Source organism: Mytilus californianus, unplaced genomic scaffold (assembly GCF_021869535.1).
Source record: "Mytilus californianus isolate M0D057914Y unplaced genomic scaffold, xbMytCali1.0.p SCAF_6, whole genome shotgun sequence".
NCBI lineage: Eukaryota > Metazoa > Mollusca > Bivalvia > Mytilida > Mytilidae > Mytilus > Mytilus californianus.
This window is the reverse complement of record NW_026262712.1, coordinates 23,892,267-23,964,355: the sequence shown is the minus strand read 5'-3', so window position 1 is coordinate 23,964,355 and position 72,089 is coordinate 23,892,267. Positions and strand designations below refer to the sequence as shown.

The 72,089-nt window shown below is 31.8% G+C and overlaps 3 protein-coding genes across 6 annotated transcripts in view; all 3 read left to right on the top strand.

Annotated features, from left to right (window-relative positions):
* LOC127706085 (zinc finger protein ZXDC-like) overlaps positions 1 to 14,538 on the top strand; it is a 21,792-nt gene extending 7,254 nt beyond the window's left edge. The window contains exons 6-13 of the mRNA XM_052210537.1: positions 543 to 738; positions 1,658 to 1,832; positions 2,867 to 3,145; positions 3,697 to 3,810; positions 5,887 to 6,048; positions 10,558 to 10,692; positions 10,960 to 11,084; positions 12,575 to 14,538. Coding sequence (XP_052066497.1) covers positions 543 to 738; positions 1,658 to 1,832; positions 2,867 to 3,145; positions 3,697 to 3,810; positions 5,887 to 6,048; positions 10,558 to 10,692; positions 10,960 to 11,084; positions 12,575 to 12,718 — 1,330 coding nt within the window. The 3' untranslated portion in view covers positions 12,719 to 14,538. The remainder of the gene's footprint in view (positions 1 to 542; positions 739 to 1,657; positions 1,833 to 2,866; positions 3,146 to 3,696; positions 3,811 to 5,886; positions 6,049 to 10,557; positions 10,693 to 10,959; positions 11,085 to 12,574) is intronic.
* An 11,112-nt stretch (positions 14,539 to 25,650) lies between these two features.
* LOC127706096 (serine protease HTRA2, mitochondrial-like) lies at positions 25,651 to 34,717 on the top strand. 4 transcript variants are annotated; one of them, XM_052210554.1, is made up of 9 exons: positions 25,651 to 25,691; positions 25,968 to 26,004; positions 28,217 to 28,620; positions 29,432 to 29,630; positions 30,811 to 31,005; positions 32,039 to 32,071; positions 32,413 to 32,527; positions 32,854 to 33,046; positions 34,101 to 34,717. In XM_052210554.1, the coding sequence occupies exons 3-9, from the start codon at positions 28,271 to 28,273 to the stop codon at positions 34,264 to 34,266; spliced, it is 1,251 nt and encodes a 416-aa protein (XP_052066514.1). In that variant the 5' UTR covers positions 25,651 to 25,691; positions 25,968 to 26,004; positions 28,217 to 28,270; the 3' UTR covers positions 34,267 to 34,717. The 4 variants fall into 4 exon arrangements, with proteins under 4 accessions (XP_052066514.1, XP_052066516.1, XP_052066515.1 ...); XM_052210556.1 differs by lacking the exon at positions 25,968 to 26,004; XM_052210555.1 differs by lacking the exon at positions 25,968 to 26,004 and having other exon boundaries at positions 25,651 to 25,741.
* A 12,015-nt stretch (positions 34,718 to 46,732) lies between these two features.
* Positions 46,733 to 68,614, top strand: LOC127706100 (uncharacterized). The gene is made up of 6 exons (XM_052210565.1): positions 46,733 to 47,002; positions 47,938 to 48,095; positions 50,840 to 50,992; positions 59,546 to 59,661; positions 61,647 to 61,825; positions 65,688 to 68,614. Exons 1-6 carry the CDS (start codon positions 46,872 to 46,874, stop codon positions 65,833 to 65,835), a joined length of 885 nt encoding a protein of 294 aa, XP_052066525.1. The 5' UTR covers positions 46,733 to 46,871; the 3' UTR covers positions 65,836 to 68,614.
* Positions 68,615 to 72,089: the final 3,475 nt, after the last annotated feature.

The window sequence follows — 72,089 nt, the reverse complement described above, 5'->3', positions numbered from 1 at the left end:
AAAGTTGATCCAGTCCCTAAAAGTGTGGTATAGGTCCTTCATTAGTTTACATGGACTAAAAGGGTATACATGCATCAAAATTTGTGGTTTGTCCAGATTTTGCAGATGTTGGGTGAATTTAACTTATTTGACGTTTTTACATGTGACAATACTGTAGCTGGTTTACTTTTTTTTCCAGTAATAATGTAATCATATTGATTTATAGCCATAAACTAAACTACATCTATTATCAAATTTAAGAAGAAAATAACTCAATTTATAGTCAGTTTTCATATTTAATATTGAAAAATGAAGAGTGAATTTTTGAAATATGTGCAATCTGTGCATGACGTTGAAGAATGAGGAGAATAAATAGGAACATTTTTACCTGACAATCTGAATGTTGCATGAAAAGTGAAAGAAATGTTATGCTACAGGTTGACAAGTTAAAAGTAGTATTAAAAGAAAACACAAGCATAAATACTTCATTCAATGAAAACAATTATACAATTCTCTAGAATAGTTAGAACAAATTATGCAATTCTACATGATCTATATTTCAGATGTCCTCATGAAGGTTGCGACAAAGTGTTCATTTCAGCATTGTCAATGGGTTCTCATCCAAGGGTTCATCAACATAACAAAGAAGATCTGACCTGCACATTTGAAGGCTGTGGGAAGGTGTTTGACAAAACCTGCAGGCTAAAACAGCATATGAGATCACATACAGGAGAAAAACCTTACATCTGTGGGTTTGAAGTGAGTTGTACATTGGGCAATAATTTGAACATAATAGTTAAAAATCTGTTATCTTTGTCAGAATAATTGTTTCTCTCAATAACCCTTATATTAGCAAGTTTAATGGCTTCTTTTCATTTTGATTTCTGTTTAATTTAGAATGGAAGAAAATTTTATATTTGACAGGAGAAATAAATGATATGATAATGATGAACCATTGACTGTTATAAGTCGATGTGTTTAAAAAAGAGTTTCTAAATAAGATAAGAAAACACTTTTCATCTTTATTTTTATCATGTACTGTGGATTCATTATTATTAGTGGGATAAAAAAATTTCCTGGATTTTTTAGTTTTATGTAAACCTTAAATTTAAATATTCAACAAAGTATACAGTTTCTGTAGGATTGTATGTAGACTTTGACAAAAGCAGAAAATCAAATTGCAATGAACAGACCATTTTTCCTCTATCCTCATAATTAGGTACCAACTAAAATGAATGAATCCACAGTACCAAGGGCTGTTCCATAAAAACATACATGGGACCCAGGGAAGGCACTTCCAAATCTGAACTATGGGTGGGTGTCATCTATGTTTTTGCATAGTGGAAGTGTAAGTGAAATTTTAATTTGCCTTTATAGGTGGTTACCCAATTTTTAAAGTGCATTTCCTGGGTAACATGTGTGGTATGTTTAAATGGAACAGCCCTAAAAAGATTTACATGTTATACTATACCATATGTTGCTTACTAGTGTTTGCAATTTCTTTGCTCTTTTTGATTTTAAATCCAAAAATAAATAAGGAAAACCATCTTCAGTGAGAAGAGCAAATTTGAAACTTCTCTGAAGTTGTTTTGATACATTTAGGTCTAAATGTGATACCGTAACCCTTTTATTCAAGGAAGCCCTTCTCAAGACATTTTCTGTTCTTTTTGTATTACAGGGTTGTGAGTGGGCTTTTACAACAGCCAGTAAATTAAAACGACACCAAGCCAAACACACAGGGGTCAGAAAGTGGGTGTGTGACCTCTGTGGTAAAGCTTTCATGAGATCTGAGCATCTTAAAGGTCATAAAATCACACATTCGGGAGATAAACCATTTGCCTGTCCTGTAGAAGGTAAGTAAACAAACCTCCTTTTCTGAAGAGCTTCCAAACAATATATTTTTTACTGAAAACTAAATATCAGATTTGCAGTATTTTGGTGAAAAATTGAAAACTGATTAAAAAAAAAACAATAGTTGAATTACTGAAAGAGGAAATTAATTACAGATATTAAAGAGGGTTGATTTATATTGCGAATCTTTTCAAAAGATTTCACAAAATGAATTTTCAGTATTTAACTTGTGCTCATCTTCAGTGCAGTTCATTTTTGGAATTCATGCAAAATAAAATTGTTGTATTCATATTTTTAAAAGGAAGAATGTTTCACCAAAGGAGAAGTGCAGTATGATTTGGAGCAAAATTAGCCCTTAAATGATATATGTTACAAAATACCTGATTTACATAATCAAATGTTGAAACTATATACTTTAATAAAACATTGCAGTTTGGTGAAAAAAATAGACCTTTTCATGGGTTATACACCCACAAAATTACAGAGCAAAATTATCTGTTACTGTAAATTCAGAAATTAATGCTTGCATTCATTATTGCAAATCCTTGACCACTCAAACAAATTTGAAATCTAGTTAATGTGATTGCAATCATTTTATGAAGGAAAATCGCTACTGAAATTATAAATGGGCGTTTTTATTGTTACTAGTCTGATCTCTCACATTTTTGCATTAATAAAAACTTCACATAGTTTCTGAAATTACAGTATTTGAATGCTGAAATTTCATTTGCTAATGTTATAATTATCTGGACAGAAAGTAGAACGGAGTGTTGTCTGTTGTGAGATCATTGTTAGAGAAGCTTGGACACTTAATCTGTATTTTGATCAGATTGTTTTTTTGACACTTAATTTTCTACTGCATTTTGTGTGCTTACTTTTAATAGAGGAGTTTGTGGATTTTTTAAAGAACAAGCCCAAACCCAAGACTTTAAAATTGGTAGTTGCTGCTTCTCTAAGCACACAGCATTAAGGAGTAAGAGCACAGACTGGTCGGCTCCAGGTCGGAATGATATAAATGGTATAATATTTCTTTCAGGATGTGGTATTAAATTCACTGCCAAAAGTAGTCTATTTGTTCATATAAAGAAGCATGAGAATGGTGGGAAGAAAGTGATGTACCACTGTCCCATGGAGGGATGTCTGAAAAAGTACTCCAACAAACCCTCACTGAGGGCTCATATTGTCAAACATGTCAAACAGGTCATGTCTGAGGGAAACAGTACACAGGCTGACAACTTGGATATCATGCCTTACTTAGACAATGATCTGCCAGATATTGGACTGCTGGCATCTATAGATGGACCCAATTCTACAGGTATTTAAACATATAATAAGATGTGTGATACTGATTTATGTGCTACAACATTTTTGTGTGTTTTTAGATTTTCTGAAATTCAGTACAAAGTTATTAGAAATAGAAAGCATCATTTCTACTGTGAAAAAAAAGGATATCAAAATAAATTCTCAAGAAGAATGAAATTATTTAGAAATCTGATAAATAAACTAATTAGACAAGTATAATTTAAACTAGAGTAATCATGGTATAAATTTTAATTTCCTAAAAAGAAAAAAATATGGAAAATGTATAGTAAATAATCAATTAAGACCAAGATACCAAACAGTATATAACAGATGGGACAAATTAAACATGCAAAGTATACAGTTTGTGCAACTTACAAAATGTCCTAACCAACTAATAATCTGAATACCATTCCAGGAGGTAGGGGAGATATAATATACACCATTTATTCTGATGGTCAAACTTTTGAATATAATTTTGGCAACTACCCTAACCCACAAAAATTTGTCAAAAAAACTGACAACACAAAGATTCTCTCTTAAATTTCCATCTTTATTTTTTTCCAGTTCCAGAGGGTCAGACGGAAGTGACCAATACAGACTGTCCTCAGAATGCCCCAGTCCAAGAAACTTCCTCTGGACAAGTGATGATAGATCCATCTGAATTTATAGCGTCTTCTGGTAAGATTAATTACTGATATAATGAGGTAGTTTTCTAGTGATGAATACTAGAAGTTGCATTTAGTGTTCACCAGTAACTTAAGCAGTTAGTTAATGTAGTGATGTGAAAAATGGTCTCAATCTAAAATCAGGTTTTCTTGATTTCATATCAGGGCTATTCCAGAAAAAAATGTATGGGAGGGTTGGACAGCAGTTTATCTTTTTTTGCATGGGTTGTGGTGGTTGGAGCAAATGTAATTCTGTGGGTAGTTGTTCTTCTCCACAATTTAATTAGATGGGTGGTTGTACATTAACTGATTAAGATTTGGAAGCTTTTGTATATAAATAAAATAAAATATAGCTTTATAAAAGGTGATGAAACAGTAATGAATCTCGGAAAATTTTTATGTTTTTTTATTTTTTATGTGGAGTTATTTCCCCTTAAAATGGATTTTCTTTAAAATCCGTTTTACTGATTATTAAAATACACAAAAAAAATATTTTACTTTTCAACTGCAAGAGAATGATGTTTTAATGAAAAGGATTCCAGCTTTGAATTTTTTGTTTTGAAAAACTTCATTTTATTGAAATAAAAAATTTCTTAATAGACCATTATTTTAGATTTGAATATTGTAATTATAAGAAATATACCAACTGGCAGTAAATTTTGTGAAGCCAGTCAAGGTCGTTATAAACTTCCATTTGTTTGTGTTGCTGAAAATTTTACGCAGATTATTCCTGCAATGCCTTCTTCCAATGCCTTCTTTGTAAATTATTTCATGGAATTTTTGTTAATTTGGTGCAGGGGAATTTTTACACAAAAGTGGTGATTTCTGGATTTTTGGCTTAGAAACTCCTAACCCTTTTTACAGTTGAAAAAGCCATACCACAGTTGGAATCTACCCTTTATATTTTGATATAGATTATATAATAGTACAAAAGGAGATCTGAAGATTGAAATTTTTCAGCCTTAGTATCCTAATTCTACAATGGTTGTGTTGAAAGTCATTAAGACATACATACTTAAAAAATATACTAGTTTTTAAGTAGACCATATCAATTTCTTACACTGCTGTATTGACTTTCTTTTTTTTTTGTTTGAATTAGATGGGTGGTGGTATCAAACCTCTATTTAATTATATGGGTTATGGGTCGCCAAAAAAATCAAATTGTATGGGTCATGGGCATTAAAAAAAAGTGCCTTCCAAAACCCCCCCCCCCATACATTTTTTTCTGGAATAGCCCTCAACAGAAAACTACCTATTTTTTTTTTTTTTTTTTTTTTATAAATTAACTCTTTTGCAAACGTAAAAATTATTCGAAATACTAAGGATTTTCTTATCCCAGGCAAAGATTACCTTAGTCGTATTTGACACAACTTTTTGGAAGTTTGGGTCCTCAATGCTCTTCAACTTTATACTTGTTTGGCTTTTCAACTATTTTGATCTGAGCGTCACTGATGAGTCTTATGTAGACGAAACGCGCGTCTGGCGTATCAAAATTATAAGCCTGGTACCTTTGATAACTATTAGAATAAATGACTTAATATGGCCACACCAAAAAAAAATGTTTTGCAGAATTTTTCAGATAGAATTAGAGGGGTGACGAGAACAATTCTTTTAATTATTTTTTTTCAATAAATCTGATGGGGCAAAACAGATGTTTTTGTGTCCAACATTTAGATAAACATTAAAATCAGCGTTATTCTTAGGTATCCTTGCTAGTCATTTGTACTTGTATCACCTATTCTCTGTTAGTGTTGCAATGAATGTAGAGTTTTTCATGGTTTAAGACTGTTTGAAATGAATCAGAACTACCAAGGAATTCCTTTACCTTCAAACGAGCAATGAGGGACACCTTTGATTTTAAAACTGTCTTGTTAAAGGATGAAAATCTTGAATTGAACATGTTTATAGAAATCAGAAAATTTGAAGCGCCTGTTGGAGATTCAGACGACAAAGATGTTTATTTTTTATTAAAAATTTGCACTGACTTTAATAAGCTGTCAACAAATAAGGACATGAATCTATTTTATTGTTGATAAACTGTACTTTAATTGCTAGATGATAATGATTAAAGCAATTTATCTATTTGCAGGCATTTCAGAAACATCATTCATTACTACAGATAGTGGTGATGTACAACAGATTAGTCCTGATGTCATCAACCAGATCCTATCTTCCATGGAACGACAGGATCAGATGGCCACCACAACTACTGACTCGATCGTGACACCCTCACCTAGCTCAAAGACAAAAGGTAAACTTGTAATACAACTATTAAATCATTTCAAAATAGATAAACATTGATCATCAAAGTTGCTTTATTATACCCCACGCAAATTTTTTGCGAAGGGTATAATGTTTTTGACCAGTCCGTCAGTCCTGTTTCTTGTCATCACAACTCCTCTCAAACCACACAACAGAATTTCATGAAACCTTTTCAGATAATAAGGACATACTATGTAGTTGTGCATATCGACAGGAAATTACGATTCATTTTTTATACGACCGCAAAAATTAAAAAATTTTTGGTCGTATATTGGTATGACGTTGGCGTCGTCCGAAGACACATTGGTTTTCGCACTCTAACTTTAGTTTAAGTGAATGGATCTCCATGAAATTTTACCATAAGGTTCAATACCACGAAAGGAAGGTTGGGATTGATTTTGGGGGTTATGGTACCAACAGTTAAGGAATTAGGGGCCAAAAAGGGCCAAAAATAAGCATTTTGTAACTTTCAGACAATAACTTGTGTGTAAGTGTATGGATCTCTCTGACATTGTACCACAAGGTTCCATATCACAAAGGGAAGGCTGTAATTGATTTTGGGGGTAATTGCCTCAAAATTTCAGGAATTAGGGGCCAAAAAAGGGCCAAAAAACAAGCATTTTTCTAGTTTCATGACAATAACTTGTGTGTAAGTGTTTGGATATTTCTGAAATTGTACTACAAGGTTTCATATCACAAAGGGAAAGCTGGAATTGAGTTCGGGGGTAATTGCCTGAAATGATTAGGAATTGGGGGCCAAAAAGGGCCCAAAAATAAGCATTTTTCTAGTTTCAAGACAATAACTTGTGTTCAAGTGTATGGATCTCTCTGAAATTGTACTGCAAGGTACCATACCACAAAGGGAAGGCTGGGATTGAGTTTGGGGGTGATGAATCATAAGGGGGTTCAAAAAATTTGGGGGGGGATTTTTTTTTTTTTTTTTTTTTCTTTTTTTCCTTTTTTTTTTCTTTTAAAATTTTCCATTTTAAGTTGGTTATTTCTGATTTATATTTAAAAGCAAATAATAATGATATGGTAGGAGATACACACCAAACAGGATGTGTAAATTTTTATATAATAAGTATTGTGCAATAGCAAGAAATTTTCAATTGCACAGTATTGCACAATAGCAAGAAATCTTCAATTGCACAGTATTGCGCAATAGCAAGAAATCTTCAATTGCACAGTATTGCGCAATAGCAAGAAATATCCAATAGCACAATATTGCGCAATAGCAAGAAATTGTCAATTGTACAGTATTGCGCAATAGCAAGAAATATTCAATTGCACAGTATTGTGCAAAAGAAGATACTTCTTATAAATTGCTTATTTCTTGATCAATTTCAATGGGGTTTTATTCTTGAATTCTTGGGGTTCTTTAATATGCTGTATTAAGTTTTTGGATTTTGGGACCCGTTTTTAAATTGGTCCACATTGAGGTCCAAAGGGTCCAAAATTTAACTTTGTTTGATTTCATCAAAAATTGAATTATTGGGGTTCTTTGATATGCCGAATCTAACCGTGTATTTAGATTCTTAATTTTTGGTTCCGTTTTCAAATTGGTCTACAGGTGTAATACCACCATTGATTTTCCCCTATTAGTCTTTGTTAAATTTGCACTTTTCAAAAAATTGTGCAGAATTTATCTTTGTTTCAAATAAAGAAATACTTGGCATGAGTAAAGTTTGATCCTGTCCAGTACTATAGAAAAAATTTCACATAACATTTCATTGCATATAAGAAAATAACCATCACTGGAAGTTAACCAATCAAATCTTCCCCCTTTTTTAACCTGTGTACAAGCTTTAGTAACCATGTAACCTCAAGTTTCCAAAATATTCTATAGAAACCCCAAATAAAAAAATAATGGTGCTTTGAAATACCCAAGATATATGTTTATGACCCAGAAATGTTTTACTGCAATGAAATGTAGGATCAATTACCTACAACTGTCAAATTCAAGGGAATATTTTTTTTTGACCTATTTTCGTATGCAACCGGATGTGACGTACTATGATTTGGTGGTATTACACCTAAAGAAGACTTTTTTGTTAAATAAATTGAATGGGACTTTTTTCCTTTGTAATACTGGTTATTTCTAGCATTCCTGTCAAGTTTTGTCATAATCAGTTCAATAGTTTGAGAAAAATCTAGTATAATGTAAGACGACATCTACAGCGATTCGAGCTAAATTTCTTCGAAAAATCCAAACCAAGCCGCATCATGATAGAATATAGTGTGGACCAATAAATGATCAAATATTTATCTCATCTGCCTACAAACAGTTGAATATGATACAAAAGATGACTTCAGGATGATAAATACTACTAATGGACCTCTTTGTCTTCCTTATAAGGTCTCTTTTGGTCCATTTATACCTCTCATTTCCTCAGAATTTCTACTTTATAGGCCAATAAATAAAAATTTTGGGGTAACTTACACTCATTTATGATAGAAATGTTATAATAAATGATTAAATGAAGTTTTCAAGCTGAATGAACTATCCAGATAAAAGTTTACTGTCTCCAAGGAGGTTTCAATAAGTCCTTACGTAAAACTTAAATTTACGCCGCGTTCCAGAGAGGGACATAAAAAGCTTCTCTTTTGGTGAATAATTTGTTGTTACTGCTTTAAAAATAATTTCATTTACTTAAAACTATATATTTATTAAAGTATTTCTTAGGAAAAATTTTCTAGTATAGCAGAATATAAGAAAAAAGGAGAAAAAGCTCCCCAAAACTCTAAGTATGGCTTATTCTGTCAACTAATATTCATGGTAAAGTCCTATTTCAAGGAAATTTTCTCATAAAATGTGTTTTGGAGACTTAATCCACTCAGAATATTTCATTATTAGTAATATTTCACTTAAATAGCAAGAAATTTTAACACATGAGAGTACTCACAAGGTCAAAGGTGCATGTACAGCTTCCCATATTAGGTGTAATACCACCATTGATTTTCCCCTATTAGTCTTTGTTAAATTTGCACTTTTCAAAAAATTGTGCAGAATTTATCTTTGTTTCAAATAAAGAAATACTTGGCATGAGTAAAGTTTGATCCTGTCCAGTACTATAGAAAAAATTTCACATAACATTTCATTGCATATAAGAAAATAACCATCACTGGAAGTTAACCAATCAAATCTTCCCCCTTTTTTAACCTGTGTACAAGCTTTAGTAACCATGTAACCTCAAGTTTCCAAAATATTCTATAGAAACCCCAAATAAAAAAATAATGGTGCTTTGAAATACCCAAGATATATGTTTATGACCCAGAAATGTTTTACTGCAATGAAATGTAGGATCAATTACCTACAACTGTCAAATTCAAGGGAATATTTTTTTTTGACCTATTTTCGTATGCAACCGGATGTGACGTACTATGATTTGGTGGTATTACACCTACATTAAGGTCCAAAGGGTCCAAAATTAAACTTAGTTTGATTTTAACAAAAATTGAATTTTTAGTGTTCTTTGATATGCTGAATCTAAACATGTATTTAGATTTTTGATTATGGGCCCAGTTTTCAAGTTGGTCCAAATCGGGGTCCAAAATTAAACTTTGTTTGATTTCAACAAAAATTGAATATATGGGGTTCTTTGATATGCTGAATCTAACCATGTATTTAGATTTTTGATTTTTGGGCCCCATTATCAACTTTGTCCACATTGAGGTCAAAAGGGTCCAAAATTAAACTTTGTTTGATTTCATCAAAAATTGAATTCTTGGGGTTCTTTGATGTGCTGAATCTAACCATGTATTTAGATTTTGGATATTGGACCATAATAGGTGAATGTCCAATTTAAAATTTTTAAGTTCTTAGACCACATTCATTCTGTGTCAGAAACCTATGCTGTGTCAAATATTTAATCACAATCCAAATTCAGAGCTGTATCAAGCTTGAATGTTGTGTCCATACTTGCCCCAACTGTTCAGGGTTCGACCTCTGCGGTCGTATCAAGCTGCGCCCTGCGGAGCATTTTATTTTTTTCTAGGAGTTACGCCCCTTTGAACTTATTTGCTTCAATGTATTACTGCAACACTTTGTCATCGCAACTCCTCTGAAACCACAACACAGAATTTCATGAAACTTTGTAGATAATAAGGACATACTATGTAGATGTGCATATCAACAGGAAATTACGATTCAATTTTAGTAATATCATATTTTAGCATGATGTCACATTTGTAAAATAGCGAATAGGATGAAGGAAAAAAAATTAGCATTATGATAAAATTTCAACTGCTTTAAGAAAAAAATAAAGGATGATAAATAAATAAACAGCTTGCTGGAAAAGTAACAATATAAATATATATCAGTTCAGTTGACATGACACACATCTATGGAAGAACCTTTGTCAGATTTGCTGGAGACCACAACTTTTGGGAGCTCAATATATCAAATATTTTAATGCATCAACTCACTTCATTGCCTAAAACAGAACATGAAAATTTTACAATCTGGTAATACTCAGATAAATAAATATTTAAATTTTAGGAACAATGTCAAATAGTAAATCAGGTGGTTCAGCAAGGACAGATTACCATGGTAACCATCTGATGAGTGAGAGAGCAAAGAAAAGAAGAAATAAGGAGGCATCATCCTCAGTACCTGCCGACACTTCATTCCAAGGTAAACAAAGAACATTTATAACTTTGTTAATTTTTAAAGATCCTATGTCAAATAGTTCATGCATATTCACTTACAGTGAAGTTGTGACCAGGTGCAGATCATTTTGATTGCTCTTCAAATTTTGTCAGAAATTCATCATCATCACAATGGCTCACTTTCTTACCCCTGAAGACAGACCAATTTCACACATTTGTGGTGTCGTGGGTTATTGGAAAGAAATCACAAAAAAATAGATTTATATATATTTTTTGTATTTTATCCTTGCAGACACAGCAGAGAAGAATAACTACATGACTAATTCTTTCACATCAGGTGATGGCATGACATCAAGAGGGATTACATTCCGAGATCCAGAGACAGGGGTGTTGTATCTACAGACCCAGCTATTACAGGTGAGCAATAAGTTTACAGGAGGTATGTACAATTACACAGTCAAGATTTTGTGTAATTTAGTCCATTATTTTGACTTCAGTAATTGCTTGAATGTAAAATCATTAAAATTTTTAATATTTAAAAAAAAAAATAGTTAATACCTTAAATTCTGAAAAAAGAAAATTTAAATAGATTTATGCTTCCTCATAGATTATGGAGTATACTTGTAGACAGTTCATGACCTGGAAGTTCTATATTCTTTTAGATAGTTTTTGTCTCGCCTGCAACGAAAGTCTTCGAAGGCGAGACATAGATATTGCTTTTCCGGCAACATCATTGATGTCAACAATTGTTAAGTTTTCTGCTTAAATTAGTTTGATGAGAACTACTATGAAGAAACATTACTATCAGTACATACCAGTTAAACGACTATTTTGAGGCCCTGCCCCCTAGGTCATGGTCCAGTGACAGAATTAATTAGCAAATTTTAATGTTAAGATTTCTGCTCAAGTTAGTTTGATAGGAACTACTCGTGATAAATCAATAATATTTTCTATAAAGATGCATTATTATCAGTTCATATCGGTTTGACGACTATTTTGAGGTGGTGCCCCTAGGTCATTGTCCAGCGACTTTCAATTAAGCAATTACCAATGTTGAGTTTTCTGCTTAAGTTGTCACTACTTACAATAGATGAGGATATTTTCTATAAAGTTACATAACTGTCGGTACATCTCGATTTGTTGACCATGTGAGGCCCTGCCCTCAAGTTATGGTCCAGCGACATTGAATTAATTAGCAATGTTGATGTCCATCAGATTGTCTTTTCCGAATTTATCTCTGTGTCAACAGTTTATTATCAGTGGGTACTCTTTAGGGTGTCATTGAATGTACATGTACTGTAGATTCATTATTTTCATGGGATACCAATTTTAGTAGATTCTGTAAGAAACGGTGGACCACAAATTTGAATATTCAGCCAATTTTCAATAGGCTTTGTAAGCTGACCTGGCTAAACCACGAAATCAAATATATATGAAACAATCAATGAAAATTGATACCCACGAAAATAAATAAATCAATAGTATAGGATTAGTGAACTTAATGTGAGCAATTAGCTGCTAAAGTAACTCAGTAATCCTAGATCAGAAATGTATTTAACTTGTCAAAATGCATGGCATGACACTACTAAAATTTGTAGCAATGATTGTCCTGCCTCTTTGGCTTGATTAAAAAATATGAACTATAGAAAAGTCACAACTTCTCCGTAGACAAAAAGAAATATGGTGCAAGAAGAGGTTGAAGTGAATCAATAAAGCATAATACCAAGAAAAAAGTACAAGTGACAGCTTAATAGGAACAAAGGATTATTGCAGTAATGGTACTTCTCTACAAGTTTGCACTTATTTAAATACGCAGATCCATATTTTCAACAAAATTCATTCAAAAACTTGACTTAAAATTTGATAAATTATATGTGTACATTTGTTCCAAAATTTTTATTTTAAAGGATGACCCACCAAATATGGATATGTACTGTGAAGACCAAGAGATTTCTCCTGACCTGCCAGTGACCTCGTGTACGCCTTTACATGACAATACTTCTATACCAGAATTTACTGAGTCTACTATAAACTTACAAGATCTGGAGTAGATTATCTATACCAGAATTTACTGGGTCCACTAGAAAATTGCAGGACCTGGAGTAGATCATACAACTCACAGAATCTGGAGTAAATTATCTATGCCAGAATTTACTGGGTCCACTAGAAACTTGCAGGATCTAGAGTAGATTCTCTAAGCCAGAATCTCCTGGGTCCATTAGAAACTTAAAGGATCTGGAGTAGATAATATAACTTACTGGATATGGAGTAGATCATTACAGCTGATTGTATTGCCGTGCTACAGACTTAAATCACTTGACTGTTGGAGCAAGCATTTATCATTATACAACAAAATGATCTGATGGGGTTGGTTTTGTTACATTGGACCAACTTTCTCAAACTAATTGCATTTGTGGATTGCAAAAGATATTCTTGTCAGTTGATCATCTGGTGAAATGGCTATATTGGTTTTTTTAAACATTAAAATTATAATAAATTTGTATAAGACTACCATATAAATAAGAAGACTGTTTATCTGAACATAACTTAGCAGCTTTCGTCTGGATTCATTGCATTTAAATTAAATCTGAAGGCAGATTACTTTCCAAGTTGAAATCATGCTTAAATTGCTTTAATGTAAAAAAAAATTTCTGAAAATATTACAAACAGTAGAAAATGTGATTTTGATTTAAAGAATATAGTAATGAGTTCATCATGGCTGATATGATATTGAATTTAGTTCTCAAAAAGACATAAAATTTGATAGAATCCAAGGGTATTTGGTCCTTGGCTACTTATGGTATAATTTAGGGTTTAATGCATTCAGTTTTAAGCACCACTGAACAGAAATTGATTTTTGAAATGCACATTCTTTAAATTTTGTATTGGTGTCTTTTGTAAGACTGGTGTTCATGTTGACTTTTTCAAACAAAAGTGCTATGATATTTAGGTATAATGTACATTATTTTCTTGAATGTGCAATATTCCTGTAGTTTTAGTTTTATTTGTTAACAAAGAATTAAGTGATCAAAAATATATATAAAATTCTGTTGGTTGATGCACATAACATCTTCGACAGATGTTTAAAATATAATTGTAACAACTGATTGTCTATTAAACTATGATAAAAATATTAGCCTTATTAGGAATCAAACAGGACTGAATTTAATTGTTTGGTAAATAAACAGGTATTTTGTTTAGACATGTTAGAGGCAACACAACATGTTAAAAGAAAGTTGATAAGCTATATCTCGATATTTTGTTCACTGGAAATATTTTCCAGTAATTTTGCATAACAAATATTCCATGTAAAATTCTACAGGGGAAAAATTCAAACCTATGTATCTTTTAAAAATACTAAATGTTATATAATCAAAACAAGACAAAGGTAGATAGATGTTGTTATGTATTAATCACAGCATTACAGATTTGTCAATAATGAAAATATTAAAAATTATACTATGAAGGTAATGCTGCACATGCAAGTTCTTATAATTTTTAATCAGTAATTGGGTAATTGGTCACTCCTTTCAAGGATACTGTTTGGTTTGATTTCACCTTTGAAATTATGGCTCATCTGAATAAATTTAGAATGGACTTTTCTTTTAGGAATATAAATTGATATTTTATTGATATTTTATAGAGTACCGAGCTTTCCAATACATTATATACCACAAAAGTGTTGTGTTGTCTGTAAAATAGTTTCAAATGTGTGTAGAAAATTGACATGTATTTTGTAAGATTGAATTATATGAATAAGCGGGTTTTACTGCAAACTTCATATAGAATGGTTTTTCCATTCATCATTTTGAATTGTATTTTGTTACAATTATAGATGATATATTGTTATAAATAAATCTGTTGTCAGTTATATTTGTTTTCTTACGAATGCCTGCTAATAGGTGTATAGATCATTGCTTAGGGAAACATTGTTTTGCCAAAACAAGTTGTGAAAGTGTGTTGTATTGTCACTTGTCCCTTTGTGTATCATGTTTGTCTTTGGTCATATTCCTACATGTATTTACAAATTTCTGAATGCAAATCCCTCCATTCAAAAAAAAAAATATGTGAATTTCTTATTCGCTCTTATGTAGAATTTCTTAAAACAATGAAATCAAGTATTTTGAAAATACAATTTTTCTAAGTCCTAAAAACTATAAAGAAAGTAAATAGTAAGACCTTCAACAATAGAAAATAACTATTACACTTGAAGAAAAGCTGTAAAAGACTCCATCAAACAAACCTTACAAGAACTTTAATAGTAGTTTCTTGTTTCTAAAGTAGATTTTGAAATTGGAAAACAGATACATCCACCTTTAAGAATCTACCAGCTAACACTGCTTTCAAGTGCAATACAGTACTGATCCAAGTGATAATACAGAAGAAAGTCATTTACTGAATAAGCATACCATATGTGGTTCAGAGTTGGAAATTATAGCCCGTCCGAGACTGCCTATGTTACGATCTTGCGGTCAAAAATTAAATTTCAACAGTCCGGTGGACAGTCTATTTTTTGCAGGTGGTTGGGATTACCTTTTTCTATTTTTGGAATGAGTTCTCAGTATTACCCCCTTCATAACAGCACGTAGGAATCATGACTGCCAATTAACCTTTTACTACCAGGTGTTTCCACGCGATTTCTTCAGAGAACATGGTGATACCTGTTGTTTGTAAGATCCGCACTCATTGGCTAGTTGGTATCGAATCGTCCAATCGCGATCGCATTTATTAAATAAAAAATAAATATTAGAGTAAATTGAAAGTACAAATTTTTATTTGCTTAAAAGTAATTTTGTGGAACAAAGGTACAAACACAGGCATGCTGAATTACACTGAAGACAAACTTAACACCCCCCAGTGCCCACCCCAAATTCTAAAAAATGAAATCACACCTTGCTTCTGAACAAATGGTCATTAGGCTTAAATGTGCACTTTGTAAGTCTTGTTGCAGTGTGTATACAAAAGCAGTACTAAGTCATTTTCATCACAAAAAATCCTCAAGTTTATCTAATAATACTTCTAGTCATTAAAACATCTCAAAACACAAAAACATAATTTAGAATCTTGAAGGAAAATGGGTTGGATTTTTATTGCATTAATTTTCAGGGCTGGTAAATTTTGATCAGGACAGGTAATTTTTTTATGCAGCCAGCCCTGTGGTCTGGTAGACATTTCCAGTGAGTTTCCTACCCTGATGTGGTTGCCTTGTTTCAATATCTTCCGTCTCCTGGTCTTTAAATGTTTTTTCTGCACCCCTGAATTTTAACATTTTAATAATAAGTATAAACATTTACTACTCATAAGGGTAACATAAACCCAAGGGATAAAAATAATGAAATTTAGGATCAATAATTCTTTTTCCTAATTAGCCTCCTACCGACGAAGTAGGAGGGGACTTTAGGTTTGCACTTCATCTATCTGTTCATCTGTCAGTCCAGCAAATCAGTTTTCCACACCTTTTTTTCTTCGTGCTTGAAAATATTGATTTGATATTTGGTATATAGCTTTATCATGACCAGCTACAGATAAATTTTGAATTTTGTTCCGGTCAGATGATTTTGTGCAGAGTTATGGTCTTTGGACATAGAAAATTCAGGCAAGTAAACAGCTTTCCGCATTTTTTTTTATGCCCCAGCCATAGCAGAGAGGGCATTAAGTTTTACCCTTGTCCGTCTATACTCTGAAATTGGTTTACGTTCTCTAACTTAAGTTTGCCTCAACCGAATGTTATGAAACTTGTACACAATGTTTATTACCACAAAAAACACATCAAGTTTGAATTTGGGTGGCGTCACTTACCTTTCTAGAGTTGTGCCCCTTTACAAATGGAAAAATTAAGTTTCCATTTCTAACTTAAGTTTGCCTAAACCAAATGTAATGAATCTTGTACACAATGCTTATTACCAAAAAACACAAATCAAGCTTGAATTTTGGTGGTGTCACTTTTACCCTTTAAGAGTCATGCCCCTTCACAAATGGAAAAATAGCTGAATTTTTCGTTTCCATTCACTAACTTAAGTTTGCCTCAACTAAATATAAAACTTATACACAATGCTTATTACCACAAAAATCAGATCAAGTTCGAATTTTGATAGCGTCACTTTTACTGTTCCTTTATAATGTTGTATGCAAGCAGGGGCATCATCTGTGTCCCATGGACACATTCCCCATTTAGTTCATCATGCTTTCAACTTCATTTGAACTGTAGTGGATAGTTGTCTCATTGGCAATCATACCACACCTCCTTATTTTTATACGACCGCAAAAATTTTTGCGGTCGTATATTGGTATGACGTTGGCGTCGTCGTCGTCGTCGTCTCGTCCGGCGTCGTCCGAAGACACATTGGTTTTCGCACTCTAACATTAGTTTAAGTGAATGGATCTCTATGAAATTTTACCATAAGGTTCAATACCACAAAAGGAAGGTTGGGATTGATTTTGGGGGTTATGGTACCAACAGTTAAGGAATAAGGGGCCAAAAAGGGGCCAAAAATAAGCATTTTTGTAACTTCCAGACATAACTTGTGTGTTAGTGTATGGATCTCTCTGACATTGTACCACAAGGTTCCATATCACAAAGGGAATGCTGGGATTGATTTGGGGGTAATTGCCTCTAAATATTAGGAATTAGGGGCAAAAAACAAGCATTTTTCTAGTTTCATGACAATAACTTGTGTGAAAGTGTATGGATCTTTCTGAAATTGTACTACAAGGTTCCATATCACAAAAAGAAAGCTGGAATTGAGTTTGGGGGTAATTGCCCGAAACGTTTAGGAATAAGGGGCCAAAAATAAGCATTTTTCTAGTTTCCAGACAATAACTTGTGTTCAAGTGTATGGATCTCTCTGAAATTGTACCACAAGGTTCCATATCACACAGGGAATGCTGGGATTGATTTTGGGGGTAATTGCCTCAAAATTTTAGGAATTGGGGGCCAAAAAAGGGGCAAAAAACAAACATTTTTCTAGTTTCATGACAATAACTTGTGTGTAAGTGTTTGGATATTTCTGAAATTGTACTACAAGGTTCCATATCACAAAGGGAAAGCTGGAATTGAGTTTGGGGGTAATTGCCCGAAACGTTTAGGAATTAGGGGCCAAAAAAACTCATTTTTCTAGTTTCCAGACAATAACTTGTGTTCAAGTGTATGGATCTCTCTGAAATTGTACTGCAAGGTACCATACCACAAAGGGAAGGCTGGGATTGAGTTTGGGGGTGATGAATCATAAGGGGGTTCAAAAAATTTGGGGGGGGGGGGGATTTTTTTTTTTTTTCCTTTTTTTTTCTTTTTTTCCTTTTTTTTTTCTTTTAAAATTTTCCATTTTAAGTTGGTTATTTCTGATTTATATTTAAAAGCAAACAATAATGATATGGTAGGAGATACACTCCAAACAGGATGTGTAAATTATTATATAATAAGTATTGTGCAATAGCAAGAAATTTTCAATTGCACAGTATTGCACAATAGCAAGAAATCTTCAATTGCACAGTATTGCGCAATAGCAAGAAATCTTCAATTGCACAGTATTGCGCAATAGCAAGAAATATCCAATAGCACAATATTACGCAATAGCAAGAAATTGTCAATTGTGCAGTATTGCGCAATAGCAAGAAATATTCAATTGCACAGTATTGTGCAAAAGAAGATACTTCGTATAAATTGCTTATTTCTTGACCAATTTCAATGGGGTTTTATTCTTGAATTCTTGGGGTTTTTTAATATGCTGAATCTAACCGTGTATTAAGTTTTTGGATTTTGGGCCCCATTTTTAAATTGGTCCACATTGAGGTCCAAAGGGTCCAAAATTAAACTTTGTTTGATTTCATCAAAAATTGAATTATTGGGGTTCTTTGATATGCCGAATCTAACCGTGTATTTAGATTCTTAATTTTTGGTTCCGTTTTCAAATTGGTCTACATTAAGGTCCAAAGGGTCCAAAATTAAACTAAGTTTGATTTTAACAAAAATTGAATTCTTAGTGTTCTTTGATTTGCTGAATCTAAACATGTATTTAGATTTTTGATTATGGGCCCAGTTTTCAAGTTGGTCCAAATCGGGGTCCAAAATTAAACTTTGTTTGATTTCAACAAAAATTGAATATATGGGGTTCTTTGATATGCTGAATCTAACCATGTATTTAGATTTTTGATTTTTGGGCCCCGTTATCAACTTTGTCCACATTGAGGTCAAAAGGGTCCAAAATTAAACTTTGTTTGATTTCATCAAAAATTGAATTCTTGGGGTTCTTTGATATGCTGAATCTAACCATGTATTTAGATTTTGGATATTGGACCATAATAGGTGAATGTCCAATTTAAAATTTTTAAGTTCTTAGACCACATTCATTCTGTGTCAGAAACCTATGCTGTGTCAAATATTTAATCACAATCGAAATTCAGAGATGTATCAAGCTTGAATGTTGTGTCCATACTTGCCCCAACTGTTCAGGGTTCGACCTCTGCGGTCGTATCAAGCTGCGCCCTGCGGAGCATTTTATTATACGACCGCAAAAAATTTTTTGTGGTCGTATATTGGTATGACGTTGGCGTCGTCGTCGTCGTCCGAAGACACATTGGTTTTCGCACTCTAACTTTTGTTTAAGTGAATGGATCTCTATTAAATTTTACCACAAGGTTGTATACCACAAAAGGAAGGTTGGGATTGATTTTGGGGGTTATGGTACCAACAGTAAAGGAATTAGGGGCCAAAAATAAGCATTTTTGTAACTTCCAGACATAACTTGTGTGTTAGTGTATGGATCTCTCTGACATTGTACCACAAGGTTACATATCACAAAAGGAATGCTGGGATTGATTTTGGGGGTAATTGCCTCAAAATTTTAGGAATTAGGGGCCAAAAAAGGGGCAAAAAACAAGCATTTTTCTAGTTTCATGACAATAACTTGTGTGTAAGTGTATGGATCTTTCTGAAATTGTACTACAAGGTTCCATATCACAAAGGGAAAGCTGGAATTGAGTTTGGGGGTAATTACCGAAACTTTTAGGAATTGGGGGCCAAAAAGGGGCCAAAAATAAGCATTTTTCTAGTTTCCAGACAATAACTTGTGTTCAAGTGTATGGATCTCTCTGAAATTGTACTGCAAGGTACCATACCACAAAGGGAAGGCTGGGATTGATTTTGGGGGTAATTGCCTCAAAATTTTAGGAATTAGGGGCCAAAAAGGGGCAAAAAACAAGCATTTTTCTAGTTTCATGACAATAACACGTGTGTTAGTGTATGGATCTTTCTGAAATGGTATTACAAGGTTCCATATCACAAGGGGAAAGCTGGGTTTGAGTTTTGGGGTAATTGCCCTAAACGTTTAGGAATTTGGGGCTGAAAAGGGGCCAAAAAACACATTTTTCTAGTTTCCAGACAATAACTTGTGTTCAAGTGTATGGATCTCTCTGAAATTGTACTGCAAGGTACCATACCACAAAGGGAAGGCTGGGATTGAGTTTGGGGGTGATGAATCATAAGGGGGTTCAAAAAATTTGGGGGGGGGGGATTTTTTTTTTTTCCTTTTTTTTCTTTTTTTTCCTTTTTTTTTTCTTTTAAAATTTTCCATTTTAAGTTGGTTATTTCTGATTTATGTTTAAAAGCAAATAATAATGATTTGGTAGGAGATACACACCAAACAGGATGTGTAAATTATTATATAATAAGTATTGTGCAATAGCAAGAAATTTTCAATTGCACAGTATTGCACAATAGCAAGAAATCTTCAATTGCACAGTATTGCACAATAGCAAGAAATCTTCAATTGCACAGTATTGCGCAATAGCAAGAAATCTTCAATTGCACAGTATTGCGCAATAGCAAGAAATATCCAATAGCACAATATTGCGCAATAGCAAGAAATTGTCAATTGTACAGTATTGCGCAATAGCAAGAAATATTCAATTGCACAGTATTGTGCAAAAGAAGATACTTCGTATAAATTGCTTATTTCTTGACCAATTTCAATGGGGTTTTATTCTTGAATTCTTGGGGTTTTTTAATATGCTGAATCTAGCCGTGTATTTAGTTTTTGGATTTTGGGCCCCGTTTTTAAATTGGTCCACATTGAGGTCCAAAGGGTCCAAAATTAAACTTTGTTTGATTTCATCAAAAATTGAATTATTGGGGTTCTTTGATATGCCGAATCTAACCGTGTATTTAGATTCTTAATTTTTGGTTCCGTTTTCAAATTGGTCTACATTAAGGTCCAAAGGGTCCAAAATTAAACTTAGTTTGATTTTAACAAAAATTGAATTCTTAGGGTTCTTTGGTATGCTGAATCTAAACATGTATTTAGATTTTTGAGTATGGGCCCAGTTTTCAAGTTGGTCCAAATCGGGGTCCAAAATTAAACTTTGTTTGATTTCAACAAAAATTGAATATATGGGGTTCTTTGATATGCTGAATCTAACCATGTATTTAGATTTTTGATTTTTGGGCCCCATTATCAACTTTGTCCACATTGAGGTCAAAAGGGTCCAAAATTAAACTTTGTTTGATTTCATCAAAAATTGAATTCTAGGGGTTCTTTGATATGCTGAATCTAACCATGTATTTAGATTTTGGATATTGGACCATAATAGGTGAATGTCCAATTTAAAATTTTTAAGTTCTTAGACCACATTCATTCTGTGTCAGAAACCTATGCTGTGTCAAATATTTAATCACAATCCAAATGCAAAGCTGTATCAAGCTTGAATGTTGTGTCCATACTTGCCCCAACTGTTCAGGGTTCGACCTCTGCGGTCGTATCAAGCTGCGCCCTGCGGAGCATTTTATTATATTGAAGATATTGATTTGATATTTGATATATAGTTTAGCCATGACTAGTTGCAGATCAAGTTTGAATTTTGTTTGGTTTGGATGATTTATTTGCAGTGTTATTGTCCTCGGACTTAAAAAACTCACGCAAATAATCAGTTTTCGCACTTTATTTTCTCATGCTTGTTTAATTCCTTATTCATTTCCAGAGGCTACATGTTTGTCTCCTTTCTCTTACTTTTGGCCACTCATTTTCATTCGGGTAATAACATGAGCTCCACCGTTCCTTTGAAGCCCAGGTCCCTATCACTAGAGCCCCAACAACACTCCTCATAGAACAACCGAAACAAAAGCCTGTAATATTCTCATGGTAAGAAGATATTAATGTTTAACTTGTTTTCAACGTTTAATCGAACAGAAGTCCTGCAACAATTTGATGACATGGGGAACAAGGGGCAAAGGAACATGAATCTAAACACACTAACAATTTCTTTTTCTTTCGCCCTCACAAATTCAAAAAAAGCAAGTCTTGGGCATGCTGTTTCCGATGGTGTCCCAAAATTGATTAAAGTTTGTAATTGGTTCAGTTTAAGGGAACCACTAAAGGTAAGTCGATGACAATTGGAAAGCTGGCACAGTCGTGGTCTATTGACTTTGAAATTTGATCCTATTAGTAGCTTGCATGTTAAAAGTCCATAGTTCAGAATGAAGGGAACCACTAATGGTAAGTCACTGATACTTTGTATATAACTTATTGTCTCGCCTGTGTGACCAGTATTACTATCCGGCGGCGGCGGCGATGTAGACTTTGTATAAAGCTTTATATTTCAGAAGGTAGAAGGCCTAGATGCCTCTTATCTTGCATGCAGATATGTTATTTTACGAAGCTTCCGTCTTTCATATGTCCATTGTCCTTGACCTCATTTTCATGGCTCAGTGACTGCTCGAAAAAAAAATGTCTCACTTGTTATGAGTAGTAGGATACTATATTTGATATATAGATTCCTTGCAATGACTACGTGTCCGTCTGACAGTGTTCACCTGACCTTGACCTCATTTCATGGATCAGTGACCAAGGTTAAAGTTACGCGATTATGTCCGTTTCTCAGGTACTGTAAGCATTAGGTCAACTTTATGTGGTGTAAGGGGTACATGACAGTCTGGCAGGTTTCATCTGACCTTGACCTCATTTTCATGGTTCATTGGTTAATGATAAGTTTTTGTGTTTTGGTCTTTTTTTAAGTACTATAAGCAATAGGTCAACTAAATTTGCTGAATGGAATGAATGCAAGGTGTACATGTTCGGTCTAGTCGGTATCAACTGACCGTGACCTCATTTTCATGGTTCATTGGTCAATGCTAGGTTTTTGTGTTTTGGTCGATTTTTATACGCCCGTTTACGGGACGTATTATGGTATATCGTTGTCCGTCGTCAACATGTCGTACATTAACTCAAAAATGCTTTAACCAATTTGCATAAAACTTTGGTGAATTATTTATATCTATTGACGTGAGCTCCCTTTCGTTTTTTATAAAATTTATATTTTACGTTTCCGAGTTATGGGGTTTTATTCATTAAAAAAAGGGGGATTTTCCCGTTTTCGGACCATTAGTCAAGAATGCTTTCACCAACTTGCAATAAAATTGTGGTGAATTGTTTATATCTATTGACATGAGCTCCCCTTTAGATTTTTTTAATTTTAGATTTTACGTTTCCGAGTTACAGGGTTTTATTCATAAAAAAGGGGGGATTTTCCAGTTTTCGGACAAAAACTCAAAAATGCTTTCAGCAATTCTTATGAAACTTTGGTGAATTGTTTGTATGTATTGATGTAAGCTCCCTTTAGAATTTTATAAATTTTACATATTACATTTCTGAGTTATGGGGTTTAATTCATTAAAAAAATGGTTGATTTTCCAGTTTTCGGACAATAACTCAAAAATACTGTCACCAATTCTAATGAAACTTTTGTGAAATGTTTATATCTATTGATGTAAGCTCCCTTTTTATTTTCATAAATTTCTAATATGACATTGAGAATTAATTGAACTTTATTTGTTTATAGTCTGACAACAGATTTACTAAGTATATTGCACAACAGCAAGAAACCTTTAATTGAATATAAATTCAATTCATATAATCATGCAATTTCAAGTTCTTTGACTACATTTATTCAGAAACCTATAATAAGTCAAATATTTAATTACAATCCAAATTCAGACCTGATTCAAGCTTGAATATTGTGTCCATTTTTGCCCCAACTGTTCAGGGTTGGACCTCTGCGGGCGTATTTACTGAGTTGCGCTCAGCGAAGCAGTTTATTCAAATACTAATAGCAATAGTCAGCTATGTTTGGTGTATGGAACAATTGTAAGGTGTATATGTCTGTCTGTCAGTATTATCTGACCTTGACCTTATTTTCTTGGTTCATTGGTCAATGATATGTTTTCGTAAATTTGTCAGTTTAACTGTAAGCAAGTTTATGTGATACTTGTAGTAGAACCTTCATGTTACTGACTTTCAACATGAATTCAATGATAAGTGTAAAACAGGCGAGACATTTCGGCGTGTATACTCTTGTTAGTATAAGTCTCATTTCCGTGGATATTATGGCGCCGCCCCTTTGAACAGTCATGGTTCATTAAATATGGATTTTTTTGCATATAGGTAACATAAAGTTTGTGATAAGGTCAGTTTAAGGAGAACCACTTACTATGACAAGTCAACGATATTTGCTTTGCAGTTGTATAAAGCATTGGCATATTTCATTTCTATATAGATTATTTGGCCTGCCCTTTCAGTCATGCTTCGTTAATTTAAGATGTTTTACTTGGTTTACATGTTATAGTTTGTGTCTAGATTAGTTTAAAGGAACAGACCAGTAACGATATTATAGGTCAATGGTATTTGGTATGCATTTGAATTAGCACTGGCATTTCTAATTTCCATAGGGGCTATTTGGACCTGCACTTTCGGTCATGAGTCAATCTCGTTGATTTTGAATGTTTTGCATAGTTTACATGTTAAGTATTACCATTTTAATTTCAAAAAGACTGTTGATGCAAAGTACCGAACTGAGAGTACTCGCAGTTACTGAAAGGTAGGTCAAAGCCAACAACAACAACTGATAAAAATTCATGTACCAAAGACAAAAAATCAATCAGTACAAATCCAGAGGATTTAGTGTAAAGACTTCATAAACAGTCTGAGAATAACATGGTCTTGTACAATGCTAGAAATGTATAAGTCATGATAGCAATACATATTATGTTATGTTTTAACTTATTGAAAATGAAATCGATGTCATTACCGATAAAAGCAATATTCAAAGATCTTATCATACTGTTCAAAATGTAATCTTTTTTATAAGTTTTTAACTATTCCAAGTTCTGCAAAATAATTTAGTACAGGTTCTAAGTAATTTCACAGTGGCTCGTGTCATAGATTTTTTTTGGCCTGCAATACATATGTCAGCCGACTGGCATCCGTTCTACATTGTGTTTATAGCGATAAACACAATGTAGAACGATAAACATAGAAGAGCCATTAACTGTGATTTATAACAATACATGAACGAGTCTGCTGTTAAAGGGGCGCAATTGGTGCCTATTTGAATACCTAAAACCTGTCGATAATCATAGTCGAAATGTATAGAGGTTGTCAAGGAGAACATTTACAGCTTTAGTCACCTCATTAAACTTCAAGTAAGTATATATGGCATATTTGCCTATTTCAGAAGAGGGCTTCATATAAGTTGCGGCAAACAAAATCACAAGCAGGTTTTTCAAAGGACCTGTCAATGTAATTGATTGATTGTGTTAAAGTTTAGTGTATAGAGAGTCAAAAAGTAAAAATGTCAATCCGGCAAATTAAAAAGCCAATGTTTTGTAGTTTTCTTTCGTTTCGTTTTTGTTTTATTTTTGTTTTGTTTTGTTTTGTTTTGTTTTGTTTTGTTTTGTTTTGTTTTTGTTTTTGTTTTTGTTTTGTTTTGTTTTGTTTTGTTTTGTTTTGTTTTGTTTTGTTTTGTTTTTTTGTTTTGTTTTGTTTTGTTTTGTTTTTATTTTGTTTATGCTATTGTATATTTTTACGGGGTCACAAAACACGATTGTAATTTTGTTGGTCTCGATCTAGAAAAACTTAGTGTCGACAGGTGATATGGCGAAAATGAATCTGTTTTTAATTCACAACCAATCAAAACTTCTGTTTTATTTAGACGTAAGTTATAAATTAGGACGATTGTTGTAATATTTATGTCACTTTGGTATCTTTTGCCTCTCTTTTACAAGCTTTCTGTTATTTAGATATGTTATGGTAAAAATGAAGAGAAAGGTAAAATAAAAATCGTATTGATGATAGAGACAAAAATACTGTAGAGTGCTGTCAAGATTGAATAGCCATACTTTATAGCACGTTGACACAGGCACTCGTCTCTGAAAAAAATTCCTATATAAAAGGTATATAGGATTTTTTTCAGAGACAAGTGCCTGTGCACGTTGACCAAGATTCGGCAACAATACAATCAGCCTAATTTTTTCAGATATATGCAACCCGAGAATCCAATAATACGTGTTATAGTATGTCTCAGATGCAACTTAACATCAGTTCTAAGTCTTCATGTAGCAAAGACCAGCGACTCTTTTCACAAAACATCCTACGTTTGAAATTGATCGTAAGTTATAATGAAAAGTGTATGACTTACAAGTATTTTTACTCTTAAGATTTTTTGTGAAAAGAGCCGCAGGCATTTAAATCTCTTTTTAAACCTTCTCTAGGCTATGCCTGTGTGTGGGACCTGTAAGGCTGTATGCATGCCCTTTGTTGGACCCAATACATCTCTATCTACAACAAGAAATAGACACCATTGCAATCTACGATTTATTTTTATACAGAAAGAGGGAATGGAGGATGGTGCATGGTATACCAAAAATGAATTGCTTGATTCTTAAGAAGTTGGTTTCATAAGGGAAGAGTATTTCCACATGTTCCATATGATATTTAGGTTCATCAAAAGGAATTGAAAAATATGGCTGTGTTAAAACCACAAAATCTTCTCTGAGTACAGACAAACCAATGCATCTAGGAAAGTTTCTTCTGTTCTTCTGCAGGAATGGACAAAAAAAATGAATAGCAAAATCCAGTTAAGTTTTTATTCAGAAACTTAAAATGCATTTAAATTTTATATATGTAGGTCCAGCCATGCTCTAAAACTCTTCCAGGTGCACAGGTTTGTCTGTACTCAGAGTGAAATTTGTGGTTTAAATACAGCCATATTTGCTAAAAAGTTAAGATGGAACCTTAAAGTAATTAAACATGGTTAATAGGTTTGTCAAAAAGTTCAACTAAATGCATCCTGTTATCTTCAAATTATACATATTTACTTTGTATAGTCATACATGTTTGGCCCTAGTTGATTGGGTAATTACTGCTTCATTGGTAGGAATTTTTATAACTGCACATTTCGGGCAAGTCGTTCAGCATGTTCAGTTGGAACTGTTCATGCTGTTAATTAATGATTGATGTCAGTATCTTCAGGTGAGGAGTAGAGGGTGTACCCCCCTCCCCTTTTGATTGGAAAAAATCATTTTTTGGCATAAAATCATCAAAATTTGTTTAATTGGTATAATTATGTTCAATTTTATTGAATTACACCCCCCTTCAAAATTCCTGGATGTTTATGGAATATAACTTGATGTCGAGTAATTTTTCTCCCTTTTCTTTTATGTATATCCCTTTGGTTGTACTACATTCATATTTTTCTAAGATTATTGGAATTTTCCTCTTATGCTTTGAAGATACTGAAATTGTATAATTTCTAGGCTTCAGGATGCTTTTTTCTACCTTGTCACCACCATCACACAATATTCCATTTTTATTATGGGGCGCGATAACTGTCAAAAAGAAAAAGAATCTTTTTTGATTGGTCAATTCATACTGATGAGAGAAATTTGACAAGATAGATTAGTTGTCAATGCTTGTATAATCATGATATTAAAATATTTATGATTTACTTTATTTTGGTGTTGTTGTGTACTTTTTACCTCATACTCTTTTGTCATGTTTGTGGGGAATATTTAGACCAATTCCATTCAGGAGCAAAAAAGAAAAATATTAATACCCATTCTTGTTTTATTGTTATTTTACCGAAATATTCTGTATTGTAAAGTCATGAAAGTTATGTTGATTAGCAATAGTAATCAGTTAAACATTTGTAAACAACTTATCTCCCCTTTCTAAATCACATTCATTCATTCATTCGATTCAGATTTGTCAGAGCAACAAAATTAAGTATTCAGGAAAAAAAAGGTTTTCCTATATCATGTATATATCCATGAACATTGGAACTCATTAAAATAAAAAATATCCATAATTTTATCTTTGCTAAGGCTACCCGTAAGAAAATCCTGAATATTTCCAAAGTGATGGCAACCCAATGACACAAAAAGCCAAAAGAAATCTAGGTCAGCATATGGTAATCAACAATAGACAAGTGTCTATACCAGATGTCAAATTCCAAATACTTAAAAGTCTAAACAAGCATTTTTAAAAGTTAAAAGTCTGAATAAAAGCAGATATTATAAATGATTTGCCATCAGCACCAAATAACCTTAGGATAAATTGTAAGATGTACAGGTAACGAAAGAAATTGACAACAAGATTCTTGATAAAAAAAGAAGTATTCTCTTAACAGAATCAAACCAAAACCAGGCATCCATTTTCTTTTCACCTGTTTTATCATGTTTATATAATTTTTATATATCATAATTCAGGAATTTTTATTTATTGCAGATGAATGTAATGCTTCAATGATGAGAGTCAATCTGTAAATAGCGGCAAGCCAAGATGTCCAACTTTAGAGTGTTCTCAACCAAATGTGTTACATTTTTGAGGAATACATCTAATATTTCCAGCTCAACAACACTCAGGAGATTCCTTTCACAAAAGTCTTATACATATTACAATCCTGAAAGTCAAAGCAGATTAACCAAATTATTAACACAAATCTGTGGTGGGTGTATAGCTTGTGGTTTATCAGTGTATTGTTTGAAGGACAGAAAATTTTTCACAAACAAATTTATAGTGAATGCCTTAGAACCTTCAGATGACAATATACCCAGAATGCCATACAGTTTCCTGGCAGATATTGTAGAAATGGCACAACCAGCTGTAGTTTATATTGAAGTTAAGATACGGTAATTTGGACAATAAGACAGAAATAAAATCAAAGTAGACAAAAAATGAACATCTACAGTTCTTGATTGAATTGTTTTAAATATTGATTGATCAGATGATCAATAAAACTAATTTTTAACAGTAACCTCCTTAATCAGTAGATCAATCTACATAAATTTTCATTGTAAGTATATTTCAGGGGCAGATCCTGGATTTTTATAAAGGGGGAGGGGCATAATTGCCTCAAACTTTACATATATATACAGCCAATCTGATTAAGGTGAAAAATTTGTTGGATGATTTTATGTTAAAAAATATCTATTTTTCAACCAAAAAGAGGGGGAGATATGCCCTCACTCCAGGTTCTTACTCCCCCTGAATCTGTCACTGTAAAATGATAAAATGGTCCATTAAACATGATTCTCAATTTTGTTGTGATGATATACAGTTGATGTTTTCTACACTAAATTTTGTCTTCAATGAAACTTACAATACCTAATGCTTCAAAACTTGATTTGACAAAGTATGAAATGATAATTGTACGACCATCAACATTGATTCTTTAACAACAACTGATTCCTATGTTCACGCATGATTTATATTGCAGCTTAAACTGTATGAAGGTAAATCTAGAAAAGCACTCTTGACACATGAAATTTATAAAGTGATGTTTTCATATTTTAAACCATGTCATTGTTACATGTACATGATGTATATGTTTTTTTTAAGTAAAACTGCTATTATATAACATTTATAAATTGGTATTACAAACTTTAGGCTTTTCACAAACAAACAGAAAATATTAAACAATTTTAAACTAATGAATTTCAGTAATCCATATGGACAAGGTGTTGTGAAATCTCATGGATCAGGATTTATAGTACGTGAGGATGGACTTGTTCTGACAAATGCACATGTGATAAGCCGACAAACAGTTGTTGACGTGAAGCTACAGGACGGTCGTGTAGTAAAGGGACAAGTTCAGGCTGTTGATTCAGTGACTGATCTGGCTACTGTTAAAATTAATGAAGTAAGTATAAAGTTATTTTAGTTGTGGACTGCTATGAATGAAAATAGATGTGAGGTATATGTCCATGAGACAGCAACCAAACAACACATATAACAAAAATTAGTAATTGGCATTTCCGCTTTCCTGTCTTTATTTTTTCTTAAATTTCTTTAATTGGAGTTTTTAAGGTTCAATATACATGTATATGAAGTTGCCACTATAAAACCTTGAAAACCAAAGGTTTGCACATGTATTCAATGGCATTAAGTTAAAATTTTAATTTACAATGGCAAGAGAAAAGTAATATTTATGTTATATTGGCAAGAATCTTACAGTGCACCATAATTATTAAGCTGGACTGATATGACTTATATAATGAACATAACTAAATAAAATCTACATGATTTACTGTATGGTACCAGCAATTGATCAAGATATTTCTAAAAAGAGTGGAGATGCTGGGGTTTAAGAGTGTTCCACCTTGAAAAGCTTAGTTTGAGTTTGTTTTGCATTGATTTTTATGTATGACTTAAAACAAAATTTTAAGAAAGGCTGTTCCAATGCATCGGATGTAAATACAGTCTATTTAGTTATCGAGTTATAATATTACTTTTGATTGCCCTTCGTATCTAATTTAGTTTTATGTGATATTGATAGTTGCTTTTTGACAGCTAGTGTAAAAAATAAATTAAGATCTGAATACATGTATAAAAAATTGTTTTTTTTTTTTTTCATATTGTCAGTTTTTTGCTTGCATTGATTGATTTCTTTGGGTCATTTTTCTATAATCAGTACTTTTAAAGAATGCATTTTTACAACTTATTATTCTTTACAATAGCAGAAGGGCATTATGTTTTTTGGTCTGTGTGTCTGTCCGTTCATCCAACTGTCCATCCCATATCAGGTTAGAATTATGGTTTATGGAAGGTTAAAGTTTGGGTAATTGTAGTTTTTGATAACACCAATTAGAAACTTCAATAGTACACATCTTAACTTTTGAAGTGAACAATTTAGAATATATGCTCAATAAGGCTTTTTACAGATTTCTTGGTTTACTAAACATGGAAATGTGATACATGTAGACTGTGGGAGCTGGGCTTTGTTTTTATTGGACACATATTCTTGTTTATTCATTGAATCTTGTCTGAATCCTTATGTTAACATGTACACACTAAGTATGACACCTGACTTATATGTTTAGAAAAACTTGCCAGTGCTAAAATTGGGAAAGTCTTCAGCATCAAGACCAGGAGAATTTGTATTAGCAATGGGCAGCCCTTTGACATTAAACAATTCTGTGACACATGGTATAATTAGTACTGTTAATCGAGGCAGCAGAGAATTGGGAATGGAAGTTCGTGATATGGAGTATATACAGACAGACGCAGTAATCACGGTATGTATGAGGTTCTTACTGGGTTTTACAGAATAGAGAACAGTCAGGGGTACTACTTGTACAAGTAATTTTTATTTACTTGAAGAAGTAATATTAATATACTTATATAAGTAAATTTGTAGGATACTTATACAAGTGTATTTTATTTACTTGTATAGGTAAAAAAAAATTGGCTTAGTTATATCCCTTAGACATTCAGATTTTTTTACTTATATAAGTGAAAAAGTCATTCTTCTTTTCTTGAATTCTTAGGACTTCTTTGCACTAATAGAATTTTAAATTGTCTGTCCTTTGCAGATGTCTTAACTAATCATTTAAGTGTAATTTCATGGACAATGAAAATCTCACTTGTCTGTTATCTTCAGAACACTGCTCATTTACAAGCCTCCAAAGAGCAGTTTTTGAAGGCCTTGAGCAAATAACTTAAGATCTTTGTGCAATCAGTTTCTTTGTTGAATTAATGAGATGAAACATTGAACTCCAATAAAAATTATGAGCTAACCTGGGAAAAATCATTAAAGGCATGTTTTTACATCTCAAAACTTGAGAATTTTTGTGGAATTGTAAAAAAAAATTACTTATACAAGTGAATTTTTGAGAAAATTTAGGGGGGATTATTCAAACATTATAATTAACTTATATAAGTATATTTTTTTTTCTTCTTCAAGTAAATAAATTTTACTTGTACAAGTAGTACCCCTGACTGGAGAATAAGGGTACCAAAAAAAAAATAACAAGTCAAAGATATAAAGAATATAGAATAATGGGGGGATAAAATTTAAAGAATAGAGAATAATGGGTAAGAAAAATAAAGAATAGAAAAATTAGAAAATCGTGAAAAAAATAAATCACTGCTTACTAGGTTGGAAAAGGCTAAAAGTGAAAAAAAGGCATCTTCAAAAATAAGTTGTTTTACAGTATTTTATAAGATTTTTATCTCATTTATATACAATGCATATCTTTCTTTTCCTGACTTTGAAATAAATGCTTTACAGCTACATATGTTAAGTACATTGCATTAATTTCATTTCAGAAAGGAAATTCTGGAGGACCTTTAGTAAACATGGTGGGTATCTTAAATTTATTTTAAGTGAAGTAAATAGCAGGGTTTTCTAATCCAATATCTTTGTGTCAAGTTTAAGCATTAAGAATTTAATTTAAACCAAATGTATCAAAAATAGGGATAAATTTTGTCATCTGCATCATTGTTTGACATCAGAAATTTCAACATTTTTTAGAAGGGATGTTAAGCACATAAATGCAGAAAAGTGCTTCATAAATACCAAATTTTCATTTGAATTACAAATGCTGTCCTTGTAACAAGTTTATATTATTATTTTGGAGATTTTATCTGAATTGTAAAATTTTGACAAATATGCTAAACATGATATTTTATTTTTTATTCAGAAAGGTGAAGCCATTGGTATAAACACACTAAATGTAATGGCCGGGATTTCATTTGCTATACCATCAGATAGAGCTGCTGAGTTTCTGAGGAAAGCAGAAGAGCTAGAAAAGAGGGGCAAGTATTGCCTAATATTGTTTTATTTTGTAATACATGTATACTGTTTGAATCTTAAAAATTATCTTTAGAAAAAAGTAATTCAGACTAAGGTATCAAATTATTGGAATTGCTTTTTACCATTTGGAGTAGGAACTGCTGATCTTCCTGTAGCACCTGAGTATACCCTCCCAGACTAATTTTACAGAATTTAATTTTAAAGCATTATTGAAGAAATTAGGACTGAAAGGTAAATCATCGAAAAGACAAAAAGTTCTTAATGGTCCAAACTGAAGTAGCCATTATTTATACATTGTATTTATAAATATATCATCTTTTTTATACAGCTGCCAAAAAAGGATGGTTTGGTATGGGAAGTAAAGCTGTTACAACAAAACAGAATCGTTATATAGGAATAACAATGTTTACACTCTCTCCAGAATTTCTGTCAGATTTACAGTCTAGAGCACCCAACTTTCCACAACACATAACCTCAGGAGTTTTAGTACCCACAGTTATACATGGGTCCCCTGCTCACAGGTTAGAAAATATTACTGTTAATACTGTATTCAAACTCACAAAAACCTAAGATGCTTGGTATATTCAAGATAGGAAATTTAAAGGAGTAGGGGCATTAAGGGCCGGTTTTGGCCCAAGAAAACAAAGTTTTTGAAAACTATTTCAGATATGCACATAATGTTTGGAAATGCATAAAATTAAGAAATATAAATAAATTGCATAAGATTTTGTATGTTATGAAGTCACAATTACATCATAATTATGCACCATTTTCATGAAAATGAAGAAAACTGCAGAATTTATACAGTTTTCAGTTGTTATTTCCTTTGTTGAAACATCGTGCGCAGCCGAGAAACAACAAAATAATTTAAGAGAAGCTTTATTATAACTATTGACACAATTCAACCAAATATAAAGTTGTTTCTTGGGTGCGCAGATACCTTTCCAATCTAATATATACTTAAAAGTGGTTGTAAAACAAGTAAAATACAAATTATTTACATAATTTAATACAAATTTCTTTATGGGTTGTTGCCATGGTAACTCGTTAAATATGAATATTTTTTTTAATTTTCTGAATACTTTGAACACTTTTTTCCTTAGTGTAGTTAGGACAAATTTAAGAATATGTATGGAAACTTTGTAATTTTCACTAATATTAGGCCTTATTGCCCCTACTCCTTTGAATTATTGCCCCTACTCCTTTGAATTGAAGGAAATAAATACATTCTACCAAGTAGATGCATATTATGACAAATATTGTTTCATCAAAACACACCTATATCAACAATAGAGTAGAACAAAATTTATGTATCAATAACAATGATTTTAAGAAAAATTTAAAACATTTTTTTCGCCTATTGTGTGTGCTTTCTATACAAATGCTCACCTATTTAGAAATGATTAATTCAGTAATATGTCATAAATTTAAAAGGGATAAATGCATTATTATTTTGATTTTCAGTTTATATAGTTCAACGAGCCAAAGTTGTATGCACAATTTTATCAAAATCTTTGACATAGACCAATTACTGTACCTTGACCTTAATCACTTTCTCAATGTAATTTTTTGTAGAGCTGGAATTCAACCTGGTGATGTTATTGTGAAAATCAACGATAAGGATATAAAATCTTCGGCTGAAGTTTATAAGATCTTAGAGACTAGTGATACTCTCATTGTACAAGTTTACAGACAGAATCAGAAATTTCAGCTTACAATTACACCAGATACAATAGATTAATGATATATGTATTTTTATCTTATTTTCTTAAAAGTAAAACTTGTAGCATGCCTGGGTACATGATTTACAAGACCTTAATCTAGGCTTTTGAGTCTATGAGTCTTTGTAGACAAAATGCTTATCTGGCATTCAAAATATTAAGCCTGGTATCTATGATGAGTTTATTGAATGAATTCCTTTTTCTTTAGGTTTTCAGGGTTTAGATTGCATGAAATGTAATCAAAACTCCTTATGTCATTGGATTGGTAGCTATATCTACCAAGCCTCATTCCTACCTTGGAGAATGCAAACAACTGAGTGCAGTGAAATGAACATTCTTGTGAATATCCATGCCTGTGTCAACCAAAACATTTTGTTAATGATATGTACTCAGCTATTCAAGTTACTAATTGATGTGTATGTGTATAACCATACTTGTCAAAAAAACTGTTTTATTAAAAACTAAGTTGTGCATGGTGTTTGAATCTGTCTGTATTAAAAATAAGTTCAAGTTCAACTACAATTATGAATAAAGGCAGATAATTCCAATTCATAATATTGCATAAATGTGTTCAATTCAGCTTAAGGGAGCTACCATTTGATTTTTATGTGGGGCTAGGATGAAATTTGAAAAAAGGCAGGACAGGAGTTTTGAGTTAAAGAAAAAAGGCAGGATGAGCAACTTGGCAAAAAAAAATAGACAGGATGACAATTTATGTAAAAAAAGTCGGGATACACTAAAAAAAAAAAAGGCAGGACCGAATAAATTGAAAAATAAAAAGGCAGGACAGAGATTACAACAACAAAAAAATACAGGACAAAATTTTTCATCCTAGCCACCCCCCCCCCCCCCCCCCCCCCCCATAAAAATCAAATGGTAGCTCCCTAAAGGCAGATAATTCCAATTCAAAATATTGCATAAATATGTTCAATTCAGCTTGATACCTGATAACATAAACAGTACCAACTTTACTGCACTAGATGCGTATTTCAACAATTATTGTCTCTTGTGTCTAGTGATGCTGGAAGCCAAAATATTCTGAAAAATCTGAACATAATACGAACGTTGAAGAGCTGATCAAATGCTGTTCCTTGTAGCATACAGATATTGAATAGCATCATTTCTCTTATTCAGCATTTGCCACAATTTATTAGGTATTGTGTTATAAGTCCCTATCTGTAAAACTGAGGAGGTCTTTAGGTTTTTCCCCTGTCCATCTATTAGTCTGTCACACTTTAGTTTCCTGTGTTTTTGTCCTGCCTGTGACGAAATTCACTGAAAGCGAGACATAGGGATTGCTTTTCCGGCGACAACGGCGTCAACAATTGATAAGTTTTCTGCTTAAATAAGTTTGATAGGAACTACTTGTGATAGATCATTGACATTTAATATAAAGTTGCATTACTATCAGTTTATAACTGTTTGACCACTGTTTCAAGGCCCTGCCCCCTAGGTCATGGTCCAGTGACTTTGAATTAATTAGCAATTTTCAGTTTTAATTTTTCTGCTTAAGTTATTTTGATAGGATCTACTTGTGATAGATCATTGATATTTAATACAAAGTTGCATTACTATCAATATCAGTTTGACAACTATTTTGAGGCCCTGCCTCCTAGGTTATGGTCCAATGACCTTGAATAAATTAGCAATTTTCAATGTTAAGTTTTCTGCTTAAGTCAGTTTGATAATGAGTTTTAATTAGTTGAAAAAGGCTTAACACATCAGATGGATACAAATAGAAATACATCTAACAAAAACAGTGGACGTGGCAGGGTATTTATACATCTCCACAACAACAAAAAACACTAAGTACAGATCTGAGAGTACTTAGGGGGAGGGTTGGCACCTTCAAACTTCTTACTGACAGCTAGTTCAAAGCCAATTACTAATAAAAAAAAACATGCATTTAAGACTAAAATATCAATCAGTACTCATCCAACATCCAATGGATTTAGTGTAAAGACGTCATTAACAGTTCGAGAAAAACATGACCTTGTGCAAAGCCAAGATACAGGTATCAACAGATTGTAGAGCCATGAATGTGCATATGTATATACAAATGATATTTAGTTTGATTTTAATTTACAGATAACAAAATCAATACTAATACCAATAAAAATAATATTCAAAGATCTGATTAAGTGTTGAATTGGTAACATTTTTTAATAAGTTTATTTAAAGAATCGATAAGTTTACCCTGATCGTTTCTAAATTTCCGGGCTCCGGTAAACAACATCTCTGTAAAAATTAGGATGTGCTATACCGTTTGAAAAAAGTTTTCTACAGGTACAACAAAACTTCAAAACCAAATCTTTATATCTATGGAAGAATTTAGTAAAGGTTTTAAATAATTTGTGGTAACAAAATCCCTGACTTAATAATTTACCAATAATACATAGATTACATTCATTGAAATCCAAAACGTCACAACAGACACGGGCATAGCGAACGAGTTGTGATATATAAACACCGTAAGATGGTGCCAAAGGAACATCCCCGTCCAAAAAAGGAAAATTAACAATAGGGAACTAAAATCGTCATTTTTGTCGTAAATTTTAGTGTAGAGTTTCCCGTTTAAAACTGAAATATCTAATCTAGGAAAGGACAGTTATTACCGTTTATTTTTGATTTATTCAAAGTAAGTACCTTTGAGTAAATTTTGGCAGTATATTTTAGAAAATTCTTGATTATTTAACGAAAAAATATCATCAAGATAACGGCAAGTCTTGTTGAATTTATCAATTCAATGCAATACCCTATAATTACCCTATCATTTAGAACTGTTAAATTTTGTGAATTTTACAAACGGCAAAGTTGACCTAAAATTTTATGGCTTCAATGTTTTTGGATATTTTCATTAGGTCTGCCCCACAGGATTAATTGCACATTGGCTCAACAACTTTTTGTTATGAATGGTCCTGAATAAAATCAAACCAGAAATAGTTATTGAATGTGGTGCAAATAATACAATTTACTTAATTTCCAATCATCACAATTGGTTCACATTTTGTTCGAGGTTCTTGTTTGACTTGAAACCCTAACAGTTTGACAAACTAAAATTATGGAAAATACATTTTTTTTAACAAGCATGATACTCAAAAATTCAGACAGTGTTCACCTGAACTGATTTCATGGATCAGTGATCAAGGTTTAAGTTGCATGATTATGTCCATTTCTCATATACTAAAAGCAGTTGATCAACTATATTTGACATGTGGAATGATTGTAAGGTGTACATATTTGACTGGCAGGTTTCATCTGACCTTGACCCTTTTTCATGGTTCGTTGAACAATGTTTAATTTTTTTGTTGTTCAGTCTATTTCTCAGATACTATAAGCAATAGGGCCATTGTATTTGGAGTATTCAATGGTTGTAATGTGAACATGTCTGTCTTGCAGGTTTTTTTTATGACCTTGACCTTAATTTCAAGGCAATGTTATGATTTCATGGTTTTGTCAGTTTATCAGATACTATAGATACTATAAGCAATAGGTAAACTATATTTGGTGTATGTAATGATTGTGATGTGTACATATCACATCTGGCAGGGTTCATATATGACCTTGACCTCATTTCAAGGTTCATTGATCAATGCTAAGATTTGTTGGTTTTTTTTCTCGCTGTGTTGAAGACCCATTGGTGGCCTTCGGCTGTTTTCTGCTCTTTGGTCGGGTTGTTGTCTCTTTGACACATTCCCCATTTCCATTCTCAATTTTATTCTGAATGTTTATTTGGACAGTGGACTGGCATCATGTTGCTTCACAACATTTTTTTGAAAGTAAAGTTTATAAATGTTTCAGAATAAAATGTTAACTTTTTGGGGGGAGGGGGTGGTCTAGTATGCGCACCACATCCATGGCAGTATAATCAGTTTGTTGATTGCGGCCATTATCTGGCAGAAGCCCCCTTTTTAGCTCACCTGGCTGACAGGCCAATTGAGCTTTTCTCATACATGGCATCCATAGTCCGTATCGTCGTTAACTTTTACAAAAATTTCTTCTCCTCTGAAACTACTGGGCCAAATTTAACCAAACTTGGCCATAATCATCATTGGTCATATAGTTTTAAAAATGTGTCTGATGACCCAGCCCGCCAATCAAGATGGTCGACATGGCTAAAAATGGAACATATGGGCAAAATGCAAGTCCCGAGTCAAGAAAAATAGTTTAAATTTTAACACAGACCATATATATCGAAGGTCGATGTTGTCAACAGCAATTTCTCCCAAAAATGACAATAAATACATTTGAAGGTATGACAACATACAATCACTTAAAATGTTCCTATATACATAGAAAAGACACATGGAAATGTTTATTTTAATCCGGATGAGTATACTATAACCCTGATAATTATAATAATATACAATATAAATCGGTACAGAGAAAGCAATTAAAAACTGATAGATAATATATATGTACAAAGAAAACAATTATAAACAATATTATCTAAGGGGGATGGGTGTTATCCTACATCTCCTTTTATCTATCATTTACAGTAACGTCAAAATGCAATCCTCTGAACATACTGTACAGAACTTCATTGCTGAAAAAACATACATTTTAGGCCTCATGTTAACTATAAAATTAGATTTATTTAGGGACTTGAAGTTCATCTAAAAGTTACTTGACGCAATGAATGTACTTGATTTGACATGCATAAGAAATGTTATGTACACTCCACAATAAGAGCATCGTCACCAACGATAGAAACATAACAATTAGAAAGGAGGTGTCGTGTCCAATTATCATAAAGTCGTATAGGGCCAACTTCCCAGGAATTAATTTCACATCGGGGCCATTTTCAAGAAACTTTAATCGATAATGAAATAGTATCACAGCTCCATGTGTCGTCTTTGAGGTTCTAGCAGTATTAAGACTGATGTCAAAACAGATAACCTCATTAATAGCGCTTGCATTTTGAGGATAGCTCTGATTGGGGTAACGGCTTCCAGTCCTGTTAGTATAATAGTCCCAGCTCTACAGCGTATTTTGTCTTAATCTGATCAAAACATTCTTGAACAAATCAAAATCATGTCGCAAGTAAAACTAAATACTATCTCAGATGCAAAAGAATACATCGGCTCATGAAGACCGTACGCGGGGGTTTTTAACGACCTTGACTTCCTATGAGGGTCTTGTACGGTCGGTATGGTAAAATAGATGATGATTGGATTTTAGGGTCCGGCTATCCTTTTGGATATTGCGGACTATCGTACATAGTGTTACAGATTAGTATCTGCTTGTCTTTTGACTTTCATTTTGCTCCGACTGCGATATTTGGCCGTTCTGACAGTATGGCAGCGTCTATAGCCTCTTTAGATTTAAGGTTCAAGGAAGACGTATGCGGTGGTGTGGTTAGTAGCCCACTAGGTCAAGGTCGTCGATGTCAAACCCCTATTCAAAGCAGTGCAGTGTAGACCGTCTTTCTTCACAGTTCCGTTACATCTGGTACCATAATGCTGTCAACTTCGTCGTACGATTTTTTTTCTACTCACGGAATGGTTATGCCAGTGTGACTCTGACTTCGACTGAAAACAGTCTTTAACAGTTTTAATTGTTCACGATGAAATTATGCTGTTTCTTCGTCTATTGCCGATATTATACTGTGATATAAAATTTACATCTACTCAGACTGACGGCATTGCACAACACTGTAACTCGCCTATTTTTACACAGGCCTGCGCAGAAGACAAAACAGATAGTCTCTCCTAGTAATGTTGTAAGATAAAAGGGGGGATGGTTGAGGTTGAAAAAATACTATAATTTAACCCTGTTACATTTCATTTTCTTAAACGTGAGTGAGGAACGTTGTCGTTGGTGGTCGTATGTCATATCGTTAGTATCCCCCTCTATTTAGATAATTTAGTGTTACTATCTTTGATTGTTTCTGTTGAATTTATATATATATCTTTCATGGAATCTAGACAATTATGAGCGAGACATATTGTGTGTGTATTTGCCAAAGACTGTATGTATGCACCAAGATGTTTTTTTTTATTTCTGTTGTCGGGCTGCTGTCCCATTGACGTATAAACTCCATCTGATTCTCCTTCTATTTCACACTTAATTTTTCGTGTACACTGCTGGCTGAAATTTTTTTTTATAAATCTGATAGTACTTATAAGACACCTGTCTTTTGTTGAAGACTATATATACACGTCTCCCTCTAGATGTCTTTCGGTTATTTCTGTAGTTGGGTTGCTGTCTCATTGACGTATATCTCACATGCATCTCCTTTTATTCGTGCATCACTTAATTTTCCGTGTGCACAGATGTCTGATTGTTTTTTATATATATTATCATATAAATCTGATAGCACTGTTAGTTTTGTTTTGTATCAACTACAGCGGATTGATTTGAATGTTTTCTACTTAACGTCTAGTAGCAAATATTTCACGCATATCAAAGCCATTATGTCAGAAAACTAAATTGTAAAACTATGGCACATGTGACGAAAATACAAACCACAGTTTACAAGCCATACATTCCTTGTTATTAAGAAATTATCTCACTCAACAGTCTAATTAATTCTTCGTTTTTGGCTTAGCTTACCAATTGATAAAGGTAGTTCTTCTTGTTGCTGTTTAATAATTTCGATTGCATGGTGTTTTGTTTACTTTAGTTTATTAAGGGATTATATGCTGTCCTACACTCTAATATCGGTTACTGTACTTTAGAGAACGTGCCTTACAGTAACGTCATATAAACATGTAGTACAAGATGACATATCACAGGATCTGGATAGGGGTTCCTTCAATTCAGTATTCTTTAATATTTTAAGCTATTTTTCTCTATTCTTATAAATTTATATAAAAATAAGGAGATGTGGTATGATTGCTAATGAGACAACTATCCACCAAAGTTCAAATGAAGTGGATGTAAGCAATTATAGGCAACCGTACGGCCTTCAACAATGAGAAAAATCCATACCGTATAGTCGGCTATAAAAGGCACCGACATGAAAAATATGAAACAATTCAAACGAGAAAACTAACGGCCTAATTTAGCCCATTCTTCTGTACTCATTATATTTCAACACACCTTTATTCGCTATTCTTTAATTTTTTAGCCTATTTTTCTCTATTCTTTATTTTTTCAGCCGAATTTATTCTGCAAGTTTTGCCCATTATTCTCTATTCTGTAAACCAAATCCAGACCCTCATATCTTTGTGCAATGCAATGCAATGCAATGATAAAAATACATAACCTTGTCATACCGTTAAAGAATTTTATGAAACATTGGTGGTATTTTTTTTTTCGTGATTACGAGATATATATAATAATAAGAAATGTGGTATGATTGCCAATGAGACAACTCTCCACCAGAAACCAAATGACATAGAAGTTAATAACTATAGGTCACCATTCGGCCTTCAACAATGAGCAAAACCCAAACAGCATAGTCAGCTATAAAAGGCCCCGAAATGACAAAATTTATGTAAAACAATTCAAACGAGAAAAATTAACGTCCTGATTTATGCCCAAAACAATGAACGAAAAACAAATATGATATACAGCAACAAACAAGAACCACTGAATTAGGCTCCTCCTGACTTGGGACAGGCACAGCACCTTTTCTTGGCCCTCATTCCTATTCACGTTAATTTTTTACTGTGACCTACAGTTGCTTTTTTCAAAGAGTAGTCTGGTGGAGAGTTTTTTCAACATCTTTTTATTTTAATATTAGGAACAGAGGTGTCGACAGAATTCTAACATACAAAAGTCATATAATTAACTTTTTAGGTTGAATGATTTTTTTAAAGGGGAGCTGCTGAATAAGAGATATATATATATATATATATATATATATACACACATAAATATAAGTGTTTGTTATAAGAGATTTTAAATATTTAAACCCATGATATGTGGCAAATTGTTTTAGTTTTCCTGTTGATTTAAAGATCTTATTGTTTGTCTCAAACAATGACGTATATTTAGTAAGTATCTTGTCCTTTCCTCAATACTAAATTCTGTCATTTCAGTTTCCTGATAAATATCATGTTTGTGATGTTTCAAATAGAGTTATATTGTTATGAAAGATGTTGCTCCATTATTACATAAATATTCCATTATTACTAAGTACACTTTTGCATATCATAATAACACACTGGATACATAAAACACTCAATTAAATGTTTTCCACAGACAAACTGGAAAGTAAAATATTTTAACAATTAAAAACGATTACTCGTTATTACATTTTGCTATTCATTATTTAAATAAATGGGGAATGTTTCCATAGCACACAGATGATGCCCCCGCTTGCATATAATGTTATAAAGGGACATAACTCAAGAACAGTAAAAGTCACGCTACCCAAATTTGTACTTGATCTGAGTTTTGTAGTAATAAGCATTGTGTATAAGTTTCATAACATTTGGTTGAGGCAGAAACGAAATTTCAGCATTTTTTTTCATTTGTAAAGGGGCATAACTCTAGAACGGTAGAAGTGACGCCACAAAAATTCAAACTTGATCTGTGTTTTGTAGTAATAAGCATTGTGTATAACATTCATAACATTTGGTTGAGGCCAGCTACAGTGAGAGAACGGAAACGAAAAATTCGGCAATTTTTCCATTTGTAAAGGGCATAACTCTAGAACGGTAAAAGTGACGCCACCAAAATTCAAACTTGCATGATCTTTGTTTGTAGTAATAAGCATTGTGTATAAGATTCATAACATTTGGTTGAGGCAAACTAAAGTGAGAGAACGGAAACGAAAAATTCAACAATTTTTCAATTTGTAAAGAACGGTAAAAGTGACGCCAACAAAATTAAAACTTGGTATGTGTTTTGTAGTAATAAGCATTGGGTATAAGATTCATAACATTTGGTTGAGGCAAACTACAGTGAGAGAACGGAAACGAAAAATTCGGCAATTTTTCCATTTGTAAAGGGGCATAACTCTAGAACGGTAGAAGTGACGCCACAAAAATTCAAACTTGATCTGTGTTTTGTAGTAATAAGCATTGTGTATAAGATTCATAACATTTGGTTGAGGCCAGCTACAGTGAGAGAACGGAAACGAAAAATTCGGCAATTTTTCCATTTGTAAAGGGCATAACTCTAGAACGGTAAAAGTGACGCCACCAAAATTCAAACTTGCATGATCTTTGTTTGTAGTAATAAGCATTGTGTATAAGATTCATAACATTTGGTTGAGGCAAACTAAAGTGAGAGAACGGAAACGAAAAATTCAGCATTTTTTCCGTTTGTAAAGGGCATAACTCTAGAACGGTAAAAGTGACGCCACCAAAATTCAAACTTGATCTGTGTTTTGTTGTAATAAGCATTGTGTATAAGATTCATAACATTTGGTTGAGGCAAACTAAAGTAATAGAACGGAAACGAAAAATTCAACAATTTTTCAATTTGTAAAGAACGGTAAAAGTGACGCCAACAAAATTAAAACTTGGTATGTGTTTTGTAGTAATAAGCATTGGGTATAAGATTCATAACATTTGGTTGAGGCAAACTACAGTGAGAGAACGGAAACGAAAAATTCGGCAATTTTTCCACTTGTAAAGGGGCATAACTCTAGAACGGTAAAAGTGACGCCACCAAAATTCAAACTTGATCTGTGTATTGTGGTAATACGCATTATGTATAAGTTTCATAACATTTGGTTTTGAAAAACTAAAGTTAGAGAACGGAAACCAATTTAAGGACGTACGGACGTACAGACGGACAGGGGTAAAACTTAATGCCCCCTCCGCTACGGCGGAGGCATAAAAAATATTACAAGACATTTCAGAAAATGTGGTCTCGATTGTTGGACTGTTGCACATTTGTGTGCTGTCTTCTTTCTTAATTCGAAAGAAATGTTTATGTCCGAATACGTGTAAAAATAAAATGAACTCCGTTAAATAGTTGTCTCATTGGCAATCATACCACATCTCATTATTTTTATAGAGAACTTGACACTCTCTTTGCCTCGGCATTTGACCGGATATGGCTGCCTATTTAAACATCCTGCTAAACCATTTGAGAGACTAGAATAAAGAAAATTGGCATGTAATTCACATTTGTCTTTGTCGAAAGTTTAAGAATTTTGATATTTGCGCTTAGACCAGACTTATTGGCGAAAATGTATTTCGAGTTATCCAGTAACTTGCAAACTGATATTGCAAAGTATTTTTGTGGGGTGGGGGCGAAACACCGAAGTTAGTTCTCCCAAAATCCTTTTACGCAATAAAGGATAGAAACTTGATATAGTGTAAATAATTAAGTTTTAGTAAAAAATAAGTTAATTTTTGTCCTACGGACAGAAAAAGCCTAACTCACAAGATAACAGCCCGAAAGAAGACATTTCACTCCTAATAAGACACATTTTTCTTACTAGGAGCAGACCATACTTATCTCTAATTCTTACATGCACTAGCTGTCCTGTTGATGGCGTAGCAAATACAACATCAAAAGCCTTTGAATTGACTTGGCAATGAACTTCCAGCGACCTCCGTACTTGAGGATTAGCTCAATTGATTAAATGAAAAGTTGAGAATATTGTAAATGGACAAATTAACAAATTAACCCTTGATCATCTTGATATGGTGCCACATTTGGATCAGGATCTGCTTATCACAAGAGTGCAAATGGCATAAATATTAGCAACTATATATAGTTATCCGTACGATCCTCAACAATGAGCAAAGCCTTACCGCATAGCAAGCTATTTAAAAGGCCCCGACATAATAAAACGTAAACGAAATGAGAAAACAAACAGCCTGCTTTATGTAAAAAGCAAAAAAACGAAAAAAATTATGAAATACAATAACAAATGATAACCACCGACTACAGGCTCCTGACTTCGGACAGGCACATACATGTGGCGGGGTTTAACATGTTTGTGGGCGCCCAACCCTCCCGGCAGATCTTCATGCATGGGACAGTGGTGTACTATTAAACATTAAACATTAAACATGTTTTATTTCCAATTCGGAGCCCTTGTGGGGCATACAGATACATACATGTTATAAGAATAGAATGATCCAAATAGAGGTAGAAATAATATAAACTATGTTCTGGCATGTGATGTTATTTTAGTAGTTATATCAAAAAGATTTAAGTACAGTTTAAATCTTTTGTATGCTGTCATAATACAAAATGTTTACTGAAATAATATGTGAACTAATATTTAAAGAATGTCCTTATTTCTTATTTCATAATTAGTTTGCATGAAATTTGCAAGTATACATAAAATGGTTTTGTCTTCATTATTGAAAAGCCAATAAAATGTTTGCCAATTGTAACAGTAGAACTTAAGAACAAACTATAAAAATCAATTGAAAAGGGCTTTGTTGAAAAAAAAGTAAAATAAGAAAAATATCGAATTCCAAGGAAAATTCAAAACGGAAAGTCCCTTGTCAAATGGCAAAATTAAAATCTCAAACACATCAAACGAATGGAAAACAACTGTCATATATTCCTGACTTGGTACAGACATTTCCTTATATAGAAAACGGTGAATTAAACCTGGTTTTATAGCTAGCTAAACCTCTTACTTGTATGACAGTCGCATATAATTCCACTTATATTAACAACAATGTGTGCAAAACAAACGGACATATGATAGGTGATACAGATAATATAGCTTCTGATGATTTAGAGAAATTATAAAACTAGCTATCTGTTTTTTTTTATATAGACTTGTGACGTCTGATTTTAATGTAGAGAAGACACGACATTCATTTGTTTTGTGTGTATATTCATGATAATGTAAGCGTTGATACTGATTCACCAAGCTATTATTTATATTTAAACACTGTCGAAGAAGCCCCCTGGCTCCCGCCACATTTTTGCAAAAAAAAATATGGAAAATAAAAATGAAAATCGAAAGAGAGCACCGACTAATAAGAAGGCTTTTTCTGATTGTGACACTTAGAATCCCCCTCCCAACTTTTCAGTCCACTCGTGGACTACGCCACTGTGATAAACTATGAAAACTTGCTAGTTCAGTTTAACCCCTATATTGAAAGCTAAATACATGTATGGAGGATCAGACTCGTGCCCTTGGTTTGAACTCTTAATGCAGACAGGGGTAAAAAGTAGGATAAAATTTTATCAAAAATGACGCAGAAAATACAAAATGTTTAAACGGTTAACCCCTCTTGTTACAATAATTGACAATATTTTTATTAGTTATCACAGGGACAGTGTATACTAAGTATCAATGAATTGTATATTTAAATATACAATTCCTTGTAAGTATAGATCAGTATAGATAAGAAAGTCCCTAGTTATCAAGAGGCCAGTAAAAAATCGATCGATTCTCTTTCTGCAAAAAAAAGCTTCACTTTTCATATGGGCTTTTCCATTTTATTTTGATACTCATTGCCTACAATATCCCTGTTATCATGGTTACTGACGTTATTCATTTATTCGAGGATAATATCAGCAGTCAGTGTCTGCCGGGAATATGTGCATAACCAGATTAAACCGGTTATACCCGGAATATTGTTCGTTCTCGGCGTCCGGTCTGGCTATTACAATTTCAGCTCTCTTCCGTCAATAACAAAATTCGTGGGTGGAGTTTCGAAATATTATCAAATTTGTTTGAATGGCAATATTTTCAAAAGGTGTAAGTTGACAACAGTATTTCGAAATTATTTTATATAAAAGGATGGCAAGCAGTCCCGAACCTAGTATATTGAATCAACAGATGCCGCAGAAACCTGTCGCAAATCCAGGTCAAACATCGGCCAAAGTTTCTGCAGTGGAGCTTTCGAAAAAGTTACAGAAATGTATGCTGAGGTATGTTATCTACTGTTTCTTCGGTTATTAAGAGTGGAAAATTTTTATCAAGTGTCTTTTTCATAATTAACCAATAATAAATATACCATGTAACAATAATAAATAAAAAAAATTATCAGAATTATTGTATTTCATCCCCTTTTTTCTGCAAAGACAGATAGTAGGCTTCAGGTGGTCATAAGGCTATTTTAATTTTTTGCTGTGAAAAAAATCAAATTCAGTAAAATAATTCTGACTAAACATGGTGAACTTCTACAAAATTGTGTGCAATTGAATACTTTTATAAATTTTTTTTACATGTTCTAAAATGACTAAATTTTAGGAAATATTGACTTTTAAGTTAAAGATCTGTCACTGGGAGTAAATTTAAAAGAATGGAAATTACCACTTTAGCCTAATCAAAATTTCTTCTTTAAAGAGGAACCTAAAAATGTCTCTCCGTGAAAACAGCATTGACAGTTAACCTCCTACTGTTTATCAAAATAAATGCTTCATGCCAAATATTTCATTTGTATTAAAAAAAAGTAATAATACATGTACCTGCTGTGTTATATTACCAAATGCTTCACAATAGTCTACTTGGCTGTATTGAAATCTAAGTTTAGGCAAAATTGATCTATGAATAGACTGTTTTCATATAACTGACCTTTGACTCTGGAGTATATAAATTTTTGACAGGATACCTACTCTATGGCATAAATGTAGGCCATTCTGGTACTTCGTCAAGTAAGGGCAACTAAAAGAAGTGAAATCAAGATCACTATTTGTGCAATATGGGGGAAAAATTAATGTTTTCTATACACAACAAAATCATCTAAAAACAGGTAAATTTTTCCCCAAATTGCACCAATTGTAAGCTCCATAACTAAACTGTGTTACTCTCTTTAAATAAAGAATTAGAATTATTAATTTTATGACTGCATTGTTCATTTCAGACTGAAAGGAGAGTATATGGGAAATGAAGGGCAAGGTGTAGACTATGAAAAACTCAGATTAAGTCAACAGTTCAAGGAGTATGAGGAATTAACGTCACAACTTCAGAACGTCAGTTTAACAGATTTATCTGAGAATGAAAAGAAAGCTTTCTTCATCAGTATCCTTTCAATTTTCTTTTAGAAACAGTATTTGTTATGCTGTCTGTATTGCACAACCTGCTCAAATTTGTCAAAGTAGACTATTTAAAACAAATAATACATGGTTGCATTAATTGTCAGAAAATATAACAAATTGATTGATTGCTGCTTCACATCCAGTGGCAAATATTACAATTTTCAATATGATATCATGTTTCTGTGATATGAAAATACCCATGCTTTTCATTTAAAAGACATGCATAACATGATCAGTCCCTTTTTAAATTTGCTTAAACTGGACATACATGTAAGCTAACACACCATAGTACTGGTAAACTGTCATGTCTGACTCTTTGTTCTTACCTCTACATGCTGGGTGCTTAGTTGAAGATCACCCAATTCAAATGCAAAAGAGGACAGTGCATAATGTTCAGTTGCAAAGAGAACATTGTGCTTAAAGTAAAAGTTGAAGTTGAAATTTGAGAGTGAAACATCAAGATGATGATATATCATGTATATAACTTTTATTACAGGATGAGAGAAAAAAAATGTCAAAATAATGATACAGCAAAATTCAATTATACCATTGATTCACTATAAACATTGTCTAAAGTTGTGCAAAAAAAACTAGGGTTTGTAGGTAGGCAGATATATTTACTATTTCTCAAAAAAATATTTAATTGGTTTCAACAAGGTAAACAGTGTGATTTTAAACATGTTAAAAAGGTTTGATTAAAAAAAAATACCAAAAAATCCTTAGGCTGAAAATAAGGGTTGGTTTTTGTTGTTGGTCTAACTTGTACAAAAATATCTGCACAAGTTATGATTTTTACCAAACCACATGTAAAATGTAAACAACATTCATGCATTTATAGATGGAAATGATGTGACAGTCACAGGAAACAATTTTTTAAGAGGTTATATAAAATGAAATGATTTAATCTGATCTGTCAAGTGCTTAGGCCAAAGTGAAATAAATACTTGTGTTTAGGCTTCCCTACCTACACTCAATTTATGCCTAAATGCTTTTAATTATGTTTTTTGGGAATTTTGTTAGTGAACCTGACAAAATTACAGATCTCCTCATATAATCAAGGTAAAAAATTGAGCAAAATAAAAAAGAATTCTTAGTTAGCAACCTACCCTTTTTTCTTAAGGAGGAAACCCTAAACCAAATATTCTTTATTGGTATGCCTTATAAATGATAAATAATACACTTATGATGTAAATAAACAACACAATATTACTAATAGAACTATCAATAAAGAAGATCAAAGTTATATTTGATTTTTACAAATTGCACAATATGTAATTTATTTGTTCTAAATGATTTTACAAATGCAGATACTTATAATCAATTGTGATTTGAATTCACAGATCATACCAAAGTTCCTTATTTCTATATTACATGTAGTGATTTATAAAAGACAAGTCAGTAGTTCTCATGAAAATTATATCTACTTTTACATAATACTCAGATTTACAATCATCTAATGTACCTGAGATCTTGAAAGGTTGAAATTGACATAATAAATGTTACACAATTTAAATTGGCATGTATTTATTGCAATATTGTTGTCCCTTTGATCTCCAAGATCTTTTATTCTTTTATTTCTTTAATATGATTTTTGCAAAGACTAAACTATTGAAATATTTCATAATGTGAAAATAAAGTGTCTGTAAAACTGAAAATTGCTTTTTAAACTTGATAATCTTTTTCCTTTCAGACATACATGTGCATTAGCATGTTATGAGAACAATAAAAGTACTAAAGTGTTCAAGCCAGGTTATATAACATGTAAAATGAAGACAACAAAATCAGTTCTTTGCACTGATATCCACTATTAAACACTCAGTGTATATGTATTTTGATAAATTTTCAGTGATAGATTTTGAATTTTTATGCCCCACCTACGATAGTAGGGGGCATCATGTTTTTCAGTCTGTGCATCTGTTTATTCGTTCGTCTGTCCCACTTCAGGTTAAAGTTTTTGGTCAAGGTAGTTTTTGATGAAGTTGAAGTCCAATAAACTTGAAACTTAGTACACATGTTCCCTATGATATGATCTTTCTAATTTTAATGCCAAATTAGAGTTTTGACCCCAATTACATGGTCCACTGAACATAGAAAATGATAGTGCGAGTGGGGCATCCATGTACTATGGACACATTCTTGTTTTTTATAATCTAATGTGATAAAGTTGAATTCCTGAAAGTGTTTTGAATTTTCTTTTAAATACATCTTTATATTTTGTAGCTCCTCCTGTGGTTTATACATATGAGGCTCCAGTAGAGTACCCCCTATAAGGTCGTTAGGTCACTTAAAATTGCCTCAGATCACTTTTAAGCAAATTTAAGTAACGTTTTGAGTATTTTAAAAGATCACAGGTCATTTTAAATGAGATGTCTGGTAAGGTGGCAAGTCAGATTTGAACATGTTGGAGCCACGTGGATACATCCTGATGTAGATTGGAAATTTCTGCTCCAAACATTCTTTATAAAGGATAATCCAGGAATTTGCATCAAACCAAAAAAAAATCGATACAACTTATTCTTCTTTCCTTTGTCTGCACTTTGTTCACCTCCGCTTTTTGGTGAAGTTTGTGTTGCTCTGAGTATTCAGCTTTTTAGGAATCTTAATTATGGACTATCTTTTCCTTCTCTTTTTTTTAGCCATGTTGTTACCCCATGAATTAAAAGTACCCATATTGTTCATTACATATGTTATAAAACTTTTTTCTATTTGTACCTTAACTGCATTCAGATTTATATAATGCTCTTACCATCCATGGTTTGGCAAGAATGGATGCATTACCAGATTCTGTTTTAAATGTCCAACAGTTTTGGAAAAAGACGTGTTATAATGTAGCAGGGCATACATTTAGCTTAGATGATATAGAGCATGGAATATTAAGAGGTATGTACATGTCTATGTTTTGTAAGCGCATGTGGAGTGAAAACTGTAATTTGATGGTAGACGTCAACAGAAATTGAGGGGAATTTTTGTTGTTTAATCTTGATTTTCAAATATATAACAAAGAGCAGGTATAGGATAATAATAAATTGTTTGATCCATGGTTTTATAAGAAATAAAGGATTTTTTTTAATGAAAAGTGATGCATGTATATTTTATATTTGCACACACCTGTAAACCTTATAATTTCAGAGAAATAGACTATTTAATTAATTATGTTAATTTTAGATTTAAAAAAATAAAAATGGGGTATTTCAGCATTATTTGAAAGGGCTACAATGTATATAAAAGTCATATAAGATTATATTACTTTAGTTTAGCCCATTCAAATAATGATGAAATTGCTTAGTATTGCAAAAAACTGGTATCAATATTGTAAAAGCTTCATACATGTTAAATGTAATGGGATTATGTCATATGAAAAGTGCCATTTTTAACAACACTTGTAAAATTGTGATTTCAGACAATATATTTTACTGTCAGTAATTATTATAAAACATGGTGACTGCTGAAAATAAAGTGTGAAAAAATGTGAAGAGACTATGAAGGAGTAATACACATGTGAGGAGACTATAATTAGATATAAGGCCTTAAAAAGTTATGGTAGAATTTGCTTTCTTCACAGACTTGAAGGATTATATGACAAAAGAAATCTTGGTTTACATTGCTCTTGATTACATATGATAGCTAGGTAAAAACAGACTAAAAGGATTATCACTTTTATTGATTTTGATTTAATGACAGCAGTATTTTCACTCCTCAGTATAATCGATTGTTCTTCTGTCCTATAACCTATAACCTATAGCCTTTAACCTATTTTTGCAATAAGTATGACATATATGTGACTGTTAATGCTAGGATTTTATGTAGAATTAGATTAACTATGCTTAAATCAAGTACCTCATTAAGTTTATTTATTTCTGCCTTTTGGGGAAGCAAAATATTTTGTCAGCTAATGGGATACTCATTTTATAAAAGGTAGATAAATTTGATAGCAAGGACATTTTATTTCACTTTTTAGATATTTACTACCTTGCTTGTAGAAAACATGCAAAAACTTGTAAGATTTTTAAGTAAATGTTTTAAGGTTTCAGAGTGGTCAGACTGGTCATAGCTTGTTATTTCACCTTTAAAACCTTTACAGTTGTTTGGTATTTTTTTTAATCTATTGGCAAATTGCCCATTGAAAGTTATGTTTGAAGTCAATTAGTCATAAAATAGATTATATAGAAGAAGTTGTTTAATATTTATGTTTTATACAACATTTTAAGAGAATTGAATACTGGGGTAACTGAGAAAAATTAATTGATTATAAAATAATCCAACATTAAGATGGCAAAAATCAATGTATTCACAAATTAAAATATTTCCTTAATGGTTTCAGTACTAAATATTTATAATTTTAGAAAGCATTAAAGTTTTATGTTATTTTTCATCTTTTATGTTCATGTAGTATGATCAGCTCAACTAAACCATAGTCATAGTTTTGTAATTGCAGTATATTCTTATTGATGAAAAATTTAATATCAGAATTTCTTTTTAAAGGAAAAATTTATGATCTGTCTTGAATGTATGCTCTAATTATCCATCTTATAGATTTAATACAGTGATACCTATCCTAACTAAACCATTTTGGACTGAAAATTAAGATCATATTTGAAATAAGACTGGTGATATATATGAATTTGGTTTTGTTTTATTTAGAAAAAAAACAACACAATGTAATTATATGTTCTGTTACCATGGTTAAAAGATTCTGTCAGACAGAGGTTTCTAGAAAAAAAAATCATGGAGGGTTTGGTTCAAACAGGTTTTACTATAGATCAAGATTTTATACTGTTATAAATTGTTTTCCATATTTAAGTTTAAATTGATTGTGATTTAATTGTGTGATAAATATATATTTATGGAAAACTTGAACCCAATTATGAACTTTGATCCTATCCCAATTTGTTTGTTTAAAGGTCCTAATCTTAAAATAAAATATTGTGAAATGACTGATTTCTTCACAAAGATAAAATATTCATTAACATGTTTTTGTGTGATCAAATTTGTTCAATCCTTTATAAATGACATGCTTTTTCAGTATTTCACAATGTAAATGTATTTTAAAAATATGACATGTATAATTTAGGATTGATCTTTAAACTAATTAGAAAGAATGGATTTTGTAATTTATGGATTACAAATTTTAAATGCCAGCAGTTCAGTTTTCTATACAGTAAACTGAACTCAACTTTAAGAGATCAGTTATCGTTAAAAAATTAATGATACAAAACCTGGTTATACAAAAACATCACCCACTTTCCAAGCTAAAACATCTTTTAAATCCTGAGTTTCAAATGTTGTCATCAGAAGGTCATTTTATAAAACAATCTCTAAGGTTGAGACAATGAATTTCATGCAGAGTTCTCACAATCTTTGCTTTTCTGGTTGTCCTTGCTGAAAATCTGCTTGTCGATATAATATATATTGCAAAATACAAAAATTGTGTCGGTCTTTTGCAAACCTTTTGGTGGTCAGGACTTTCAGACCTCCACATTTTGAGAACCCTGGTCCACCAAAAGTTACACTATCATGACTATGGGTTTTTCAGTGTTCATTTGCTGCAATTCTTGATTGTGTTAGTGAAGTTTTTTTTTTTGTATTTTTTGCTTTGACCCAAAGACCCATCTATATTACTAAAATAATGAGGTCCAATTTGTAAGCTGGCATGACGTAAAAACGACGAATCAAAGATTTCAACTTTTTATATAACTAATATAGGACAATCATGACAATGGTGTTGATAAAAAATTACACCATTCCCTAAAGCCTTTTGTTATCCAAATAATTAATATTACCAATAATTAACAAGTTCCGGGTCGAATCTGATACCCATACCAATAGTACCTATTACATGCTACCTAATCTGTGCGTTCAGTCTCTGTCAGATGCACCACCAAACGGTATATTTGGGATTGCTATATACACGGGTCATAATCACACCTGAACTTCGTCATTATACAGGGATTGACACTACTAAATTCAATCATTGACCAAAAAAATATATCTACAAGTAGTTGCAGGTTTTTGTAAGAAAAAACCAGGACGGATTTAAACAGAAAGATTTTGAAAGCAGAGAAAACGGTGCACCTTATAATCAGCAAGACTTTATCAAATGACAATACGTATACTAAAAATCCAGGCTGAAAATAAGGCCTAGGCACTAGACTCGCGATGTTGCGGGTGTGTTCTAGTATGGTTCTAAAAAAATTGATGGAAAGGGGAAATCAAAATTCATAATTTAAAGAGAGAGTTTGTGAAACACTACATAAAAAACTAAAGACTTAGCAATACAAAACCCACATAAAACAGGGGATGATCTCAGGTGCCTTGGAAAAGTAAACAAATCCTGTTCCACATGTATGTGGCATCCATCCTGTGTCATGCAAATAATATTATTATAGAAAGGTTTTACAGTACAACTGAGGTGGATAATGTCCATTCTATTAATCCATGGTACAAAATGTCTAAACTTTAAGGCGATCGTCTCCTGTGCGTACCAAATGGAAAGGCCAACAATAAACTTGACATGCCACCATTTACTTTCTTTTATCGTTAAAATTGTACATACGAGAACTGAAAAAGAGTGAAGCTTTTCTATTTAATTTTAATACAGAATGTGGGGTAAAATTTGAATTGACATGAGCAGTAGGTGTAATGCATATGCAGGGTTCCCACTTAGGCGAGTCCATGAGTCATGGTGGACTCATGAAAATTTGCCTGGACATCAAGGTTGAAAATTTTGTTTCAACTAAGCACAATTATCATCATTTCATAGCATAGTTTAAAAGAAATCTAAATTTGACATCATTTCCGTGCTCTGTTTTGTCATGGAGACTGAAATAATAAATAATATTGCAATCAAATTTCTTCTCACTGTTGGACTCCCCATGGCCAAAAATGACAAGTTGCTGGACTCACTTGCAAAAATCCTTAGTGAGATACCTGCAGATGTATAGTGCAGAAGAACTGAACCCTCAGCAATTCATTATCATGCTGATAATCACATGATGAAAGGTTGCTGCTGCAGTTTTCTTTTTTATATTGAAAATGTATTTATGTTTATTGATTCACAGTCTGAAAGAAAAAAAAAATTGTCAGCCTTGACATTTAGTAATTATATAAACAATAACACTACAGTAAAGTCACATGATACATTGATTGTTTATCATTGAATGTTTACCTGTAGACTAGTGTAAAAGATACAAATGATAATACTTAAAAAACGTGTGCACAACATGTATAAGATACACCTTTGAGGCCGTTAGCTCGATTGGGTGTATATAATTTTCACCAAGATGTAAATTATGATACAAATACAAAACGATAGATTTCAATCATTGAGGTGGGGGGTCTTATAACAGTTTGACCATATTTTTTGCTAAAGCGTGATACATGCAGGATATCGAATCACATTTAATTACATCTTCCTGTAAATATTTAGGGAGCCACCTTTTATTTAAAAAACAGTGTATGAAGATACCTAGACAACAATGAAATTTACCGTAAGTTGAAAAGGGGTAAGCAATATCATGACCTAATTAAAAAAGAGAATATACCTTAAGACCAGTACCACAAAACACCTACTCAGGACACAAACCCCATTAAAAACCAGGGATGGATACAGGTGCTCTGAGAGGGAAATGATTCTCTGTTCCACAAGTAAAGGCTAAGGCTGGTACAAATGATAAAATTTGTATAACAAGATTTCTTTTTCTAACACTCTTTTGTACACATGAAAAGATTATTCTTATATTAAAGATTGTAAACGAATAATGATATTCCACATGCTTTTTCCCCACCAAATGATTTCAACAATGGAAGATGAATTAGTATTAACAGTGTATATAATTTATGTACTGCAGGGAAATTATTAAAAATGAAAGTTTTAAGAAAATGTTTGACAAGACTTTAGTTTTAGTGCATGTTGAAAAAAGTATTGACAAAAATACCAAACTCCAAGGTAAATTCAAATAGGGGAAGTCCATAAAACCTGATAAATCCAAACCATAGACTATATACATGTAAACCAACAGAAAAACTTAGTACTAATAGCTTCAATAAATGTTATTGTAATTTTCATCAGACGTATTCTTCAAATCATCTTCCCAATCCGTTAGTTTTTCTCTTTTTTGTGAAGTCCAACATTTTTGAAAGAACATGGCATGCATTTGTTATTGTACACATACATATATATTAAAATCAAAAATGGAACCTGATTCATAAAGATAAAGATATTAAGAAGGTAAAACCAGTAAGATTTTTTTTTTTATAATTCAAGTCTTATCAAGCCATTAAAACGTTTAAACCCACTGCAATTGTTTGCACCTGTCCTAAGTCAGGAATCTGATGTTCAGTAGTTGTCGTTTGTTGATGTGGTTCATAAGTGTTTCTCGTTTCTCGTTTTTTATATAGATTAGACCGTTGGTTTCCCCGTTTGAATGGGTTCACACTAGTAATTTTTGGGGCCCTTTATAGCTTGCTGTTCGGTGTGAGCCAAGGCATCGTGTTGAAGTCCGTACTTTGACCTATAATGGTTTACTTTTATAAATTTTGACTTGGATGGAGAGTTGTCTCATTGGCACTCATACCACATCTTCTTATATCTATATTCATTAGCAATAAAATTTAATTGATCAATATATCTTTGGAATGGTTTTCCTTGAATAAAGTATTACTTAATCTATTGTTAAAAGAATTCATATAACAAACATTATAAAATATAAATAAGTACAAACTAGTAACCATATAATTCAAACAGATAAGATTCCTATGTTAATTTGTTCCATGGAGTGACTTCATCCCCATGAATATTTGATTAGCAGAATCAACACATTGAGTGCCGTTGGGATTGAACTTGTGAATAGTAATAAGGGATAATGATAGCATAAGAATAATCTTATTCAGCTTATAAGATTGATGTTAAGTGGTCGAATAGAGAATTTTCATTGTAAAAAAAGGGGGCCCCTAGGCCAAGGGTCCTAGGCATAAGGTGGGTTTGTAAGCGTACTTTCATTCCGCTGTGTGTTTATTCCGGGTAACTGTTTTTCACTAGAGAATATTGGATGTAAATAGTGTGAAAGTGTCAATCTTGATATCGTTGTTTTGTTTATATTAGACTGATTTATTGTTTACATAAGTAAATGGGTTAAAATTAAAATGATTTTCAAGGAACCAGTTTAATTAATCTGAGTCAATCCAGTAAATAATATTGATGATGATGAGGAGGATAATTATATAACTCAAAATACTTTATCAATGATCAGGACATTGAACTTGATACAAACCAAATTTAAAGAGCAGATTTGTTCTTACATAAAGTTTCAATTACTGAAGCATCCTTTGATATTGATATTAGAAGAGACCGAAAAGCAAATACACATAGAAAAACTTCGGCAATCCAATAAATTTAAGTATTACAATTAGTGACAATTTAAAAGCATATGATTTTATAGATTTGCATAGAAAAATTATTTAAATCTCATTCATTAATAAGCATTATTGTGTTATCCTGTGTTCAAAATGAGTACTAATCACTTCATCAATGAATGGATCTAAAGCACTAGTGTAATTAATCCCGCCGGATATAAAATAACTAGTGCAATCATTCCGGTACAAAATCACTAGTGTAATCATTCCTGGTTCATAAACACTAGTGTGAACATTCCTTGGATGAAAACTCTCCACTTTTTACATAAATCAGCTATGCAATTTTTAAATACACTAAAAACTATTAAGCCACATTTTATATATATTTCCCCTTCAAAAATACCTTTTTAGAACCTTATAATGACTGGTGGATGTTTTACACTGGACCTGGATAGAAAACCCTAGTGATTTTTTGCTGGTGGATAAAAATCACTGGGGATTTTCTTCCTCCGGATAAAGTACACTTGCGGAATCAAACCACTGTTACATGTTCAGCAGTCAACAATTAGAAAAATTAAAATATTTGGCCACACATAGGGATAATTTTAGTCGTTTTGGGTTTGTATATGTCATCCATGTCTCATTTTGTTAAGCCACAACTTGAAAACTGCTTGAGAGAATTCAACCAAAACTTCCACAGATTTTCATACAGGAAATGAAGTTGTGTCCCTGCTAAATTGATCTTTTGACCACACATAAATTAAAAGCAAAATCAAATGAGAAATTGTAAAGAAATATACCATTTTTATACGCCCGTTTACGGGACGTATTATGGTATACCGTTGTCCGTCTGTCCATCTGTCCGTCCGTCCGTCCCTCCGTCCGTCCGTCCGTCCGTCTGTCCGTCCGTCGTCAACATGTCGGACATTAACTCAAAAATGCCTTTACCAATTTGCATAAAACTTTGGTGAATTGTTTATATCTATTGACGTGGGCTCCCTTTCGTTTTTTATAAATTTTAGATTTTACGTTTCCGAGTTATGGGGTTTTATTCATTAAAAAAAGGGGGATTTTCCAGTTTTCGGACAATAACTCAAGAATGCTTTCACTAACTTGCAAGAAATTGTGGTGAATTGTTTATATCTATTGACATGAGCTCCCTTTCGATTTTTATAAATTTTAGATTTTACGTTTCCGAGTTACAGGGTTTTATTCAGAAAAAAAGGGGGATTTTCCAGTTTTTGGACAAAAACTCAAAAATGCTTTCAGCAGTTCTTATGAAACTTTGGTGAATTGTTTATATCTATTGATGTAAGCTCCCTTTAGAATTTTATAAATTTTACATTCTACATTTCTGAGTTATGGGGTTTTATTCATTATAAAAGGGGGATTTTCCAATTTTTGGACAATAACACAAAAATGCTGTCAGCAATTCTCATGAAACTTTGGTAAATTGTTTATATCTATTGATGTAAGCTCCCTTTTGATTTTCATAAATTTCTAATATGACATTGAGAATTAATTGAACTTTATTTGTTTATAGTCTGAAAACAGATTTACTAAGTATTCGCAACAGCACAGTGTAGTACACAACAGCAAGAAATCTTTAATTGAATGTAAATTCAATTCATATAACCAATTTCAAGTTCTTTGACTAGATTTATTCAGAAACCTATAATATGTCAAATATTTAATTACAATCCAAATTCAGACCTGTATCAAGCTTGAATATTGTGTCCATTTTTGCCCCAACTGTTCAGAGTTGGACCTCTGCGGGCGTATCAAGCTGCGCTCAGCGAAGCAGTTTATTAAAACAGGTAAAAATGATGAATTCATACAGTATTGGCATCTTTCTAATTACCTAAACATTATTCAAAATTTAAATGTGTGATAATATTACACAGCTTCTTTATGTTATAAGACAGGGTCTTAAATCCTATCCAATCATCAGCAATCACTCTGTTTCATAGTAATTCACTCAACACCAAGAACAGCAAGATTTATTTTTCACTGAATCATCTTGTGTGTACTGTTCAAATTTTACAAGCACTGTAATTCTTATTCTTTTCTTTTTATTTACAGGAAACAAACCACATCCATCTTCAATGAGTCCACCGTTCAATCCAAAAGATCTCAGACTGAAGTTTGTCTGTACTCTTGACCCAAGGATACATTTTGCCTTAGTATGTGGTGCAGTGGTATGTTTCAAAATATGTACATTTGTATCTTTCTATCAAATCTTAATTAATGTTTCCAATTCTAATTATATTCAATAAGACAATAATAATGATTGTTACACATAGTGACGGCAAAAAAAACTGCACAATCAATGAAAAACGTGTGACTAAAGAAGACTGTTTTTTGTCTCGTTGCAGAAGGTGAAACATAGGTGTTGCTTTTCCAGCAACTTCGTCTGCGTCAACGGTGTCAACAATTGTTAAGTTTTCTGCTTAAGTTAGTTTGATAGGAACTGAATAAATCAATGATATTTTCTATAAAGTTGCATTACTATCAGTACATATCATTTTGGCGACTATTTTAATGCCCTGTCAGTAAGGTCATGGTCCAGTGGCTTTGAATTAATTAGCAATTTTCAATGTTAAGTTTTCTGCTTAAGTTAGTTTGATAGGAACTACTTACAATAGACAACCATATTTTCTATAAAGCTACCTTACTGTTTGTACATCTCAGTTTTTCAATCATTTTAACGCCCTGTTTTCTAGTTCATGGTCCAGCGTCTTTGAATGAATTAGCAATGTTGCTGTCCATCAGATTGTCTTTTTCTGAATTTTATGACAGCAGGAAAGACATATCTCTGCATGTGTCAACAGTTTATTTCTGTAAGTTTTCAGTAATTTTTTTTTTCTGTAAGTTTTCAGTTATCTATAAGTTATTTCCCTTTACAAATGGATGATATATTTGTTATTTTTCCTAAAAGAGTGAAAAAATTCATTGATTGTATATAGATGTTTTATTGTCTAAATCTTATATTAAAGATTGTAAACGAATAATGATATTCCACATGCTTTTTCCCCACCAAATGATTTCAACAATGGAAGAAAATGTTTTCCATTCCACACCATTCCTACTCTTGGGTTTTCCAATGTTTTTGAATCCTTCATCCTTTCTCCTGCAACACAGACAGAACCATATTGGCTAGCTAGAATGGCATGGCACAAACACCAAATTGGTGGGGTTTACTAATTGACTATATTAAAATGACCAAAACATAACACACAATGATAAAGCTATATAGGTCAGATACAATCTGTAAGTAGACATCAAGTTATTTGAAAAGGGCACATTAATGTTACAATAGTTTAAATCATTTTATAAAAATTAGGCACAAGTGAAAATTTCTCATCAGTTAAGTAACCCATGAATGCATTCATTAGTGATGTTCAAATTCTATAAGAAAATCAACATTAGATAAGCAAACAAATACAGATAAAGATACCTGATAAAAAGATAAAAACAATAAAGAAAACTACATGCACATGGAAAAGTGCAAATACAAAAAACAAGAAGATTAATTTATTGTTGATTCACAGTTCACAATAATAGAACCAGAAGCTTTAATGTGATGTGACTTATATTATTTTCTGTTTACAAGTAAATAATGTTACAGTAAATTTAAATTTTATGGTATGGAGTCCCATTTAATTGATTTTCTGTTTGATGTGTCTCAAATAAAGGTTTCACTACTGATGGAAAAGTGTATAGCTTCTAAAATGTGTCTCATATAAAGTTTTCTCTATTGATGGCAAAGTGTATAGATTTTTATTCTGAAATGTGTGTCATATAAAGTTTTCTCTACCGTTGGCAAAGTGTATAGCTTTTTATTCTAAAAGGTGTCTCATATAAAGTTTTCTCTACCGATCGCAAAGTGTATAGCTTTCTATACTGGGATATACCATTGTCAAATGGTAGCCTGAGAGATATGAATTAATGAGACAGCACTTAAGAATACAAAAAAAACAAACACATCTTGAGTTTTATTCTTGGGTATATTTGTTGTTGGGTCCCTGTCCTAATACTTGATCAACTCTATTGTACATTGTGTTTTTTTCTTATAAATCTTGTCGTGTGACAGATATTTAGGTTTCCATGTGATGTTGGATTGCAGGTTTTTTAATTTAATTTATTTTCTTAATTTGTACATATTGTTTTTATTTGGGTACAGTCATGTCCTGTGATCAATGTTTACACGGCTGAGAACCTAGACAGAGCATTAGAGGATGCCACAAAGAATTTCTGCAAACAAGAGGTGTCAATGTTTACAGAAACAGATGAGATCTGGCTGTCAAAAATATTTCAGTGGTATATGGATGATTTTGGCAAAACAGATTTAGATGTTATTAAGTAAGTACTTTGTTATAAAAAAGGAGGTTTGTTGAATTGTTACCGACAATACAAATTTTAAGTGCAGACTTAAGTCGGGGAAATAGAAATTTACCCAACATCGTGTCATTTTTTAAAGGTTTTCAACAATAGACAAAAATTACAATTACAAAAGTACAATTACAGAATATGAAATAAACTGCTTCGCTGAGCGCAGCTGGATACGCCCGCATAGGTCCAACCCTGAACAGTTGGGACAAAAATGGACACAATATTCAAGCTTGATACAGGTCTGAATTTGGATTGTAATTAAATATTTGACATATTATAGGTTTCTGAATAAATGTAGTCAAAGAACTTGAAATTAGTTATATGAATTGAATTTATATTCAATTAAAGATTTCTTGCTGTTGTGCAATACACTATGCTGTTGCGCAATACTTAGTAAATCTGTTGTCAGACTTTAAACAAATAAAGTTCAATTTCTTCTCAATGTCATATTTGAAATTTATGAAAATCAATAGGGAGATTACATCAATAGCTATAAATAATTCACCAAAGTTTCATGAGAATTGCTGAAAGCATTTTTGAGTTATTGTCTGAAAACTGGAAAATCCCCCTTTTTAATGAATAAAACCCCATAACTCGGAAATGTAAAATCTTAAATTCATAAAATTCTAAAGGGAGCTTACATCAATAGATATCAACAATTCATCAAAGTTTCATGAGAACTGCTGAAAGCATTTTTGAGTTATTATCTGAAAACTGGAAAATCCCCCTTTTTTTTTATGAATAAAACCCCGTAACTTGGAAACGTAAAATCTAAAATTTATAAAAATCAAAAGGGAGCTCATGTCAATAGATATAAACAATTAACCCAGTTATATGAATTGAATTTATATTCAATTAAAGATTTCTTGCTGTTGTGCAATACACTTTGCTGTTGCGGAATACTTAGTAAATCTGTTGTCAGACTTTAAACAAATAAAGTTCAATTTCTTCTCAATGTCATATTTGAAATTTATGAAAATCAATAGGGAGATTACATCAATAGCTATAAATAATTCACCAAAGTTTCATGAGAATTGCTGAAAGCATTTTTGAGTTATTGTCTGAAAACTGGAAAATCCCCCTTTTTTAATGAATAAAACCCCATAACTCGGAAATGTAAAATCTAAAATTCATAAAATTCTAAAGGGAGCTTACATCAATAGATATCAACAATTCATCAAAGTTTCATGAGAACTGCTGAAAGCATTTTTGAGTTATTATCCGAAAACTGGAAAATCCTCATGCGATACGAGATAAAGTCTAAAATTTATAAAAATCAAAAGGGAGCTCATGTCAATAGATATAAACAATTAACCAAAATTTCTTGCAAGTTGGTATAAGCAATCTTGAGTTATTGTCCAAAAACTGGAAAACCCCCCTTTTTTTAATGAATAAAACCACATAACTCGGAAACGTAAAATCCAAAATTTATAAAAAACGAAAGGGAGCTCACGTCAATAGATATTAACAATTCACCAAAATTTTATGCAAATTGGTTAAAGCGTTTTTGAGTTAATGTCCGACATGTTGACGACGGACGGACGGACAGACGGACAACGGTATACCATAATACGTCCCGTAAACGGGCATATAAAAATTATTTTAAATATAAAGGGAGAATATAAGTTTAATCATCCTATAATGTCATTATTTGATGAGGTAGATAACCAACAAGGGGGAATAATATATTTATCATTCTTCAAATAATCAAATTATAATCAGCAATTTTCCCTGAAATCAAGTCCATCATTGTCGAATTTTGTAGTTAACAATTTTTCTTCATACTTTCATAATTTTAATTTTGTAAAGACTTGCCGTTCTTGTCCTTATTACAAGATTAAAGGTGGCTCGGCTAACATTTGTAATTTTAAAGCCTTAAAAAAACTAAAGAACTGTAGGGCAAATATGTAGCAAAAGTGGCTTTGGAATTAGTATGTTGTGGCCTTTTATAGCTGACTGTACTATATTGGTTTTGCTCATTGTTGAAGGCTGTATGGTAACCTATAGTTGCTTATATCCACTCCATTTTGGAATGAAGTGGATAGTTGTCTTATTGACAACCATATCACATCTCCTTATTGTGATATATTAGAGAGATGATCTTGAAGTTAACTTAGAGGTCTTTGTCTTTTCTACAACAATTCAACAAACTCTTCATGAAAACTATTGATCTACAATGAAGTGTCTTCACCAGTAGGTTACAAGAAAAAAATTGTGTAATACTCCAAACATTTCCTTTCCAGATTTATAATTCCTTATTTGGAATTAAGTAAACAAGAAATGGCAGAGGCATTATGTACACAGGGAAATGTCAAGGTCAAATATCACAATTATGATTGGAGAATAAATAAAATCGGCACACAATAAGTTTGAAACTATGAAAAATCATGTTGTAAGGTAAAATATTCCCAAACTCCCCCGAAAACAATGTTGTAAAACATTTCCTAGCTCACGACAAAGTTAGTTTTAGTTCCTTTGCACTCAGTCAGTTATTTCATAAATTTGAATTTTGTTCAAGCTGAAATCACCTTTTTTATAACATGTTTTTAAGAAGTTTTATGTAAAAGAGAAATTAAATTTCATTATTCTAAGTCTCTCAGCTTTAGACTTTCAAAACTTCAAAGAAGTTTTGTTGAATAATAGTCAGACATAAAATAATTTTGAAAATTGAGAGAGTAACTCTGCCACCCTCAAAACCCTTCACACCCACCTTATACCCTTCAAATTCTGGTTGTTTTTCTCTCAGCAAAGTTTTTATAGGTTTAAAATGTGACAGTCTTGAGTTCTAGGAGTTTTTGTGGAAAGAAATTTGTTATTTTGGTTTACCAAATTTTATAGATTCAGAATGGAAGGAAGACCCTAATAGCTAAAACATTTTCCAAACTGGACAAAAATTAAATAATCAGATCACATGGTTTTATGTCCATCTTCCTATTCTTCTGTATATACACCCTACCAATCATTTTGTATTGTCATAAAATGTAGTACAATTGTTGTATAGTATCATAGTAAAAGAAATATGTTGCTATATTCTGGATTCATTATTATTCTTGAGATATCAATTTTCAAGGATACAGGGTAACCATGATTTGAAATGTTCAACCTATTACAAATTTTCATTAGGAATATATGCAACCATTTTTATAGCAAAACCATGAAATCAAATATCCACGAAAATGCAAGCTTTCCTCAATCCACGAAAATTGGTACCCATGAAAATAAATGAATCCACAGTAGATTTTATTTGGTACATGTATTTATAAATTCTTATGTATGAATAAACAATCAATGCCATATAATTTTCATGGTAATTCAATATTAATCATAGGTTCTCAGATTTTGAGAAAGGTAAATTTGTGTGATATTCATAATAAAACATTTTTGGGGGTTTGTTTTGTTTAAGTGCTCTTTTTGTTCATACACATTTTGTTTATATGGGTCTTGCAATTTCTTGAAATGTATTGTATGTAAAGTCCCTGCAAAAATTTAATATAACCTTTATTTCTACGAGACCTTTACTGAATATTTGATAGTTGTTTCCTTTTCAGTGTATTTTTTTTCTGCCAAAAAATACTGTTATTTCTTCCAGGTACTAAAGAGAGTTCTATAGCATATCAAAGGCTTTTTATAATGTTTGAATTGTTTGTAAAAAGAAGGTGATGTGGTATGATTGTAAATGAGACAACTTTCCACCAAAGTTCAAATAAAGCCATTATAGGCAACTGTACAACTTCAACAATGAGAAAAACCCATACCCTGTAGTCAGCTATTAAGACCCCAACATGAAAAAAATACACATTTTAAATATTTAATCTACATTTCTTTATTTTAGATGGACTATTCCATATTTAGAATTGAATATTCAAGAAAGAGCATGGACTCTACTAGCAAAATTACAAAGTTATGGAACTGTTGATGTTAAATATAATGAATATGACTGGAGACTTAATAGAAAGGGAGTTAATCCATTGATTCTTTAAAAGTTAAAGAATAAGCAAAAATGATGAAAGAAGAATAGAGGAAAACTAGGACTGGGAAACAGACGTCTTGCTTATTTATATTTTTGCCTATTGTTAGCTTTTCTGGTAAGGTGTCTGAGCTTCCAAACATTTTGGTACAAGGAATATTTAATTTTTTATACATATTGTTATTATTGTTGGTTTATTCTATATTTATACAGTTTTCTTTCTGGTAAAGATAACATTATAAACATTTATTTTTACGCACTATGAAAATTGAAATCCATAATTGTATGTAAAGTGTCTGATGTTTATCATGTTTATTGTTAAAAGATTGTTGGATCTAGATACAACAGGTACAAGGGTATATTGTCTTTTGTGTAGTACTATCATCAGACATTGTTAAAATATAATGCTATAGATGTATCTTTTTTGGTCAGTTATTTTATGTCTTTTCCTTCATTATTTGTTAGAATGAACAATTATTTATAATAGCCTTAGATGGTACATTGTGCTCCCATATTAAGATCCTTCAGTCTCATTTTAGCAAAGAAGTTTTAAGGAATCAATACAAGGACTGTTCAATTTAATCTTTACAATGCCATATGTTGTAGGAGGAAACTTTTCCTACATAAGATATGCAATACAAACATTTGAATCAGATTTCTCTTTCTGTTTTTCATCATTGTATTTATAAGGTGTAAAGAAATATAGTACAATTCTTTGTAGATTTACATTTTGCATTGGTTTGGGAACGTAAATTTCTTTATTAGACTTCTTATTTTATGATTTAAATACATGTTTCTAAATAGTAATAGTCAAGATAATCTATAACCTAAGATATACATATGCTTACAAATAATTATGAGGGCAGAAAGATTTGACAAATCTGTTTTAGTACCCTTACACAATTTAATCTTAAAACTCAAAGGGAGATAATAGATTTTATATAAAAAAATATTTGAATTATCTCCCTTAGATCACTTGACCGGCTATCTAGATTAATGTAGAACTCACTGTAGTCAGTGACTAAGTGTTCATTGAAAGTGGACTTTAAAGATTAGGTTACTCTGGTTAAAAATTCAAAGGCCCGCAAGAAAAAGTGCAATTTTTCTGACATGGCATAAATGTCAAATAAAGTCAATTTATAGATTTTATTCCTCGGTGTCAAAGAATTCTTTAATACAGTTTTTTGATAAAATAGATTTGTAAACATGAATATCATACCCCAACTCACAGAGTGTCTTGTTAAGTGTAGTCACTTTTTTAACATATCGGTCTGGCCGTCTCCATATTTTCTACAAATATTACTATATGAAGGAATGATTTAATATTTGGTCTGAAACTTTATAATGTTGAGTTGTACTTCCTGTTTGATGATACTTTTATTTTATTATGATCACCTTAAACATGGATTTTCCATTAATATTTGATAATGAGTGGGAGTATACTTTTCATGCCATTGTGTGTAACTTCTTTTTTTCTATTGTTGTTATTGGGTATGACATTTTATTTGGTTTTTTTTTTCAATGCCAGTTGATGATTTTCTATATTAAAAAGGAAAATTATTGACACAGCCCCTTTTGATATTAACTTGTATAAAAAAAATTTCAAATGGAAGAATAAACTAAAAAAGATTGAACTTAATAATTCTTTTAATTGACTTATTAATTTTTCAAAAGTCTTGGAAATCAATCTACCTCTTGAATTTGTTTGGCATTTTTTTTTCACCGTATTTCATAATTTATAATAATTTGGATATACGTGTGTTATATCATGGAAGTAATATTTCCAAGTAGATATATGTAATATTTATATTGACAAAATGATAAGAAAATGTATCATGTTAAGAAGAAGTAAATATTTATTTATGTATATGAGTTTACAGAAAAAATCTTAATTTAAAAAAGTGTGAATTTTGATTTTACATATTGATTATTATGTATTTTGCTTGAATGAATGTGTTTGTTTTGTATGCAAACAATCATTTGTTTGTTGTTGATTTTTTCTTTTTTTTAAACAGTCAGTATGATACATTTTTTTTTAATATGCTATTCAAATCATAAATGTTCCACTTGTCCCATAAAAAAAAATCAGGATTTTATAGATTAAATCATTTTGTATTGAAAACTTTAAATCCAATTTACTGAAACATGAAACAAAAAGTCTACCAAGAACTTCAATAAGCATCTTGGTAATGTTCAGATGACATCTTTCAGAAATTTACATTGTCAAAAAGGGGATAAAATATACCAGGGGACAATAGGAAGAAAACAAACAGATGACCAAAAGAAAAATAAGTTATAATTAAATAGTCCATAAAATAATACACAGAAAAAGTTGAGCAATACTTACCCTATTGATGCATCTGAGAGTTGCTAAATGTAGCTCAGGTGTCTAAATGTTCAACAATAGATTTTTCTTAATCTTCGGTAAAAGACTTCTTGGTCAATGTATGATCAAATTTCAATATAAAAACTGGGGGTTACAGACCTTGTTTTTTCATACATTGAAATTAACAAAATTACAGTTCAGTTATATGGGATATATAGGGGAAGCTTGAATTTTTTCCTTGTTTGAAATATCAAATAAAAATAGAGGGGTTACCAGCCATATTTTCTTGAAAAATCCCCAAAACATAAATTGTCCTGTCAAATTCAATATAATTATCTGCCCGTGTTTTTAAAAGTATTTTTCTGAAATTTTTTATATATGCGTAACAACACTTAATTTTCCATAGTTTAATATTTAAATTTAGATGTTTCTGTTGTATTGAAGGATACTTGGTAAAAAAAGATTTTTTGCAACATTCCCAGAAGGAATGCTCAGAAAAAGACACCCATTCTACCTTAATAATTAAATCTTGAAATGTAGGGTTAATTTGTTTAATCTTGAAGAATCAATAATTCCTGTTCACTAGTTACTATTGCTTAAAATGTGAAGAGAAATGCCTAACTAATGGGATCAGGGTAAAAGAAAATATAAAACTGTAGGAAGAATATTAAAAATTATTTGCTCAAACACTCCTAGCTTTTTTTTAGGAATATAACGATCCACATCGTTTTGAGCAAATACTGGCATCATACAGAAATTTCACCATATCTTTAAATTAGGTATATTTAGTGAGTAATATAATAACCAACAAAAAAAATGATTAAACACAGTTGTTTAAAAACCAAGGTACGCCTTTCCTGTACTAAAGGAAATTTTTCATACAGAAAACCTATTGCCTCTTCTTTTCATCTTCAGTTTTCTCTGTTGTATGAGTGCTTTCACTGATGAAGTTTTCTCTTTTCTCTATTCATTACAGTACATGTTTTATTTATTTCATATTCTTGTCTCATTTTCATCAGTATTGGTGCTTTTTCTTGAATTTGTGATATATATTGCAAAGCATGCATGTTTTGTTTTTGAGTGTTTGACCTTATATTTTTCATTTACGTATTGATTTAGCAATTTTTCATATTTTATTTCTTCAAAATTATATCCTAGAAGTCTAGCTAGAAAAATCTTATGTATGCTGTAATATAATTTAAACATTTTTTTCTTGTCAGAAATATGAAATAAGTCTCCATTTTTGAGTATTTGTTATTTTATGCTTTTTAATACTGTATGACATAGTAGTCCCTTTAATTTTATACTTACAAGTTCCTATGTCATTCAAATTCAATATCTTTGAATGTTTTTCTTAGTTCATTTAATTTTTGCTTAACTTCTTACTAATATATTCTCTTGCAAGTCTGTTTTTTGCAATAAATTTAAAGTTTTTTTAAATTAAAAACAAAAAATATGTCTTATTGCTTGACTACTAGAAAGGTTCATGTACATAGACTGAAAAACAAAGAAAGTTAGAAATATTGATTATCACCTTATTTTTTTATTAGAAAATTATTTGGAAATGATTAGAAATTACATATAGATATGCCCTCACCACAAAAACATAATGTGAAGCAAGTAAATATTTCTAAGCTTGACAATATTTCACAACTTGCCAGAGGAATGAAATATTTATCAGAATGGAAAGTATTTTATATATGTAAGATAATTACATTAGCACTTTCAATACCATTATAAAAAATATAATTGTAATAGCATCACAATTAAAGGAAACTAGATTAGCTATATAGCACTTATAAATTACAAAAGAGCAGAAGAAGAATATTATGCTTAGTACATATATACAAAAAATATATACATCACTGCCACAATTTACTTTTAGTCATATCTTAACAAAATTTCTTTCAACCTGGCAAAATATTTGTTCAATAATTAGTAAAAAAATGAACATGAAATTCCACTACTTTCTTTTTAAAGAATAAGAAGTTGGTGATTATAGTGGAGTATTTATATTATAGCTTTATATTAGATGTTTTGTGAAATTAAAATATTATTATTATTCTAGTCGATATTTTTTAAAATGTCTCTTGCTGATATTTCTCCCACATAAGACATTAGATATTATTTAAATGAAAGGAAAAGATGTTTGCAGTGTTGTTTTTTTTTAAATTCATGACATATCTTTCACTGGAAGCAAGTATTTCGACACAAATACTCTTCTCCTTCCCCTAACAACTTAATATTCTAATTCTGAAAATACCTTGCTTATGAAAAAATTGAAAGTTGTCAGGTTATATGTTTTATTTTAATGTGTTTTTTCACAAGGGAGATAAGTCTAAGTTATTGTCCTCTTGTATGCATTTGTTTTGGCCGCAGAGTGATCTGTCTTCTGTAGACTGCTAAGTTTTGGATCTCTTGAATCAGATTTGATTTTGAAAATACCAATTGACCAGTAAAATCAGCAAGGGAATAGTTGGTGACATTACAAAACTATCATAAATTTACAATTTAAATAGAGCAGACATGTATAATTATTGAACTGACAACGAATTAAAGTATAAAGTAATAGAATTCAGAATGGGAATACTTTTAAACTGTAGTCATAGATTGGTAAGGTAAGGGAGATAACACAGAGCAATTATCTCCCTTTGTTTCTTCATTGTTGAAGGTTTTTAATATATATTGTTAAGGCAGATGTTGTTAATAATTTACACTCCAATGTACATATATTGTTAAACTTTTTGAGATATATTTATGTTGTATTTGGCATTGTTAAATGTATTGATTAAGTCTTCCAATGAAATCAAAAACCGTCTTAAGATATAAACGATGATTAGGCCAAATAAAATGATATAAATGGTTCAGGTTCTATACATACCCTTAACTTTTTGGCATTTTTTGAGTATTTTAAAGCACTTTTAAAGTCTTAAGATGAAATTTGTATATTTTATGTAATTTGAAAAAATCCCTTTCTAACAAACCTTTTTTTTTCAGAAATGTATAAACCACACATTTGATTTTATTTGGATCTTACTCTTTCTTATAGATAATAAACAAAGGATTCCATGTAAATTAGTGTTGTCATTTGCTTGATTATAATTATACTTCTGAAATTTTCTTGATAAAATTGTAAATGTTTTACTGCTTGTTTAAACTCTTTAATACACCAACAACAAGTCATACAGAATTTGTATTATGATGTTTCCATGGCAATGACCAGGGAGTACTTTAAATTACATATAATAAAAAATATCTATTGATTTAGATCTTTATTTGCTTTCTTTAGCTCACCTGGCCCAAAGGGCCAAGTGAGCTTTTCTTATCACTTGGCGTCTGTTGTCCGTTGTTGTCGTTAACTTTTACAAAAATCTTCTCCTCTGAAACTACTTTGCCAAATTTAACCAAACTTGTCCACAATCATCATTTTGGTATTTAGTTTTAAAAATGTGTCCGATGACCCCGCCTGCCAACCAAGATGGCCAACATTGCTAAAAATAGAACATAGGGGTAAAATGCAAGTTTTGTCTATTATTTTGAAAATCGTTATCAATAGAGACAATCTGACAGGGCAAAAATGTTCAGAATGTTGCGCTCTACCAATTGTTCATATATGCCAAAACTGTCAGACAGACGACTTCTTAAAAAGTTATTGCCCTTAAATGACAAATTTTACCATTTTTTTTCATTTTAGCCTATTATCTTGAAAACTATAATAGATGGGGAGAAACTTTAAATTGCAAAAATGATCAGCAAAACAAGTTCTACAAATAAGTAAAACATAATCGAAATCGTCAGTTGACTCCTAATAAGGGATATTGCCCTTTGATGACGATTTTTATGTTTTTTTTTGTGTTTTTGCCTTATATCTTAAAAATTATAATAGATAAATAGAAACTTAAATAAGCAAAAATGATCAGCAAGACAAGATCTACAATTTA

What these genes read in the sequence shown, in the direction of transcription:
- LOC127706096 (XM_052210556.1), top strand. Translation starts at nt 28,271, where the DNA reads ATGTCCAACTTTAGAGTGTTCTCAACCAAATGTGTTACATTTTTGAGG. An exon ending in CTACTGTTAAAATTAATGAA is followed by an intron (nt 29,631 to 30,810) that starts GTAAGTATAAAG and finishes TTATATGTTTAG; the next exon opens with AAAAACTTGCCAGTGCTAAA. An exon ending in GAGGACCTTTAGTAAACATG is followed by an intron (nt 32,072 to 32,412) that starts GTGGGTATCTTA and finishes TTTTTTATTCAG; the next exon opens with AAAGGTGAAGCCATTGGTAT.
- LOC127706100 (XM_052210565.1), top strand. Translation starts at nt 46,872, where the DNA reads ATGGCAAGCAGTCCCGAACCTAGTATATTGAATCAACAGATGCCGCAG. An exon ending in AGAGCATGGAATATTAAGAG is followed by an intron (nt 50,993 to 59,545) that starts GTATGTACATGT and finishes TTTTATTTACAG; the next exon opens with GAAACAAACCACATCCATCT. An exon ending in CCTTAGTATGTGGTGCAGTG is followed by an intron (nt 59,662 to 61,646) that starts GTATGTTTCAAA and finishes ATTTGGGTACAG; the next exon opens with TCATGTCCTGTGATCAATGT.